The sequence below is a fragment of the Mustela lutreola genome, chromosome 3, assembly GCF_030435805.1.
Source record: "Mustela lutreola isolate mMusLut2 chromosome 3, mMusLut2.pri, whole genome shotgun sequence".
NCBI classification, from domain to species: Eukaryota; Metazoa; Chordata; class Mammalia; order Carnivora; family Mustelidae; genus Mustela; species Mustela lutreola.
The window spans coordinates 50,054,996-50,127,084 of NC_081292.1; the positions used below are offsets into that span (position 1 = coordinate 50,054,996).

The 72,089-nt window shown below is 36.4% G+C and overlaps 1 protein-coding gene across 1 annotated transcript; it reads left to right on the forward strand.

Annotated features, from left to right (window-relative positions):
• Positions 1-22,688: 22,688 nt before the first annotated feature.
• On the forward strand, positions 22,689-23,607 carry LOC131826651 (peroxiredoxin-1-like). The gene has a single exon (XM_059166112.1). The coding sequence runs from the start codon at positions 22,748-22,750 to the stop codon at positions 23,345-23,347; it is 600 nt and encodes a 199-aa protein (XP_059022095.1). The 5' UTR covers positions 22,689-22,747; the 3' UTR covers positions 23,348-23,607.
• The last annotated feature ends 48,482 nt before the right edge of the window (positions 23,608-72,089 follow it).

Consider the following 72,089-nt stretch of genomic DNA (forward strand, 5'->3'; position numbering starts at 1 on the left):
CTTTGCATTGTTACTAGGCCATAAAACCTGCCTGACCATCTCTCTGGCTTCGCGTTGTTTTACTCTTCTCCTCTGTCATTTCTCTCCAACAGTACTGGCTTCTAAATCCACCAGACAAAATTCATCAAGCAATTTCTAGCTCAGGGCCTTTGTACTTGCTATTCCTTCTACCTGGAAAGTTGTGCAGTGGGAAACTCTCCTGAGAGAGACAACACTATGTATAAAGACATAAAGAATATGGTGCTCTTAGGAACCATAAGTCTTTTCAGCAACCTCTTTGACCTTTGCCACGGCAACTTCTTGCTAAACATGTCTCCAAAGGCACGGGAAACAAAAGCAAAAATGAACTAATGGGACCTCTTCTGCCCAGCTTCTGCACAGCAAAGGAAACAGTCAACAAAACTAAAAGGCAACCTACAGAATGGGAGAGGTATTTGCAAATAACATCAGAAAAGGCTAATATTCAAAATCTATAAAGAACTTATGAAACTCAGCACCCAAAAAACAAATAATCCAGTCAAGAAATGTGTAGAAGACATGGACAGATATTTCTCCAAAGAAGACATACAAATAGCCAACAGACATATAACTTGGCTTCAGGAAATACAAATCAAAACCACAATGAGATACCACCTCACACCAGTCAGAATGGTTAAAATTAACAAGACAGGAAACAACAAATGTTGACTAGGATGCACTGTTGACAGGAATGCAAGCTGGTGCAGCCACTCCAGAAAATGGTATGGAGTTTCCTCAAGAAGTTAAAAATAGAGCTACCTTGCAACCCAGCAATTGCACCAATAGGTGCAATTTACCCCAAAGATACAAATGTAGTGATCCAAAGGGGCACCTGCACCCCAATGTTCATAGCAGCAATGTCCATGATAGCCTAACTTGGAAAGAGCCAAGTTATCCATTGACAGATGAATGGACAGGGAAGATATGGTATATAAATAAAACAGAATGTTACTCAGCCATTAGAAAGGATGAATACCTACAATTTACATTGATGTGGATAGAACTAGAGGGCATTATACTGAGTGTGACAAGTCAATCAGAGAAAGACAATTATATGGTTTCACTCATATATGGAATATAAGAAACAGAGCAGATGATTATACGGGAATGGAGGGAAAGCAGAAGGAGAAGGCCTTGGAGAGGGAGAAAACCCATGGGAGACTCTTAACTATGGGAAACAAACTGAGGGTTGCTGGAGGGGAGGTGGGTGGGGAGATGGGGTAGTTAGGTGTTAGGCATGGAGGAGGGCATGTGATGTGATGAGCACTGGATGTTTATGAAACTGATAAATTATTCAATGTCTATCTGAAACTAATGATGGACTATAAGTTGGCTAATTGAATTTAAATAAAAACAAACAAAAAAACCCCCAAAGGAACCCTAAGATTTTTAGTATGCCCAGACTTTCAATTCTGTATTTGTATCCAGGGCAACATTGTTCCAAGTATGGGCTACAACACTGGTGTATTGCTGCAGATTTGTGGATAAGCTAATGAAGTTTCAGCATCCCTCAGTTGCTTGAACTCCTTTTCTGAGGACCTGGAGGTGTCCTTATCAATGTATTTAGAAGACTATATGGTTTTCTAAAATTGGTAAAAATAAGATATTTGAACACAGTTGGTTAGAACTGTAGTTTATTTTCATTTTGACTCAGCTTTATCACACTTCTCCATTGAGTCGTGTGGGAATGGTTGCAGGGAATTTTGGGATCTGATGTCAGGGAAGATGGACTGGGAGATTCTTTTATTTGACTTTAGTAATATTATGTGATTCACAGTCACTTCTCTGTATAGTTGAGTTTTTGCTAGCTCTTTCTGAATGATGTCCGGGAATGCTACAATCCATTGCACCAATTCACTGAGCATCAAGAAATGAAAATTGAGGGTCATGCTGTGATGTGAATGTGTCCTTTGGTGCCTGATACTAGCAAGAAGGTAGTGAAGATGATCACATGAGAAATGATCAGAACCAGAAATTAGTCTTTCAGCTTATATACAAAACAAACTGTCATTTTTCCAAATTTGAAAACAATCCTACCAACCTATGTGCATTTCCTACTAGCTGAAACAATCTCCCTAAACTGCATTTTCCTTTTTTTTTTTTTTTTGGTTTCTCAATTCATGGTCCTGTGCTGCTGATGCTGGCAGGCCGGGTCCCAGGACCCAGAGTAGGTCCTGTAGGACCAGCCGACAGGGTTCTCTGGCTTCATGTGGGATAGAAATCACACACAAGACAGCAAAAGGTGAAAGCAGAGTTTACTGAAGGTATAGAGAGCATTCAGGTCCAGACAGAGTGTTTGGGAGACTCAAGAAGGAAAGTGTTTGGGGTTTGGGGTTTTCTGACTGAGGATTATGGTCTGGTGCATGTGTACTCTTAGTCATCCAGGAACCTACTAGAACAAAAACAAGGGCCTGGGCATTATTCCTGAGAGCCAGGAGGTCTGGGCATAGAGATGTCTAGCTCAAGTGGTCTGGAATATGATCAATATGATCCAGTCATTCTCACCTGGTCCTTCCTTAGATATTATCTATCCTAAAGAAATCACTAACTCCTTGTCCGTTACAAGAAGAATACACTATTTGCATTTTGAGGCATGTGTAAAGTGGGGGTGCAGGTCCTAGCAAGAATAGAAGCAGAAAAAGGAACAAAAGGCAGGTTTTACGGAACCCTTCAGTTTCCCGAGCTCACTGCTGAGCATGAACCTGTGCAGATGACACCGTAGTGAGTGATATTACAAATTCTTGCCATCTAATAAGATATAAAATAGCCCATCACTCTTACTCAGCTGTCTATTCATCCATCTTTGATGAACTTATGAAGTTTCCTCATAAAATTATTTTGAAATTTCTTCCTTAATCTCATTGAGATATTAACCCATACCCACATAAAAATCAGCAACTGATCCATGAATATAGTTACCAACCATCCTGTTTGCCATGGACCAAAGATTTTCCTGAGAAATGGAAAATTCAGGGCAAAAATGGGAAAAGTCCTGGCTAAGCTGAGATGAGGTGGTTGCTTATGTTTTCCTGTTTTCTTTCCTTATGTTTCCTATTTATCAAGAAAACAACGCAATGACAGCTTATGGGACTTTATCTTCTTTCGGCCATAAAATAATTCTTTGTTTTCCCCTTCTGCTGATAATTTATTCCCACATGAAAAAGATTAATTTTCCTTCTTTATAAATATGATCTGATCATGTCCTGATTTATTGGCCCTTCTCTTTGGAATCTTGCTTTTTTCAGTTGACATCTCCTTTTTGTCATTTTAAATGTCTCCCTTTCACCAAGTCTCCGCCCTCCATCTATGATGACTTCCTTTGGACTTTTTTTTTTTTTTTTCTTACACCATTATTCTATCTCTCTCCTTCCTTCTTACAACAGATTTCTTGAGATTAGGCTAGGATATCTGTCTGAATCCTTCATTACTTCTCTTGCTTTTGTCCTCAGCATTTCATAAAACAGTTCTCTTAGGATTCTCTTAACAATCCTCCTAACTGCCAAGTGGTTCAGCAAAGAGTCTTTGTGATTTTTTCATCTTTTCACTCCTTTGGCATCTCTGATGCATTTTCCCTTGTTGATTTCCTTGAAATACTTTTCTGTCTCGGCTTCTTCACATTGCCCCACCCTAAAACTCCCTTTAGTTCTGATTGTTTCCTTTTGTTGCCTCTACTGATTTCTTTTTTTCATTCTATCCCCTGAAAGTTGGTGTTTATCAGTGTGTTCTGTTTAATCTTCTATGTGTACATTCTACTCACTGGCATTTTACCCATTTTCGTACCTTAATGATTATTTTGAAGATGGTTCCAAACCCTGCCTCTTTATGCCCAGACCCTCCTTGAGACTGCAATGTTTATTCCTAGCTCCGCCTTGTATATCGTCTACCAGAAATCCTTCTGAGCTCTAACCTTGGCAAGTCTGAATAGAAGATTAGGATATATATATATTTTTTTACTTCACACAAAAAAGCCCTTCTTTCTAAGTCCTCTGTTTCTCTTAATAATATGTCTTTTGTGTGTGTGTGTGTGTGTGTGTGTGTGTGTGTGTGTGTTTGTTTGTTTTTTAAGAGAGGGATGAGGGGAGGATTCAGAGGGAGAGGCAGAGAGAGAATCTTAAGGAGGTTTTATGTCCAGCAAGGAGCTGTATGCGGAGCTGCATCTTACAACCCTGAGATCATGACCTGAGCTGAAATTAAGAGCCGGATGCTTAACCGATTGAGCCACCCAGGCAACCCAGTATCTTTGTTTTTATGGTCATTTGTGCTCAAAACCTTGAGATTGCGTTTCTCCATCCTAAGAGCTCCTTTCTACTAGTACAAATTTAATCAGTTGTCAAACCATGTGCAGTGTGACTCAGATTCAGTTTCTTGCTTTAAAAAAAAAAAAAAATCCAGTCCTCCTGCCACCATCACCCTAGGTTAGGTCCTCATGACATTATATTTTTTCTCAGCCCCTTGCCTGTATTCCCATTTCTCATGTTTCACCCCCAATTTGCTCTGTGCTCTGCTTCCTTAGACTGACTTTAGGGCTTCTCTAAAATATGACCGACAGCTACTTTTTTAAACCCTTACTCTGAGTCATTCCCTGAACACAACTGTGCTCCTTTCCAAGTGAACTTCTAGTTATTACTTAAATATCTTCTATGATCAATCACTGTATTGCCTTGTGCCCTTGCTTGTTTTTACCTACAGTGACACTACCCATTGTAGGCTTTTAAAATTTATGTTTGTGCTTCCTCTTCCAAACCCTTCAACATTTTTGGTCTTTTGATCATTTACCTCTATTACTTTCTTTTGTTATCTTCTTTGAGGATGAACCATTTATAATGTCCTCATGAAATTAAAATTCTGAGATGGCAGAGGCTGTCAGACATTTTCATATGCTCTTTATAGTGACCTGTGCCCATTTGATGCTCAGTCAATGCTGCATGAAATGTAATGATTTATTTTAACTTTATATGTTTCAGACCTAAAGCATAATTTCAGAAGATCCTGAAATTGCACTTGTTTCTACTTGTTGATTAGAAAGGCGAAAGCTTAGCTGAAGCATAGTCACCAGGTGGCAGTGCTACAGAGCTTTTCTGAACCTGCTGCATTCTCTGATGTAATCTGGATAGAAATGATTTACTAGGACATTTTCTGCCCCAATCTACACAAAATCACAAAAAATCATAGCTATTAGCTTTGGAAGGGTCATGAAGACCCTTCTGTCCTACAGTCCAGTTGTAAAGATGAGGAAACTGAGATGCAGATATATATATAGAGAGAGAGAGAGAGAGGGAGAGAGAGAGAGAGAGAGAGAGAGAGACAGAGAAAGAAAGAGATAAGAAAGGGTTTTCAAGGTTATTTACGGTTTTTTTTTTAACAGAAAGAAAATGAAATCATTTTGACTGTCTCATAAATTCAACAGAAATTGGTTTTTAAAATTAAAAAGAGAGGAGGGTGATTTTTTAGCCCAGGTATCCAGAGTCCAGGGATAAGCCTAGCTTCAGGCAAGGCTGGACCCAGGGATATATCCTCTAGCTTTTTATTTTGCTTTCTGCTGTGTAGCTTTATTTCAGGTTTTGCATTTCCCAGCCACTCTTGTCTTATGCTATTTTTTGGTAGGTGTATCTGCAAAGAACATAATTTTCTTTTCTGACAGTTTCAATAAGAACCCTGGAATTGAGTCTCAATAGGCAGACCTGGGTCATGTTCCAGCTGGAGCATGAGGAGGAGTTGTCCCCCTTCATCTCTCTGAGGAATGAGGTTGGTTTGAGGAAAGGTTGACATATATTTTTTTTTGTGAATAGTTTTTCAGTCCAGGACAGTGCCCAGCGAAGACAGTGCCTAGGGACTGAAATCTAGCCTGGGTTCCACTTGCCAAAGTATGATACATTGGGGCTGCATCTGCTTAGATGGGACACTTTTTCTAATTTGCCCAGAACACTGTATTCAGAAGAATGAATGAAAGCTGAGTAGATCCAAGCAAAAATATATACTCTGGTGACTGTTTAAAAAAATTAAGGGGGTGGGGGTGCCTGGGTGGCTCAGTGGGTTAAGCCTCTGCCTTCAGCTTAGGTCATGATCTCAGGGTCCTGGGATGGAGCCCCGCTTCGGGCTCTCTGCTCAGCGGGGAGCCTGCTTCCTCCTCTCTCTCTCTGCCTGCCTCTCTGCCTGCTTCTGATCTCTGTCTGTCAAATAAATAAAGTCTTAAAAAAATTAAGGGGGTGTTGGGTGACTCAGTTGGTTGAACATTCAACTTTTGGTTTCAGCTCAGGTTGTGTCTTGTGGTTGTGGGATCAAGACCCATGCTGAACTCTGTGCTTAGTGCAGAGGCTGCTTCAGATTCTCTCTCCTGTCCCTCCATCTCACATGCTCTTAAATAAATAAAATCTTTTAAAAAATTACGATTAAATTTGATCTTCCTTCCTTCCTTCCTTCCTTCCTTCCCTTCCTTCCTTCAAGATTTATTTAATTATTTGAGAGAGAGAGGATGGAGGGTAGCAGCAGAAGGAGATGGAGAAAGAAAATCCCAAGCAGACTCCCCACCAAGTGCAGAGACTGACACAAGGCCTGATCCCACTACCCAGAGACCGTGGGAGACCACAACCCAAGCCCAAACCAAGAGTCAGATGCTTAATCGACTGAGTCATCCAGGCACCTCTACTTCTCTCTGTTTCTAAATGGAAGGCAATATTGTATTATACAAAACATGTGATGATTTAGAGCCAGAATACCAAGTTGGAATCTTGGTTCTGCTGCATATCACTGTGTGAATTTGGGAAGAGTTTTAATATTTCTTAGCTTCAGTTTACTTATATATAATAATCATATTTCAGGAAGGTTGGAGGATTAAGTGAAGCATAAAAGCCCATCACAGAGCCTGGGATATAGTAGCAGCTCAATTAATATCAATTAATTGTGGCAGTTTTAAAATATGAGCCCCAAATTCTATAAACTCTTCTCAGAGAGGGATAGTGTCTATGTTCCCCTCTCTCAAGTTGGAGAATACTTGTGACTTCATCAACCAGTAGAATATGGAAAAGTGACACCATGTGACCTCTGAGACCTGGCCATAAAATGTCGCATAGCTTCCTCCTGGAATACAGCTTGAAATGCTTCTCAGAAGTTCCTGCTTTAGACATTCCCTCTTTGAATAAAGCCATCATGTTGTGAGAAGCTCAAGCCAGACAGAGAGACAGACTTCCCTGTAACCTCCCAGTGGGAGAAGTGCCAAAGAATTTTAAAATGCCATATGTTATGGTATGCAGTATGATGAGTGTGATTTTCTTACAAATACTTATTTCCTTGATTATTATAAGGATGTTTATAACTGTAATGGTTAAATTTGGCTAGGCTGTGGTGCCCAGTTGTTTAGTTAAACACCAGTCTAGATGTTTCTGTGAAAGGAGTTTTCAGAAAGGCCAAAGACTGAGTTGAACTTGAACTCAGGACATCGGCTCTTATCTGAATTTCCCGCTGGTCTGGTTTATGGGTTTCAGGATTGTTAGCCCCCACAAATGTATGATCTAATTCCTTAAAATAAATCTTTCTTCCCCACCCTCTACATATATATTATTATATCTATCACTCTTTTTTCTGGAGAACCTTGACTAATACAATAACTAAATATAGGAATATCAAGACAGACTTTTTAAAAAAAATTTATTTATTTCACACACACACACGCACACACACACAGAATGAGCGCAGCAGGGGGAGTGGCGGGCAACGGGAGAGGGAGAAGCAGGACTCAATCCCAGGACTCTGAGATCATGACCTGAGCTGAAGGCAGAGGCTTAACCGACTGAGTCACCCAGGCGCCCAAGACAGACATCTTTTTTTTTTTTTTTTTTTTTTTTTAAGATTTATTTATTTATTTATTTGTCAGAGAGAGAGCGAGCGAGACTGAGCACAGGCAGACAGAGTGGAAGGCAGAGTCAGAGGGAGAAGCAGGCTCCCCGCGGAGCAAGGAGCCCGATGTGGGACCCGATCCCAGAACGCTGGGATCATGACCTGAACCGAAGGCAGCTGCTCAACCAACTGAGCCACCCAGGCGTCCCCAGACATCTTTTTAATATAAGGTAATTTCATTTCCATCATTAGATGATTTATGTACTTAATATCTGAACTCACATTTTAGAATTTAGAGAGTACTTACGCGGTTCTTTAATTTTTCTACATATGTTAAACTTTGCAGCCCTGATAAGAATTTTAGTCTCGTGTCTCATAATGCTAATCTTATATCTCCTAAATTCCTGTTGTATAGAGTTCAGCTCAGTAAACCTCTGGGGATTATTCTTTAACAGTCTGTGAACAAGTTTTTCGTGAGGAGAATAAAATCAACATTGTGAGGACTGTGTGCCTCCTTAAGCACATTCTTAACTGACATTTTTTGTTTCACTGTCTCATTGACTCATTATGTAAATGTCATTATTGGGCAATTAGTATTTGCAAGTAGGTGTGGGATAATAGTTTCCCTTATTGACATAGAGATTTGTGATCCGATGATTGGAGATGTTAGGTGACTCATTTACAAGTGTTCTCTTGGGGGAGTATATCAAAGATGCAGCTTCATGATTTAATGAATTGACTCAAATTATCTATCCTTTTCCTATTTCTTAGCGACCTTTATGAATTCTATGCCTAGCTGTCTCTATTTCTCTCATCTGAGCCTTGCTGATGGAGTCAACATAATCTTTTCTCCAAATTTATATGTAACCCTGTTAAAAATGTCTTCATATTTTAAATTATACTGAACTTTTAAGAGGAGAAGCATGTGGTATAATGCAAAAATTAACTAAGAATCAAAAGACTTAGATTCTGGTGCCAGGTTTTGGCTGTTTAAATTGAGAGGTGTCCCTACACACACATCCTCACAGCCTCAGTTTTTATCCAAAATGACAACTTTGAAGATTTGGATTCCATTACTTGGTAACTACTAAATTTTACTTGGAACTGTTTCTGAAGAAATCCTTTTGTCAAGCTTCTACAGAGAGCTATTGCTAAGGTGTTGCTAAAGGGAAACAGCTGAGATGTGTCTAATTTATAATTTATTAATTACAACCAGCTGCAGGGAAGGGAAAGCAGCTCTTAGCTGGTGGGGTGGGATGAAAGAATGAATTTTTAGACAGTAAAAGATGATAATATATATCCTCTAGGCTGAAGGGTGACTGCGCGGTCGATCCTGAGCTAGAAGAGAGACTGTAACAAAAACATAAACTCTTGTTAGCAAAGAACTTGAAAGATCTCTTTTAGGACTTTTAGACAACTAAACAATCAGTTGGAATCTCAGTAACACTGCAAGAAATTCTCCTGTTCTGATGAAAAAGGCTAAAAGGATTTGGTGGCTAAAAGATTAGGTTTATCAACTAAAGGAAGACAGTTCTAGAAACAGTGCAGATCCAGGTAAATCTGCCTAGGATTTTTAGAATAAAGGGTTTCAGAACTGCTTCAGATAAAGATGGAAAAACTTTTTACCTTGTATCCCCATTATGATAAGGCCTTGCCAATTTTTTTTCTCTAGTATCATTTCTGAACAAGTGCACCTGAGCCCTTTCAGAATATCTGGCCCATTACCTACTTAAGACTTATCTTTTGGTTTCATCTCTTATTGGCTGTATTGCTTGCCCAGTGGGCATCTGCATGGTTCTAAGTGATCTGGAGTCCTGCATGGAGCAGTCCAGTTTTCTGATAGGGACAGTCCATACTAGTTAAAATCCAGTTATATCCAGCTGTGTCTGTTGGAAGCAGAAAATTCCCTTAGCCGGGTAGCTGGGAAGACACTTACAGTAATCCACAATAAAAAATTGCAAAGCTGGGGCACCTGTGTGGCTCAGTCGGTTAAGCCTCTGCCTTTGGCTCAGGTCATGATCTCAGGGTTCTGGGATCGAGCCCTGCATCGGGCTCTCTGCTCAGCAGGGAGCCTGCTTCCTCCTCTCTCTCTCTGCCTACTTGTGATCTCTATCTGTCAAATAAATAAATAAAATTAAAAAAAATTGCAAAGCTTGCTCTAACCAGCAAATTCTCATTGAGAATATGAGATTTCTTTTTAGATGTCATGATGAACAGAGCCTATGAAGTGCTGGGCTCTTATTATGTATTGGTGTATTCTCACAACAACTCTGCAAGTATTTATTGCTATACCCAGTTTGACAAAAAAAAAAAAAAAAAAAAAAAAAAAAACAAAAAAAAAAACAAAAAACAAAAAAAAACTAAAGCTCAGAGAGTTTAGGATGTCAGAGTTACAGATAATGAAAGGTGTCAGTATTCAAACCTAGCATGGCTATCTCTTTCCCTGCTTTGCTAAGCCTGTATGATGCTGAATGTGCCACTTAGCTTTCCGTGTCATTTTACAATAACTAAATTAAAAATTGTACTACTTGGTCTCTAAGGTTATCATTTCTTTACCGAAAGGTATTTACTATGGGCTAGAATTTGTAAGGCTAAAGATTTGATAGAATAAAAAAAGTAGAACTAAAAGATCAAGTACTTGGCTAAAAGAATGACTTTTTTTTGTTTGCTTCTTAAATAGAAAATCACTGCATGCCTCTGAGACATTTATTTATAAGATAGCCTCCAAAGTTTTTAAGTTTCAATGTGTTTAATGAACAAACTGCACCTCTCTTCCCCCATTCCATATCATCAACTGTGAAGGGAGCTCATTTATTTCAATCTCTAGTTTTCTGGAAGAATCACTTATTTTCTGATTCTGACAAACAGCATGAAACTGTTCAAATAACTGTCTCTAAAATGATAATTTTTATATTCATGGTACCTTTTGAGTATTACTGACATATTCTCATGTGATGACTTGGATTGACAACACGGAAAATCTATTTTCCCTCCTGATTTGCTCTTTGTGGTAGACTAGGTTCCAAATGGATATGTTTACTTGAGTTTTGAAAGGTACTATTGAAATGATGTGAGAAAAATCACATTTTAAGAACTCTGTTACCAGATTACTTTAAATTTCTCCCAATGTGTTAATAAAATGCAGAGCTGGAACTAGGCATTTTTGTTCTAGAGGCAATTTTTCTCTAGCGGTTTCTTTTCCCTCTGCTTTTGCTTTATGGACTGTCAGAACATGGAGTCTTCCTTGGAATCCTCAGTAAAGCTCTTTTGAAATAGGAATTATTTCTTGCTTATCCTTACATAAGCCAGTAAAGTGGCCATCTCTCTTGCGTAAGGGACCTTAATTTTGATAATCTTGTTAGCTTATAATTGCCACGGGCAGGTACTTCCCTAGGCATTTATCATTAATCATCACAATCCTATCAGGCAGGTGTTATTGTTATCCTCATTTTAAGAAAAGGAGTCTAAGAATCAGAGATGTTGAGGACTTGCTGGATTTTCTGTAGCTTAGAGAGTAGTAGAGCTGGGATTTGACCCAGGCCTTTCCAGTCCAAGGTCCAGGTGCTTGACTTCTGTACTGTGCTGTCACCCATGGTCCTGGAGTCCCCTGTATTTCTTCACAGATCTGTTGAACTGTCCTCCTGAGACTTGCAAAAATAATTTTAACTTTTTAAATACTTAACTACATTTTTGCTTGAAAGTAATGATGCTATCTTCTTAGTTTCTCTATCTCTCTATGGACAAACTGAAAGAGTTTTTAGTATTTGGAATTGATTTTAGGGTTTTATAAATGTTTTGCTTGAGCTTTATACACTGTGTTTTTGACCTGAGTATTTTGTCTTCCATGAATATTTCTTATATGTTGGTACATGACTCAATGCACAGGAAAATATAGTTACTAAATTGAAAAATAATACAGCATAAAACATAATGAGTCAGTTTAGGTCTTTTTTTTTTCAATCAAAAGCTTACAAAATTTTAGCCATTTCTGTAAAAAATATTCATATTACAAGGAGAATGAAGGAGTTGTTAAATAAAATATGAAGTCAGAAGTCATTAACATTGGCTTATCATCTAAATTTTCCTTTTCATTTATTATGTGGGATAGAATAAATTTTCTTCTGCCCCCTATACTCCTCTAATTCTCCCCTTCTTCCTCTTACTCCTTCTAGTTATTATTTCAATGTCTGAAAATTAGCCATGACATATTTTTTGTTTTATTGAGATTTAAATGACATATAACATTGTATTAGTTAAAGCTATGCAACATGATTTGATACATATATATATTGCAGAATGATTACCATAACATGCTTAATTAAAATTTATCACGTCATATACCTACAATTTTTTATTTTTGTGATGAAAACTTGTAAGATATGTTCTTAGTGTAACCTAACCAAATGAGAGTTTGTCCACCCGATGGACAGTATAAAAACTGATACTGAGTTTTGCAGTGAATAAAGGTAGGCTATTTGTTGGATGTGGCACCACCAGGAGAATGGGGAGCTAATGCTCTAAAATCCTGAACTCCCCAATGGTTTGCAAGTGAGGGTTTTAAAGGGTAAAAATTTAAGGCAGTGGTCTCCTGAGAGGGTGGACACCATTGACTGGAGACCCATGATTCATGCTAGTAGGTGCTCTGGTGCCACACATTATCTGGTTCCCCAGAGGTCCTTTCCATCTCAAGAAACTTGGAATCTGAAAAATATCATTATTCTTCATGTTAAAGATCTCATTAGGTACCTCTGGTGATCGTATCTTTAAGGCAGTACTTGTAAGCCAGTAGGATTGCATTCCTACAGATTCCTTGGCTGGTCCAGCCGTACCTGGGGGCAATATGACCTTTAGTGTCCATTTTTTCATCTGTATTGACAAGATAGATGCCAGCTTCATTAGCAATTTGCAAATATACTATATAGTAGTGGTTTTTTTTTTTTTAACTGTACAGTAGTATTAACTATAGTTACATCCCTAGGACTTATTTATCTTATAACTATAAATTTGTACCTTTTGACAATCTTCACCCATGTGCTCCCTGCCCCCACCCCCTTGGACAACCACCAATCTATTCTGTTGCCATGAGTTTGGGTTTCTTTTTTTTTTTAGAGTCTATCTATAAGTGAGATCATACAGTTTTTGTCTTTCTCTGTCTGACTTATTTCATGTAACATAATGCTCTTAAGATCCAACCATGTTCCTGTAAATAGCAAAATTTTCTTGACAGCAGAAGCAGTAACAGCAGCTAGTATTTGTTGAATGATCACTATAGGTCATATACTATGATAGATACTTTGTATATATTATTTAATTCATCACTCTACCAATGATGGTATCTATATTCACATTTGCAGAAACAGATACTCAGGCAGGAAGGTTGGTTAGCAGAAGTTTTCATGGCTTGGGACAGAATCCTGTCATTGGGTCCTGAATAAGGACCCGGGTCTGTTCAGTGCTAAAGTTGGTGTTCTTAACCATTTTGCTCTTCATTAAGACTGTACTAGTAATCTAAGAATACTGGCACATCCTAAAACTAACCATCTTCCTTCCTTGGAATCAAATATGCAGTTGGTAGTTCATTCCCTTGAAATTTGTTATGACTATATACCAAAGGATGGAAATATTTTAGTATGTTAGAAATACATTTTATTGAAGAGCTCATTAATATGGGAAAATAATAAGTATTCAAGTACTTGGAGTTAAAAACATTTTTTTTTTTTTTAGATTTTAGCAAAGAAAAATAAGTAAAACATACACTTAGGGAGTTATACCAACATTTTTAATGTTTGGAAAACATTAAGTTGTGGATGGACTGATGTTTCCTCACTGCTGTTGTAAAAGAAGCCCATGGCCAGTACTGTTTGCGGTAGAGAGTTCTGTTTACTAATTTTATAATGGATGAAGAACTCAGAGACTTTTACAACTGGAAGAGACTTTAGAAGTCATTCAGACAAATAGCTTGGAGTTTCCCGGAGAGATGCTTATCTCATTTTTTTCTTGAACACCTTCAGTGATGGAATATGTTCTGCCTCCTGGAGCATCACATTTTATTTTAACAGCTCTTGTTATTTCTTTCTTTCAATTGAGTCCAAATCTCTATCTGTAATTTCCACTCCATTGCTCCCTTTTCTATCCTTTACTAAATTACAGCCCAAATCTTCTCATTTTCTGGTCCCTATCCCCCTCTCCCCTCCTTTCTAGTTGTTACTTATGTAACATGATTCTAGGTACTTTTGTCATTATAATGATTTTCACAGTATATCCTTCATTTTAAAAAAAGTGTTCATTTTTAAATGTGTGGCTCCAAACCAAAGACAATGCTCAAAGAACTGTTAGCAAATTGCAGAATGAAACAGGGCTGTCATCTTTGATCCATATACCATGTTTTATGTGAATTATATATATATATATTATATATAATATATACAAAGATGAATGTGATAATTTCATGCAAACATGAAAAGTTCTGTGCATTAAAAATATATGTAAGGGATTTGGGACTGGAAAAAGAGAAAATTAGTGGCATCAGGAAATAAATTGTTGAGAAGTTTGAGAAGGAAGTGGCTGAGATGGAAAAGTTTTCCCTCGTATACCTACCTGAGTCTTAGGAAAATGTCTGTGAATGTGGTATCACTATTGACATCTCCTTGTGGAAAATTGAAGACATACAAACAGTGTGAGTCACACTGATACCTTGGGACATAGAGAATTAATATTAATAAATCTGATAGTAGATACCTCATTTTTGTTGCATTTATAGCTGGTGCTTTAAGGAATATTGTTCTAATTTACATGCTTTTTACAACAGTGATTGTTGGTGCTGGCAAACATGTTCCACTAAGCCATTCTAAAGCCTGACAAGATATGAGGAAATTGGCAAAAGAATCAACAATTGCTTTCAGAAAGCTGACTAAAATGTTTTATGCCAATTTTCTTTTCAAATTGTGACAAAATTCTGGAGCCAAATTTTGTTATTCTTTTGCGCATGGGGTAATTTTGGTTTATATCATGCTGCCAACTTAGGTAACTTACAAAGTCTACTATCCATTCTTCCAGAATATCTAAATTTGAAATAAGCCATTATTATTGGCTTCATGGAGACTAATGTTCTAGGATCCAGCAAAGTGCTTACCTCTGGTTCAATCAAATGGTCAACTAGAGTGAAGTCTGCTAAATAACACAATAGCTTAAGCATAATTAGTTCACCAGGAGACAATATGGGCTTCACCACTGAGGTTGTATCTACAAAATGGTAGTGGCAGCAAGAATGCCCACCAGTGTCAATGTCTTGCTTCACTGCATAATTTATCATCCTGAACCATTTAGGTTAAAGCAGAGCTGACTCTGTGTTTGAGTTTGGTTTTATTTTCTCATGTTGCTTACAGGTTTATTTGGCTTAGGGGAAGATGCCCATCTTGGTAAGAAGCTGAAGGAGGACTCAAATTCTTGAAAGCAGATAATGGCTCTGATATTGAGACATTTTCACGTAAATTCATGTGTATGTTGTGTGTATCTTCAAGGCATTGCCAGAAAGGCTGCAGGAGATGGTAAGAGACAATCTTGCAGATCTCCAGCCAGTAAGCTAAATCAGAAGAGTGACCTCAGAAATGTGTATCTTAAATGACCAAGTTAATGGTATAAAACACGAATGATGATAATATAGTGTAAAAATTGGAAGGAAAAATGTTTGTGGATCATTTGTTCTGTGGTTATTGTTAGGTTTTGAAATCTGTATTTTTAGGTGGAAATAATGCAATGAAAAAAATCTTTACCAGATTAAAAAAAATTATTTTGAAGATTTCCAAACACACAAAAGCCAAGAGACACAATAAACTCCCATATACTCATCCTTCAGCTTAATCACAATCAACATTTTGCCATTGTGTTTCATTTATTCATGTCCTTCTCTTCCATTTTCCAAAACATTTTATTTTTTCCAAAATATTTTATTTCATTTTATTTTTAAAAACTTGTTAAAAAAGATTTTATTTATTTATTTGACAGACAGAGAGAGGGAACACAAGCAGGAGTGGGAGAGGAAGAAGCAGCCTTCTCAAAGTAGGCATCCCGATGCATGATGCACGGCTAGATCCTGATGCGCGGCTGGGATCATGACCTGAGCTGAAGGCAGACGCTTAATGACTGAGCCACCCAGGCGCCCCTCAAAAATATTTTAAACACATATATCATCTGCACCTTTAATTAAGAGCTAGTTTCTAGAAATTTCAGAACACTGAGACAAAGGTTAATGCAAAGAAAAAAGAAATGGGTAAATATTGATAAATATTTGCATGCACCATTCATTTGAAAAAAAAATCAGATGTTCATTTTTTTTTAATGATCTAAAGTATCTAGCAGCAGAAAACTAATATTTTACTTTTTGGGAAAAGAAGATGAGATTACTACCATGCTCCCGTGATGCATTCAGTTTAGAATTCCAGATGGGTTTTAAATCATATCATAAAAACTCCCAAACATAAAAATAATTCTCTATCTCTATAGGAGGTAATCGTATGCTGAACTTTAAAAAAAAAGCAACTCTACCATTGAATTTATTAAAGTCACAGAAAATAAAATCAACATACAGAAATCTGTTGCATATCTATATACAAATAATGCAGCAGCAGAAAGAGAAATCAAGAATTGATCCCATCTGCAATTGCACCAAAACCAGTAAGATACCCAGCAATAAACCTAACCAAAGAGGTAAAAGATCTGTACTCTGAAAACTATACAACAGGTATGAAAGAAATCAAAGAGGACACAAAGAAATGGAAAAACATTTCATGCTCATGGACTGGAAGAACAAATACTATTAAAATGTCTATACTCCCCAAAGCAATTTACATAGTTAGTGGAATCCCTATCAAAAAATACCACTAACATTTTTCACAGAGCTAGAACAAACAACCCTAAAATTTGATGGAACCAACAAAAGACCCCAAATACTCAAAGTAATCTTAAAAAATAAAAACAAAGCCAGAGGTAACACGATTCTGGACTTCAAGCTTTCTTACAAACCTACAATCATCAAGACAGTATGGTACTGGCATAAAAACAGGCACATAGATAATGGAACAGAATAGAGAACCCAGAAATGGACCCACAACTGATCTTCCACAAATCAGGAAAGAATATGCAAAGGAAAAGATAGTCTCTTCCACAAATGGTTCTGAAAAAACTGGACAGCAACATGCAAACGAATGAAATTGGGCCATTTTCTCACACCATACACAAAAAGAAATTCAAAGTGGATGAAAGACCTAAATGTGAAACAGGAAACCATCAAAATGCTAGAGGAGAACACAGGCAGCAACATCTTTGACCTCGGCTCTTAGCAACTTTTATTGGACACATCTCATGAGGCAAGGGAAACAAAACCAAAAATGGACTATTGGGACTTCATCAAGATACAAAGCTTCTACACAGTGAAGGAAACAATCAACAAAACTAAAAGGCAGCCTTCGGAATGGGAGAAGATATTTGCACATGAGATATCTGGTAAAGGGTTAGTATCCAAAATTTATAAGGAAGTTATCAAACTCAACATCCAGAAAAACAAATCATCTAGTTAAGAAATTGGCAGAAGACGTGAATAGACAGACTTCTTTTCATACTTCTCCAGAGAAGACAAACACAGGGCTAAGAGACACATGAAAAAATACTCAACATCATCCATCATCAAGGAGATACAAATCAAAACCACAATGAGACATCACCTCACACCTGTCAGAACGGCTAAAATTAACAACTCAAGAAACAATATGTTGGTGAGGATGCAGAGAAAGAGGAACCCACTTGCACTGTTGGTGGGAATGCAAACTAATGCAGCCACTCTGGAAAACAGTATGGAACTTCCTGACAATGTTCAAGATATGACCCAGCAATACTACTAGGTATTTATCCAAAGTATACAAAATACAGATCTGAAGGGGCATCTGTGCCCCAGTGTTTATAGCAGCATTATCAACAATAACCAAATATGGAAAGAGCCCAAATGTCTATTGACTGATGAATAGATAAAGAAGAGATGGTATATATATATGTGTGTATATGTGGGTATATATGTGTGTACACACACACACACACACACACACACACATACATACACAATGGGATCTTACTGAGCCATATAAAAGAATGAAATCTTGCTATTTGCAATGCCATGGATGAAACTAGAGCATATTATACTCAGCAAAATAAGTCAAAGACAAGTGCCATATGATTTCCCTCATATGTGGAATTTAAGAAACAAAGCCGATGAACATAGGTGAATGGAAGAAAGAATAAAATAAGATAAAACCAGAAAAGGAGGAAAATCACAAGAGACCGTTAACTTTAAAGAACAAACTGATGGTTACCAGATGGGAGGGGCTAAATGGGTGATGGGTATTAAAGAGGGCACTTGTCCTATATGTAAGTGATGAGTCACTAAATTCTACTCCTGAAACTAGTATTACACTATATGTTAACTAACTTGAATTTAAATAAAATCTGGGGAGAAAAAAGAAACTCTATTAGTCTTTTTCTTTGATTGTTACTTTTTATTGGGAAAACTGGTATGCCCAAATAAAAGTTCTTCAGTTTATCTCAAAAAGTTATCCAAGGAGAAACAATTTGTAGATTTAATAAGTCCATGTTCTATTATAGGAATAATAAAAGTAACTATATGTATAAATACATGTATGTGGATATATGCACACAGTTATGTATGTGTATATATCTCTATATCTGAAGATACACATATTTATACTGTTATATATTAAGAAGATACACAGAAACACAGACACACAGACAGACACACACACACACAGTGTCTTCTTGAATGTAGCACTTTTGCTTTGCTCTTATTGACATGTTGTATGGTTAACATATCTAACAAGTTAAGGAATGGGGAAAATCTTGGACAACCTGCTTCTTTATTCCCAGCCCTGATTTCACCCCTGCATTCTTTTTCATTGTGCTACCTTTACTATCCTTGCCATGGCACTTGTGACTTCATCTGCAGGCATTCTGTCTGGGAACATGACAAGTCCCTTCTCATGCATGCACTAACTGGAGTCCCCACTGAACTGGTCCTTTGTCTAAGGATCATGTGTGGTGTTGGGAAAGAGTCAAACTTTGGCTTAGAGACAGAGGGTAACAATGAGAATCCATAGTAAAGCAGATTTTTAATTATTTGCTGTGTGTTTGTAAGGTTTGCTGAATGAAACTCTGATTTAAGTCGTATGTATGAAACATAGCCCCTGTAATTCTGAAATTCAATTAATCAATAATACTGAAGTTTCCAAAGCTCTCAAAGAAATTTTTGAAATTAAGGCACATGTGCAAGGGCCTTTGGTTAAAATACTGTGATTTTACACTTACTCTGAAATTCCCTGTAGCTTCTGGTGATACAGAAATAAATCTATAACACCTTTTCTTGTTCTGCTCCTACGCTTCTTTTCCTATAATTAATGGCTTTACAGAAGGAAAAATCTGTTTCATTTAAGATTACTTTCTTTAAGTGGTAAAAAATATTAAATTTTATTTTGTAAATCATTCAGTTCCCACTCACCTTTATTTTTGCAAAATTATCTACTGTGCTCAAAAAGTCCCTACAAAATTAAGTTAAAAAATTATAGCTATTTACTTAAAGATTATGTGTGTAGTTTCATAAGGAATCCAGAAATGACAAAAGCATTTGACATTTTTGCCTTGTTTCTTCTAAAAAACAAATACAGCTTCTGAATTTTATGCATAAACCTTCAAAATTATCTAATAAAAAAGTGGACACTTTGGTGTAATACATAATAACCACAAAACATGTAATATGGATAATCAACATTCTCTTTACTGAGTCTATGTGCATAAAACTCAGTTAATAATTCAGCAGTACAATGATCTTCCCGACCAGTGCAATTTAAAAGCAAAATTTTTGACTTATTATAGATTAGTGATAACTACAGATTAGGGATAATACTTAATCATTAAAAAAATCAATGTTTTTAAGCTGTGTCTGCATACAGAAAACTTTGATGTCTTCCCATTATGATTTGTGACCCAGATTCCTCTCTTCTCACTAGTGCTTATTTAATGATTATCCACTATATTCATCTCACCTTCCCTGTCTGCTATATTCCTTTCATATTTCAGCTTTGAATGGTCTTCCTCCTTCTTGAATTCTTGTTGAAAGTTAATAATTTTGTTAAAAACAGCAGTTATACACCCACAACTTAAAATTATTAATTAATTGCTTTATATCTATTTCATGTACAATTTATTCATTCACCACCTCAATGTTGCCATTTGTGAAAAAACTAAACATTCATTATAAGAGAAATGTAAAATTTACATATACTGCTCTGTGATTTTACAGTGCAACCTATCATTTAATATTCCCAATTTGGACTGATTTTTAACACTTGGACAATGCAGCTTAAATCTCATAACCCAATTTAAGCATAGTGAGTGCATAATTCACAATGAGTGCAATATTACGAATTCAGTAATTGCTGAATGTTATAGAGTAATGAGTTATAAGCAATCAATTAGTACCATTTAACAATTCTCCCAACAAATGAATATAATCAAGGCCCACAAGAATTTATCTTTTGAGTTGTAAATTAATTAAAAGGCAGGCTGTGATCCCTTCATTGTTTTCAACAAATATATTAATTCAATTCCTGCCAGTAAAAACTATTCTTTCTCAAGTATTCTAATTAAAATTCTAGTTAAGTACATAATCCTTTTAGCCTATAAACAGTATACTTCCTTAATGTGTATTTGTCCATTCAAATTATTATTCAGTGTGGTTATATAATCTCCCAGTGTAAACTGATGTTAGTTTGGTAATAGTATATTGTTTTGTCTGTGGCAAGATTTCTCATGAGCATGGGGCTTGTAGCCCAACTAATTTGACTTAATCTGGTGGAATGTTTATCTTAAATATCTCTTGTTTGTTTGCTCATTGTTTGTTTGTTTTTCTGGGGGGAAGGGAGGAAGGAAGAGAGAAAGAGTCTTAAGCAGGCTCCCTGCCCAGTACTGGGGCTCATCTCACAACTCTGAGATCCTGACCTGAGCTGAAGTCAAGAGCTGGTCACTTAACTGGCCGAGCCACCTAGGCACCCCTTTACCATCTCTCTTTTATTCATATATATATAGTGCACTTTTGTCTTTGACAGACTTTCTTATGAAAAGTGTTGGTTGTTTGATAAATATAATTAAACCATTCTGTACCTCAATTTCTTTATCTATAAAATGAGAGTCACAGTAGTTTCCTCTTCCTAGGGTATTGTATATATAATATGTGTTTATACTTACAGAACCTTCTGAATGGAGTCTGGCATATATTGTAGAAATGTAGTTATTATCACTGTTGTGGTGCCCGGTGAAAGTGTTATCACAAAGCAACACTAGTTGGAATAATTTAGATAATCACTATGTCTGATTTTTTTCCTCTGCACAGTCTATAGTAATGAGTGGTCATTTTGCTGGTATAGAATAACAACAATTTTGTGGTTGGGTTTCCTCTGTCTGTTCCATAAGTGATGAGGGATCAGGAGGATGGCTGAGGACAAAGCAAAAGCTAGCACCTTGCACCCCCTCTCCACCCGCTCCCCTCAGTAATGTGTGTGACATTCCTCAGGCACCCCTGACTGCCATAAGCGAGAAACAAATAGTTAACTTGCAGAAATCACAATCCTACAAGACAGGAGTCTCCCTTGGTTTACAAATGTCCTAGAGATCTACAAACAAAAAAGTTACCTTATCAACAGCACAATTTCCAGAAGCAAATAACTCAGTTCCTCAAGCCCTAAGTAAAGTTAAATTTCTTCTAAACCCAAATCTCACTAACAAGGACACTTGATAGGAGAAATGTGAAACTGTATCTCTAGATCTCCAAGATAGTGTCGAGATCATTCCCAAGCATATAGCCCACTGATATACATCTAAAGGGTCTCACAAGAAGATTTTTACTACTAGTAATAAATATTCTTTCTCCCAACAATAGCTAGCCCCTCAAGGTCCTGGAGACCTTGCTTCCAAAATTCCTTAGAGACTAACATCACCCCCTTTGTTCTCACCTACCCAACTCCTGTGTATATAATCAGCCACTCCTCAGGATAACGGGGCAGCATCTCCGTCTGCCCACTGGTCCTGTCCCCGTGCTTTAATAAACCACCATTTTGCACCAAAGATGTCTCAAGAATTCTTTCTTGGTCATCAGCTCCGGAATTCAGCCCACCGAACCTCACCTAGGTTCTAGAACTTCATCATAAGGACCTTTGAGTGAACTAAAAAATTCGATCTCATATAAAAAGAAAATTTAAATTAAAGCACTGTCAAGCAGCAAAAGTTTCAGCAGGTGGAAGTATATTAGAAACAGATAAGTTATATTAAATCTTGCTTTTTCATATATTTACATTTATTTTATCATTTGTCATTAAATGTTTTATTTTTCTCAAATTTGTGGAATTATATCTCAAATTAATCAACATTGTGATGCTATTGAATGAAAAGAACACTTTCTAGAGCTGTTATACTATAAGCCAATCAGAGAGAAGCTGAGCAGTTAATGCAATAATTTATTTTTAAAGGAATGAGCAAAGAGTCTTATTGGGCCCCAGAAATATTCCATATAGAATGAAAAGTCAAGATAATACCACTATTTTTTAGAAAAAGAGGAAAGGTCTATATTCATTAGGCTGTTTCATCTGTACCATATAATACAACTACTACTAATTGTAATGAATGAGTGATTTAACTGCAAATGAAATAAATTGTAAACAAGGATGCTATGTTTTTCTCTACTTAGGTTATCCCATTCTTCATAATTACTTTAAATATTACAGGTTCTGGGTCTTCTTCCTGCCTTGTCTTCGGAGCTTTTGTTCGTAGAGCGGCCAATAGCAAGATGTCTTCAGGAAATGCCAAAATTGGGCATCCTGCCCCCAACTTCAAAGCCACGGATGTTATGCCAGATGGCCAGTTCAAAGACCTCAGCCTATCTGACTACAAAGGAAAATATGTTGTGTTCTTCTTTTACCCTCTTGACTTCACCTTTGTGTGTCCCACGGAGATCATTGCTTTCAGTGACAGGGCAGAAGAATTTAAGAAACTCAACTGTCAAGTGATTGGTGCTTCTGTGGATTCTCATTTCTGTCACCTGGCATGGATCAACACACCCAAGAAACAAGGAGGACTGGGACCCATGAACATTCCCTTGGTATCAGACCCCAAGCGTACCATTGCTCAGGACTATGGAGTCTTAAAGGCTGATGAAGGCATCTCGTTCAGGGGCCTCTTTATCATTGATGATAAAGGCATCCTTAGGCAGATCACTGTAAATGACCTACCTGTTGGCCGCTCTGTGGATGAGACTCTGCGACTGGTTCAGGCCTTCCAGTTTACCGACAAGCATGGGGAAGTGTGCCCAGCTGGCTGGAAGCCTGGCAGTGATACCATCAAGCCTGATGTCCAGAAGAGCAAAGAGTATTTCTCTAAGCAGAAGTGAGCGCCGGGCCATTTTAGGGCTGGGCTGTAGTGGGTGGCCATGAAAACAAAATCTCTTTTGTACTATTGTTAATGCTTAAAACACAAGACTTTAGACTTTGTGCAGATGTGGGACAGGCCTTTCCTGCAGGGGTTGGGGAGTCCAGCCTGCCTTCTCTGGAGAGAATGGCCTGAACTGTGTTACAGGGCAGGCCAACTGTGATGTACAGTAGAGGGCAACACTTCTGATCTTCTGTTGTTTCTATTAAACTTGAACTGAGACTGTGTTTGATTCTTCATGGGGGGGGGTGCTACTAACTTGATTTGGAGAGGAATTTATGCTCTGTTTTCCCTTTTTTAGGAGAAAATGAGGGTGAGAGCTTCAGAATCAATTATGGGGGGGCAGGGGAAAATGCAGGAAGTGGAAGTGAACCCAAGTGGTGGTAATATTTTCACTATATCTGTGGGAAGAAAGCAAGACCTGCGGGCATGGGGCGCCTGGGTGGCTCAGTGGGTTAAGGCCTCTGCCTTCAGCTCAGGTCGTGACCCCGGGGTCCTGGGATCGAGCCCCGAGTCGGGCTCTCTGCTCAGCGGGGAGCCTGCTTCCTTCTCTCTCTCTGCCTGCCTATCTATTCATGATCTTTGTTTGTCAAATAAATAAAATCTTAAAAAAACAAACAAAAAAAATAAATATTACAGGTTCTGTCCTAGGGAAGATTTACCTCCAAATTGTGATATTGTATTAGAATTTAGAAAAAATTGTATGAATTTAGAAAAAAGTTAATTGAGAAACTCTTTGACTGGTTTCAGAAAATCCATTTGGTGCCTCTACTATGAATGGGAATGATATTTGCATTTATTTATTTATTTATTTATTTATTTTTTTTTTTTTAAAGATTTATTTATTTATTTGACAGAGATTACAAGTAGGCAGAGAGGCAGGCAGAGAGAGAGAGAGGAGGAAGCAGGCTCCCTGCTGAGCAGAGAGCCCGATGCGGGACTCGATCCCAGGACCCTGAGATCATGACCTGAGCCGAAGGCAGCGGCTTAACCCACTGAGCCACCCAGGCGCCCCTGATATTTGCATTTAAATTTATAATCCTGACAATAGAAATCAAGATATGAAATGTCTCTACATTTGAATAGCTTTTGCTCTTTCTTTCTTTTTTCTTTTTAAAAAAAAAATTTTCATTCAATCTCTAATTAATTAACATACAGTGCAATATTGGTTTTAGGAGTAGAATTCAGTGATTCATCACTTATATACAATACCCACTGCTCATCACAACAAGTGCCCTCCTTAATTCCCATCACCCATCTAACCCATCCCTCACCCACCTCCTTCCATCAACACTAGGTTTGTTCTCTATCTTTAAGAGTTTTATTGTTTGTTTCCCTCTCTCTTTTTTCCCTCCTTCCTATATGCTAATCTGTTTTGTTTCTTAAATTCCACTTATGAGTGAAATGATATGGTGGTATTCTTTTTTCTCTAACTTATCATATATCTATATATCTATATATCTAGATATATAGATATATATATCTATACACACACACACACACGCCACCTTTTCTTTCTCCATTCATCAGTTGATGGGACATTCGGACTCTGTCCATTGTTTGTCTATTGTTGATAATGGTGCTATAAACATTGGGGCACATATGCCCCTTCAGATCTGTATTTTTGTATACTTCGGGTAAATACCTAGTAGTATTGCTGGGTCATATCTTGAACATTGTCAGGAAGTTCCATACTGTTTTCCAGAGTGGCTGCATTAGTTTGCATTCCCACCAACAGTGCAAGTGGGTTCCTCTTTCTCTGCATCCTCACCAACATATTGTTTCTTGAGTTGTTAATTTTAGCCGTTCTGACAGGTGTGAGGTGATGTCTCATTGTGGTTTTGATTTGTATCTCCTTGATGATGGATGATGTTGAGTATTTTTTCATGTGTCTCTTAGCCCTGTGTTTGTCTTCTCTGGAGAAGTATGAAAAGAAGTCTGTCTATTCACGTCTTCTGCCAATTTCTTAACTAGATGATTTGTTTTTCTGGATGTTGAGTTTGATAACTTCCTTATAAATTTTGGATACTAACCCTTTACCAGATATCTCATGTGCAAATATCTTCTCCCATTCCGAAGGCTGCCTTTTAGTTTTGTTGATTGTTTCCTTCACTGTGTAGAAGCTTTGTATCTTGATGAAGTCCCAATAGTCCATTTTTGGTTTTGTTTCCCTTGCCTCATGAGATGTGTCCAATAAAAGTTGCTAAGAGCCGAGGTCAAAGATGTTGCTGCCTGTGTTCTCCTCTAGCATTTTGATGGTTTCCTGTTTCACATTTAGGTCTTTCATCCACTTTGAATTTCTTTTTGTGTATGGTGTGAGAAAATGGCCCAATTTCATTCGTTTGCATGTTGCTGTCCAGTTTTTTCAGAACCATTTGTGGAAGAGACTATCTTTTCCTTTGCATATTCTTTCCTGATTTGTGGAAGATCAGTTGACCATATGGTTGTGGGTCCATTTCTGGGTTCTCTATTCTGTTCCATTATCTATGTGCCTGTTTTTATGCCAGTACCATACTGTCTTGATGATTGTAGGTTTGTAAGAAAGCTTGAAGTCCAGAATCGTGTTACCTCTGGCTTTGTTTTTATTTTTTAAGATTACTTTGAGTATTTGGGGTCTTTTGTTGGTTCCATCAAATTTTAGGGTTGTTTGTTCTAGCTCTGTGAAAGATGCTAGTGGTATTTTTTGATAGGGATTCCACTAACTATGTAAATTGCTTTGGGGAGTATAGACATTTTAATAGTATTTGTTCTTCCAGTCCATGAGCATGAAATGTTTTTCCATTTCTTTGTGTCCTCTTTGATTTCTTTCATACCTGTTGTATAGCTTTCAGAGTACAGATCTTTTACCTCTTTGGTTAGGTTTATTGCTGGGTATCTTACTGGTTTTGGTGCAGTTGCAGATGGGATCAATTCCTTGATTTCTCTTTCTGCTGCCTCAGTATGGTGTATAGAAATGTAACAGATTTCTGCACATGGATTTTGTAACCTGCAACTCTGCTGCATTTGTGTATTAGTTCTAGCAGTTTTTTTTGTGGAGTCTTTCAAGTTTCATGTTTTTCAAGTATCATGTCATCTGAAAATAATGAAAGTTTGGCTTCCCCTTGCTAATTTGGATACATTTTATTTCTTTTTGTTGTTGAAGCTAAAACTTCCAATACTGTGTTAAATAGTAATGGCAAGGATAGACATCCTTGTCTATTCCTGACTGTAGGGGGAAAGTCTCTCAGTTTTTTCCCCAATGAGGATGATATTGGCTGTGGGTCTTTGGTCTATGGCCTTATGATGATGAGGTGTGTTCCATCAGTTCCTAATTTGTTGAGGGTTTTTATCAGGAATGGATGCTATATTTTGTCAAATACTTTTCTTGTGTCTATTGACACTATTATATGGTTTTTATCCTTTTATTAATATGGTGCATCACATTAATTGATTTGCAAATATTGAATCACTCCTGCAGCCCAGGAATGAATCCCACTTGATCATGGTGAATGATTCTTTAATACACTGTTGAATATTTTATTGAGAATTTGTAAATATTCATGAGGGATAAAGGCCTTTAATTCTCCTTTTTAGTGGAGTATTTGGTTTTAGAATCAAGCTCATGCTGTCTCATAGAATGAGTTTAGAATTTTTCCTTCCATCTGTATTTTTTGGAACAGTTTGAGAAAAATAGGTATTAACTCTTTTAAAATGTTTTGTAGAATTCCCCTGGGAAGCCATCTGGCCCTGGATCTTTTTGTTTGCTGGGAGAATTTTGATTACTGATTCAATTTCTTTGCTGGTTACAGGTATATTCAAATTTTCTATTTCTTCCTGTTTCAGTTTTTGTTGTTTGTAAGTTTCTAGGACTTTCTCCATTTCTTTGAGATTGTCCAGTTTGTTGGCATATAATTTTTCATAATATTTTCTTATAGTTGTTTGTATTTCTGTGGTATTGATTGTGATCTCTCCTCTTTCATTCATTTTTTAAAATTTATTTGGGTCCTTTCTCTTTTCTTTTTGTTAAGTATGGCTAGAGGTTTACCAACTTTATTAATTCTTTCAAAGAACCAACTCTTAGTTTTGTTGTTCTGTTCTACTGTTTTGTTTTTATTTGTTTCTGTATGTTTATTTCTGTTCTAATATTTATTATTTCCCTTCTGCCCACTTTAGGTTTCATTTGCTATTCCTTTTCTAGCTTTAGGTGTATAGTTAGTTTGTGTATTTGAGCCTTTCTTCCTTTTTTGAGGTAGGCCTGTATTGCTGTATATTTCCCTCTTATGACTTTTGTTGCATCCCAACGGTTTTGGAATGACATGTTATCATTTTCATATGTTTCCATGTATTTTTAAATTTTGTCTTTAATTTCTTGGTTAACCCATTCATTTTTAGTAGTTTGTTCTTTAGCCTCCTTGTATTTGTGTTCTTTCCAATTTTTTTTGTGGTTGATTTCAGGTTTCATAGTGTTGTGGTAGGAAAATACACAGTCTGATCTTAATCTTTTTGTAGTTGTTGAGGGTTGATTTGTGACACAGGATGTGATCTATTCTGGAGAATGTCCCATGTGTGCTCAAAAGGAATGTGTATGCTGTTGTTTTAGGAAAGAATGTTCTGAGTACATCTGTTAAGTCCATTCACTCCAATGTGTCATCCAAAGCCACTGTTTCCTTGTTGATTTTTTGCTTAGATGATCTGTCCATTGACGTAAGTGGGTTGTTAAAGTCCTCTACTATTATTGTATGTTATCAGTGAGTTTCTTTATATTTGTTATTAATTGATTGGTATATTTGGTATATTTGGATGCTCCCAAGCTGGGGGCACAAATATTTACAGTTGTTAGATATTCTTGATAGATAGACCCCCTTAATGATGATATAATGCCCTTGTTTATCTCTTGTTAGTAACAGTATTTGTTTTAAAACCTAGTTTGTCTGAGGAGCCTGTGTGGCTCAGTTTGTTGAACGTCTGACTTTTGGTTTCCACTCAGGTCATGATCTTGGGATCGTGGGATGAAGCCCCGCATGGGGCTCCATGCTCAGCACAGTGTCTACTTCAGATTCTCTTTCCCTTTCTTTCTAACCCCACCCCCACCACTCTCTCTCTCAAATAAATAAACAAATCTTTAAAAAAAGTAAAATCTAGTTTGCCTGGTATAAATATGGCTACTTCAGGTTTCTTTTGACATTCATAGCATGATAGATAGTTCTCCATCCCCTCACTTTCCATTTGCAGATGTCTTTAGGCCTAAAATGACTCTCTTGTAGGCAGCATATAGATGGATCTTGTTTTTCTTTTCTTTCTTTCTTTTTTTTTAATCCATACTGATACCCTGTGTCTTTTGATTGGAGCGTTTGTTCATTTACATTAAGAGTGTTTATTGAAAGATATGAATTTAATGCTATTGTGTTGCCTGTAAAGTTGATGTTTCTGGTGATGTTCTCTCTTCTTTTCTAGTCTTTGTTGCTTTTGGTCTTTTTCTCCCCACTCAAAGATTTCCTATTAATATTTCTTGCAGTGCTCGTTTAGTGGTGACAAACTTCTTTTGTTTTTGTTTGTCAGGGCAACTGTTTCTCCTTCTATTCTGAATGATAGCCTTGCTGGATAAAGTATGCTTGGCTGCGTATTTTTCCCATTCAGCATGTTGAATACATCCTGCCACTGTCTTCTGGTCTGTCATGTTTCTATGGACAGATCTACTGTGAACCTGATCTAACTTCCCTTGTAGGTTAAGGACTTTTTTTCCCCCTTGCTGTTTTCAGATTCTTTTCTTGTTCATGTATTTTGTGAATTTGAGTATGAAATTCCTTGGTGATGACTGGTTTTTGTTAAATTTAATGGAACTTTTCTATGTTTCTTGGAATTTGCTGTCTATGTTCTTCCCAGATTAGGAATATTTTCAGCTGTATGATAGAAGACCATAGAAAGAATGTACTGCTAACATACCCACTCTTTCACATTGCACCACTCTAAGCCCACCAAAGAAACACTTTTCCATCAAAAAATCAAACCCTATATCTGTCAGGTCTAAAGTAGCATTCTGTTTAAGGCTTACAGTTTTTTTTTTTTTTTTCTCTCAAGTTAAGATTTCTTTGATTGTGAGGAATAGACTTTTAAATATAATTCCATAGACTCTCAATGCTTACTGGACTTCGAAACAAATTACTTTTTTATTGTTCCAAAAATAAGAGACTGCCAGAAAATGAGCACTTATCATCATTACATTCATTTAAGAGACTATGTCACAGACTTTGAAAGTAATTCTAAAAAATGAATAGAAACAACTTGAACAAAAGAAGTGTTATAAGATTGTGTATGGTGAGCTGACAACATCATTCATTTTTCATTTGTATATTTTATTCTACCTTATTCCAAAAGGTTTGAGTAAGGTTAACACTTATTTGGAAATAAAAGTTCTACTATTTTAAAAAAGAGTCACACAACTTTATTATAATATTATCACACCTATACTATAAGAATTTTTATCACTCTACATTAATAAGAAATACAATACAAGTTCTTTCAATATATTATTCTTTCCACTTTTGTTTTATATATGGATTTATGAAAGCAATATTTATTGGTAATTTACATGATTGTATTTTAAATTCTTTTGGAGAGAATTAGATGAAGTGATTCATCTTCTTATTTGCTTGCTTTCATCTAAGTAAAAATGGTATAGTCATAGAAACATTACCTGTGAAAATCATTCTACAATCTCCTTGTTAAAATATTGTTTACCATAGTTTACTAATAAATTTTTTTAGAAGAAAATTTTTGGAAAGAATCATACTTGACTGTATCATGACTCAGATATGTTCTTTCAGGAAATTCAAGGATTATATGTTGTGGTAAGAGAATTTCTTTAATTCCATTTTAGCAGTATTGAACTGAGTTTCTTGTTTTTCTGTAATTAGTAAGAAGAAAGCCATGATTAATGAGCTTCTCAGTCTGCTCTTTGTCTCACCTGTGACACTGAAATAAGGCATTTGCTAAATGTAAATTATTATTTTCTCAAGCTCAGTTATTAGCAGATTAAATTTCTGTGAACACTTTAAAGCAATTGAGATGGATAAGGGTCATAATTCTCTGCCAGTTTTCAAATAATAATGTATATTCATTGACTAGCATTAATAAGATCCTATTTTCTATTTACAAACCTCTCAAAATTTTAAGGAATTCACCAAAGCATAGATGTATAGTCAGAAATGCTTTTTAAAATAAAAATTTTAAAAATTATTTATGGGGGCACCTGGGTGACTCAGAGGGTTAGCCTCTGTCTTCTACTCAGGTCATGATCTAAGGGTCCTTGGATCAAGTCCTGCATCAGGCTCTCTGCTCAGCAGAGAGCATCCCCCTCACCCCCCACCTGCCTCTTTGACTACTTATGATCTCTCTCTCTCTATGTCAAGTAAATAAATAAAATCTTTAAAAAATTATTTATGACACCAAAAAAATTTATTTCTTTAGAAGTGTATGTTTCTACATGATTAGTAGGACAAATCACATTGTTAAAGATCAACTAGTCATTGAATGAGTCCAAGAAGAATTGCTTCACTGTAGACTTACTAGGCTGGAAGCATTTCGTGGAAGGCAGGACCACGGATCTATTGGGTTAGACCACTGAAAGCTTAAGTGAATGCCTGATTCTGCATTAATGTCATAATTTGACTAATATCTGTAAGCTTTAGGAGGAAAGGGTTATGTCTTTTTCATTCCAGTATTGCATTCCAATATTCTATTACAGTGTCTGTCACATAATTAATATGTAACAAATATTGTTGAATGAATGGGACTGAGGGAGATGAGACAGGATTCAGATCCCACCAGTGATACTAGATACTAGATTCTAGTATCAAAAAGACAAGAAATTGAAAGGGCGTAAGATGGTGGCATAGTAGGAGGACCCTAGGCTAGCCTTGTCTCTCAAACACAGCTAGATGATTACCAAATCATTCTGAATATCCAGAAAATGACCTGAGTACTGACAGAATAAACTGCACAACTAGAGGGAAAGAAGAGGCTACATCAAGAAAGGTAGGAAGAGAGGGAGATGTGGTTTGGTGAAGAAGTTGACTGTGCTCTGGAGGGGAGGGAGCATTGGTCTCAGAGGAAGGTGAGAGAAAGTGGAGTACAGAAGGATATATATGATGAGAATACTTCCAAAGCCATTGTCTGGGAAAATGTGAGGAGCTCATTTTTGTAACCTGTGGGTCTCCCAGACTAGAGTTTCAGAGGTCCCCTGGCCTGGGTCGGATAGAGACCTGAAGATGCTGCCCTACTCCTGGAAAGCAGACGCACATGCAAACCAGGGACAGATGGTGCGATCTGAGGATTACCTAAGGTATATGGGAAGAGATTATTCCTACTTTTTGGAACTCATCTCTGAGAGGTAGCATCACCTCTATAGGGACAAAAGAGCCAGTGGGCACAAGTTCCCTCCCCTGCTCCTTAGCATAAGCACAGAAGCACCTGCTGAATGTCGCTAATCCAGACACTGGTTGTTTAGCCTGCTTTGCTCCAAATCCCGTGTCACTGTGCTTTGGCATGACTACCATTCTGGGTCAAACCTGCAAAAGTCGAGTGCAGTGAGACCCTTTCCCAGAGGACTAGCCCAGGCCCAACCACATCAGGTCCTTGAAGATTGGAATTTTAAAAGACAGAGGACTGTATGGGGTAGAGCCCAAGGTATACTGCGGTACTCCAGGCAGGCAAGGGACACAGAGACAGTGTGAAATAAGCAATATGAAAAATGCCTATTATGCTTGAAGGGAAATTCTTTGCTTCTCTGAAAGTGCTTCCTTGAGACCCCGAGAGCACCAAGCATAGACTCCCATCTCTAAGGACAAAAGCGAAGGCCGGTGTCACTCCCCCACCTGTCCCCCACTTTTCACATCTCAGCATAAACCGACTTCAGTAAACAGCACAGCAGCAACACTGGCTGCCCAACCTGCTTAGGCAGTTCTGCCCCCCAAGCTCTGCTAGTACTGCTTTTTCTCAAGCAAATGTGCCTAAGGACCAGAGCAGTGGTCCCCTCCCCCAGAAGACCAACAGAAATCCCTCCATGCACCACATCTACTGACCATAGAGTTCCATAAATCTTTAGCTCAGGCATAAAATGAATGAAATTATATCCGTTGCAACATGTTTAGACTTAGAGGGTATTGTGCTAAGTGAAGTAAATCATAGAAAAAGACAAATGATTTCACTTATATGCGGAATCTAAAAAACAAAATAAGAAATAACAAAAACTCCCCAGAAATGGGCTTAGAAATACAGAAAACAAACTGGTAGCTGCCAGATGGGAGGAGTGTAGGGGAATGGGCAGAAATTCATTTTCAATTCCTATTTTGTTTCCTGCTTACCTGTGTGACTTTGGAGGATGTTTCTCAAAGTCTTTTGTTGTGTCTCAGTTCCACGATTTCTTTTTCAGTTTTATTGTTTTAAAAATGGAAATGATAATAATGGCAATAACCTTATAGGCAGTTGAGCTCAGGATCATAAAAATGCTGTGTGACTATAAGGCACACTGAGTTGTTATTCACATTACTATGAACCGTATAAAGCAACTCAGTTTATTGCCATCATTATCACCATGTCAACAGTAGAAAGGAAGGGAGTTCCAAGTGGTCCACTCTGTTATTCTACTTTGTCTAAAGCTATTTTTAAACAAACACTTGGTGAATGCACACCACGTTTATCTTACATTCTGTAGGGAACACAAAGGTATATAGAATAGTGAGAGGCAGCTTGGTGTAATGAAAAGAATTGAGACTTTGAATCCTGGATCTTCCACTTGCTTGCACAGTGACCTTAGAAAAGTTACTTACATCATCTGAGCTTCTGTTCTTTTATCTGTGAATAGGATTAATAAATACTCATCTTACATGATTGAAGTGAGAGTGAAAAGCTGTGAATTGCATCAAACGTCAGGCACATTGCATATACTCATCAAAAACTAATAGATATCAATAGCTATTTCTGTCCCTTTTCCTTTCCCCTAGCCTGGGTTCTAGTCCCAAGCTACGTGATCAAGCATATATCTCTAGTCAATTTATAAAATGAGGATTTTGAGTAAGTGACTGCTAAGATTCTTTGCATTCTTGTACCTGGTGCGTTTGCTTCAGCAAACTCCCCAGATCTGTCCTTGAGATACTGCTGATGATTTAGTCTTCTGTGGATATGAACAGATGCAGTTGTAATGGGAGGCCCAGTAACTGACGGCCAACAATGAAGGAAGCCACAGGGTCACGCAAAGGGAAGCACAAGACATTAGAGGCACATTTCTTTAATTTACAAAGAGATTTGATGCCACTTCTATGCAGAACACCCACATTTCATGGGCATGACAACAATGATGCAGTCTTTTAAATCAGTGAAATTCCCTTTCTTTTCTCCTGCAGTGAGAGAAGGTCAGAGTTTTACATGCTCAGTTCATTTCAGGCTTTCCTGCATAGGTTATTCTCTTTCCAACTTTGGAACTTGTTATCTTGTACCACTGTTCAGATCAACAAATGCTCATTCCTTTGAATGAGTCTGGATGCCTACTGCTGAGTACTCATTAGGAACCAACAAGAATGGTTACCTTTTCCAATGTACAGATTGCATCCAAAGTAAAGCAGATTTGAACAAGACATGATATTTACTCTGAAGCATAGTGAATGCTTCTGAACAGGAGTGAAGAACAGGTAGCTTCATGGTGATCAAAGTCCCAAGTTCTTCTGTGACAAATAACATCATTAGAAAATGGTGATTTCTGTGCCTTATTAAATGCATGTTGCTAATGATTTCCCATCTTTTGCTCTCCATCCAATATTCCTGGCCTTTCAAATTCAAATTTTCTTGCCTTAGACAGTCCCATTGAACATTTAATTGGTAGGTAGAATATACAATGGCATAAAAGGACCCACAAAACATGTAAGGATATTACTCATGTAATTTTTGCCTCAAACAAATTTACAACATTATCCTTACACTCAAACAAGAGGGGCCCTTGCCCTGCTCTGGTTTTCCATGGCTGTGATACTCTTAATGGGTCAAAGAGTCTATGGGGTTAGTGGGACATGGATTTACAACTGTTGTTTCCTATCTAGACCATTTTCTGAGTATCTGGGAGCCCAGAAATCCATTCCCAATGTTGAACTTGTAGATTTACATGAATCTTTTTCTCTGAAATTGGCTCCTGGAAAGATTGATGAGACTTTGGTCTAAAGGAGAAACAGCATGAATATATTCCTGTGGTCCAAGGGGTGGTTAAGGACTGGTTAGTTGCTGAATGAGGGTTGTAGATACAGCTTGGATGTGTAAGTTGGGATAGAAATACCTGTGGCATGAGAATTCCAGGACGAGGGACAAAGCCAGGAGTAAGGAAACAGGGAGGGGGTGCCAGAAGCAGGAGTTCAGGTGGGTGTTGATGTGGGGCTGGCTTTCTCTACACTCTTACATTTCTGGGTCCCATTTTGAGAAGTCCAAGATCTGTAAAAATAGGAGGATATAACATATTTATTTAAACATTTTTATTTAATTAAATAAATAAATATTTATTTGTTGGCTTAATTTATAACTTTAAATTTTAGATGTGTGCCATGGGAGTCTACATGGCTCCTGTCTCAAGCTTCCCAAATATTGGGAGGTCAGTTGACCCTATTTAGAAATTCATCCTTAATGTGCAAACAGAGATATGATTCTTCAACTTTCTTGGCCTTCTCATACACTATTTCTGTTTCTTGAAAAAAATATGGAATCTCAAAGTTGGTTTTACAAGTTTTCATTTACTACCTGTTATGATTGTTGCCCTTGACTCAAAAGGGTTTCTCTTGTGACCCTGGAAAGCAAAAGCGTAATGACACAGGTTATCCATTGACCTAGTCAGAAGAATTGCAATATTGATTATTCTCAATTCCTAGACTTTGGGAAGTATTGACAAGGTGTCCCCCACTCAACTTTAATATTAATACCTGAATACTGGTCAGACTGACTGGCGCTTGGTCTTTGGACCTGGATCAGGATTTTAAACATTTAGGGTTCAGCATGATGGCTTTGCTCGTTTTGAGGCCCTGAGGAAAGGAGAGAATAAGCAAAACTGGTTAAAGCACAAAGAAGGGTTACTGGCTAACTTTAGAAAGATGCTAGAAAGAATGATCAATTTTTATAAAACATATTTGAAAAATCTGCAAGTTAATAATAGCATTGCTATCCAGATTAGGAACATCTCTTTCAAAAACTCATTATCTTGGAGTCTTGCACATCAACGCTCATGATTTCCCAAGTACAGTAATAGCAACACCTATTTATATACCACTTGTCATTTGAGACTCTCAGAATGGTAAATAGCTGCTGTTTGGAATCTGCCTGTAGTTTGAACACGAAAATGGCAGTATAGTTTAGAACTTCATGGTTCACCTAAAGAATTTGTCTTGTTTACTATTTAAATGTTCTAAGCTTCATTTTTGTGATAATGGCAAGTAAAAGGAGAGCTATTCTCTTTACAGTGGAGTTGCATTCACATCTGAATCCTCTTTTAAAGAAAGTCAAGAAATGACAAGGATTAGGATTGCTTTCTTCTGGGAATTATTGAGTTTTAACAACTATAGAGAAGTTATGTCTTATGAATCTGGATCTTTTCTTTTTTTTTTCACTTTGCCTAGTATTGCTTATTTTTATAATTTGTTGGTCTCTGAGTTTAGGAAAAGAGACACTATCTTAATATTTCACTGTCAGAAACAATAATAACTAGTAGATAGCTTAATAATTTGTCTAGTTTTTCAAGATGAAATCTATACCCTGGTAGAATGATGATACTAGCATCTTCAGGGTAAGGGAGAAGGAAATTATCCACCAAAAAGTAGAAATGGGAGGTTAGTGTGAGTAGAGGACTGCAAGCAACTCCAAAATAAGCCAGCAAGAACCTTTTATAAAGGATTAACAAAAAATCCTGCTTCATTGAATTTGCCTATGTTCACCTAGTCTTATCTAGCTGATTATTTTGTGTGTGTGTGTGCACACCCATTTTTTCTTTCTATAAATTTCATTAAATGAGTGATTCTTTTCTTAAAACTACACTGTTTAAAAAGTAATGTATAAAAAGAAATAAATGCAACTGACTACTATTATACTATATTATTCCAAAAAGTTTTTATCTCTCAAGATAGTTTACCAACTCAATTTTCAAAATAGTGGGGGGAAAAAAAAAAGAAGGAGGTAAATGTTACTTAACGGTCTACACAGTAGGAAAAATTGAGCAAAGACATTAATAATTATTGTCAATTCGTCACTGCAAAATAGGAGTAAGGAATGACTATTGCTATATAATTTTTCTTAAACAAAATGTGGAATAAAATAGAGTAAGAAAGTTGGCAGTAAACTACACAGAGAATGATCATAATCCTTTAAATGTAACAGATCAGATATTTGATATATGAATGACCCATGCTTTACCTGAGAATAGAATTGGTAGAATTGGTACAATGTAGAAGGAAAATGAAAACTCCTTCAGGGAAAGTAATTCCATGTGATAATTCCACATGGAAGCTAATTTCTGTATTTCTGAGACTGTGGTTCCCCTACAACATAGCTTCAAAGATATTTTCTTAGATGGGCAGAGTTGAGTTGACAGTTTGTTCTAGAAAGACATCCCAGATGTAGATCATGTTGCTTATCCTACCCTGTGGCCTTCTACAAGCACCAAGTGTAGATGATTTACAAGGTAAATATGTGAGTTGATGGTTTTGTTAGTTAACTTAAAGAGGGAATCTTTTCATAATGTACACACTGATCAAATCATTTTGTTGTACACTTTAAATACCTCACTACTTTATTCATCAATTGTATCTCAATAAACTGGAAAATATTATTTGTTAATTTATTTAAATTCAATTAGCCAACATATAGTAGTACACAATTAGTTTTTGATATAATGTTCAATGATTCATTAGTTGCATATAACACCCAGTGTTCATCACATCACATGCCCTCCTTAATGCCCATCACCCAGTTACCCCATTCCCCCCTGCCCCCATCTGAAACCCTCAGTTTGTTTTCTGGAATCCAGAGTCTCTCATGGTTTGTCTGCCTCTCTGATTTCTTCCATTCAGTTTTCCCTCCCTTCTCCTATTGTCCTCTGCGCTATTTCTTATATTCCACATATGAGTGAAGCTATATGATAGTCTTTCTCTGACTTATTTCACTTAACACAATTCCCTCCAGTTCCATCCATGTAAATATAAATGGAGATATTTATCCTTTTTGATAGCTGAGTAATATTCCATTGTATATATGAGCCATGCCTTCTTTATCCATTCATCTGTTGAAGGATATCTTGGCTCCTTCCACAGTTTGGCTGTTGTGGACATTGCTTCTATGGACATTAGGGTGTTCCTTAATGTGTTCCTTCTTTTCACTACATCTGTATTTTGGGGGTAAATACCTAATAGTGCAAATGCTGGGTCATAGTGTAGCTCTATTTTTAACTTTTTGAGATAGCTGGAAAAGTTTGAAAAGAAATAGCAAAATAGCAAGAACCTCTGTTCCTCTAATATACGAGAATAAAATATTTTTCAAATATTGAAAAGAGAAAAAAGAAAAAGAATGAGAGAAGGGAGAAAAAGGGAGAAAAAGGAACACGGAACACAAATGGAAATACAAGATGGGCTAAGGAAGGGGGGAAATTAGAGAGGGGAAAGAGGAGTCCGTATGCCCTTGACAACTGGAAGGGTTGCACCTTCTGAGCTTTTGTGTAGTGGTGGCAGGAGGGTGATGTGAAATTGAATGGAGCATTGTTAACATTGGATGTCAGATGTGTCTTGGTGTCCTTATGAGATGTGTGTTCTGGTGTGTTTTATGTATTCCTACACAACTCGCTTCAGCTTTGTGTAGTTTTATGCATTCAGCTAGTGGTTATTGTTGGAATAAATTCAGATTTTAAAACAAGCATTAAAATAGAACTGGTTATATTTTTATAGCTTTTTCACATAATTGCAGATTTTTTGATATTACACCAAAATTTAACAAGTGATAGGTTCTTAAAGCTTAATTGCAATGTAGAATATAAACTTTATTAATGAGCTTTTCATGCTCTTTCATTAAAATCCATGGCCTATGTTGTCCTCTGAATGGATATCTTTACCCATACATGATTTTGTAACATCATCCATTGGCCATTTGGAAAATGAATGGTTCACTGAATTATGCAGATCTTCCAAATAGTGACACACTTCATACATGCATTTTTTGGGGAAGATTTTATTTATTTATTTGAGAGAGAGAGAGAGAAAGAGCATGAGTTGGGGAAGAGGCAGAGGCAGAGGGAGAAGCAGACTCCCTGATGAGCAGGCAGCCAGAGGCTCGATCCCAGGATGCCAGAATCATGACTGAGCTGAAGGCAGACACTTAACCAACTGAGCCACCCAGGTGCCCCATTATACAACATTTAAAAGTCACATTTGTTAATATCTTCACTAAGCTTATCAAAAAAGTCATTATTGGAGAGCCAAACAATAATAGATCGTTTCCCCAAATTCTCAGTATTTAATAAAACTACTTTGCTGTTTCATCAAAGATATTCTGAAGTGAAACTGGCATTTTTTTTTTTTTTAAGGTGAGGATATGTATTGATGAAGAAAACAAGAACCATTGGTGAAGCTTAGTGCCACTGCCTCAATTCAGGCTAAGTAAGGTACCAGCATTTTCACCCACCATTTATTTCTTTTTGTACCATCAAAGTGCAAATTTCAGTACAGTGAAACAGATCATAGATGAGTAGTTTTATGAAAATGTTTTTTCATTTTCACAGATTAGTAGTTTTATGAAAATGTTTTTGACCTAACAGATACCCTGAAAGTGTCTCAGGGTTTGCAGATCATAATTTGAACTGAGCTTCTGTTGTGTACCAAAGGCCCTACTAGAACCATGTTTTACATTTCATTATATAGACATTTGGAAGAAACTCTGAAACTACATTTCTTAAATAGCCTTAGATATCTACAGGAAATTCTTAGGGTGGTTTCTAGCTCAGCCCTTTCCAATAAATTATTTTGGAAAGTGGAAAGGAGGATAGTAGAATATTTTTTTCTTCCAAGTAAAAACAATTGTTTCAGGATTTTAAAAAGTTATAGAGGAAAAATGTTATATTAACATTATTGGGGAGCCTGAACATTGAATTTTAATGGACTGTAGAAAGTATTTCATTACACTGGTGACATATTTAAAGTTGATGTTTCAGAATATCAGTTGTCTTACGGTCTGAGAAAGATGGTCTTAAAGGGTGTTTTGAAATACCACTTTCCCCCTCTCCACCATTGGTTATAATGACAATGGACTTTCTAGAAAATAATGGACTGAAGCTCCAAAAAATAGGAGGAAGTGACCCAGGAATTTTTAAATTTAGAAAAGGACACAAGAAAGAAAACATTTTAGTAGCCCTCACTCTCTGTTAAGTGACACATAATTGGTGAGTGCTGTGAAGTGTGTAAACCTGGTGATTCACAGACCTGTACCCCTGGGGATAAAAATATATGTTTATAAAAAATAAAAAATTATATTAAAATTTCAAAAAAAAAAAAAAGTTAGACTGGTAATCTGGTAACATCACCCTGAATAATCTTAACACCAGGAAAGAATGATTGTTTCAGTTTCCATACTTTGTCAAATAGATTTGCATGGATGTTTGTTAAAACGCTAGAACCTGAAAAAATACATGCCTTATGTTTATTACGATGGAATATGTGATTTGCCCCCACATACACATGATCCTTGTTTAGTGTAATTTTCTATAGAGCCTCAATTCACTGATTAATTACTGTCTCTTTACACTGGCTACTGAAGAATTGGGAAAGAGACACCAGGAGTAAGGATTTGAAGTATCTACCACATGGAACTGCTGGTATAACGTTAGCAAGAGAAATTTCCAGTTAGAAATTAGAAAATTGGTATAGATGATTAGGTTTAGTGGCAAGTGCAGAGAGAAAACAAAGTCCCATAAAGAACAGTGGATTGAATAAGATAAAATTTTATTTCTTTTCCTCATAAAACAAGCCTGGAATTTGGCAATTCAGGACTACAAAATGTCTACTATATCATCAGGCATCCTGTTTTTAATGTTTCTGTTTTTACCTTGAAGTCCACATCACACTTGGTGGTAAGCAGCAGAATAAATGAGAGACTATATTCTCCCTTGGACACCCATGTAACATTTTTGGTAACATCTCATTGGCCCATATTTAGTCATATGTTTTAATTATGTAGCTGCAAGGGAAGATTGAAAAGTTTTTAGCTGAACATATGGATATAAATTAATGTTGAATAAAATTAAAGTGACTACTTTTTTTTTTTTTTTTTGCAGAAATAGTCTCAGCTTTTGCAAACAACCTAGTCATTTTCATCCCAAATATTTAAATTGGTCATATTTTAAGTGTCAGGACAAAATATCTTAACATTGCTATTTAAGAGCATAACTCCAAACCACAGAATTTTCATTTAGAGCTGAATAATTCAACAGTTTTAAAATCTGAGAGTTACATACTAGTAAACAGTGAGTTTTAATAGTTGAGACAAATATATATATGTACTATCCTCTTCTTTAGCCATACAAGTAAAAAAAAAAAAATCTGTGGCCTTATGATGGCAGATTATATTTAAAATTCAATTAAATACTTCTTGAATATGAAAGAGAATATCTGAGAGATGCACTAAGTTCTGATAAAGCAATGTATTATCCCTGTGAAAATAGACCATTCCTGGAAAATGAAGAAATCAAAGTTGTTTTTCATTTGTAGTAATATTTGTTTTCTTGTTTTGGTTGTGCTGTCTTAGTACTAGAGAATGGATTTCTAGAAATGGTAATAAATATTTTTGATCAGACAAAAGATATGAGATTGATTCTTTCCTTCAATATGAGATTGATTCTTTCCTAACATCAAGATAAATATGAACCCTAGCTGCAAAAGTAAATTACATAAGGAGTTTTAAGTAATGAATATTTTTAACAGAGTAGACTCAATTAAACTTTCTCGATAATCTTTTAGGACAAGAGAGTGTCATCTACAAAGCCAAATTTATTTAAAAGATTGAAGTAAGAAAAAGAGCAATTATTGAAAACCCAGAGACAGGTGAGCCTCATTTTCTAGTAGGGACCATAGTCTGAACTGCTGTTTTCGCGTCAGTAGAAATGCTGAGAACAATAACATGAGCATAATAAAGAATTGGGACTTCATTAGCGGCAATCTACCTTTTTAGAAAGAATTCATTTACTTATTTATATTTAAATTTTAGTTAGTTAACATACAGTGCCACATTGGTTTCAGGAATAGGATTCAATGATTCATCACTTACATATAACACCCAGTGCTCATTACAACAAGTGCCCTCCTTAATACCCATCACCCATTTAACCCACCCTCTACCCACCTCCTTCCGTCAACCCTCAGGTTTTTCTCTATCATCAAGAGTCTCTTATAGTTTGTTTCCCTCTCTCCTTTTTTTCCTCCCTTCCCATTTGTTCATCTGTTTTGTTTCTTAAATTCCACATACATGGGTCAAATAATGTGGTATTTCTTTCTTTGATTGACTTATTTTGCTTAGCATAATATTTCTAGCTTCATCTACATCAATGCAAATGGCAAAATTTCATTCTTTTTGATGGCTGAGTAATATTCCATTTCTTTATCCATTCTCCAGCCAGTGTTTGACTATTGTTAATAATGCTGCTGTAAACATTGGTGTGCATGTGCCCCTTCAAATCTGTATTTTTGTATTCTTTGGGTAAGTACTTAGTAGTGCAATTGCTGGGTTGAATGGTAGTTCTATTTTTAACATATCCATACTATTTTCCAGAGTGGCTGCATTGGTTTGCATTCCCACCAACAGTGCAAAAGGGTTCCCCTTTCTCTACAACCTCACCAACATATTGTTTCTTGAGTTGTTAATTTTAGCTATCCTGATAGGTGTGAGGTGATATCTCATTATAATTTGATTTTTTTCTCATGATGATGAGTGATGTTGAGCAGTTTTTCAGGAGTCTGTCAGCCATCTGGATGTCTTCTTTAGAAAAATGTCTATTCATGTCTTCTGCCCATTTCTTTACTGTGTCATTTGTTTTTTGGTTATCGAGTTTGATAACTTCTTTATAGATTTTGGATACCAACTCTTTATCAGATATGTCATTTGCAAATATCTTCTCCCACTCTGTCAGATGTTTTTTAGTTTTGTTGATTGTTTCATTTGCTCTGCAGAAGATTTTTATCTTGATGAACTCCCATAGTTCATTTTTCCTTTTGTTTCTCTTGCTTCAGGAGATGTGTTTAGTAAGAAGCTGCTGTGACTGAGGTCAAAGAGGTTGCTGTCTATGTTCTCCTCTGGTGTTTTGATGGTTTCCTGTCTCAACTTTAGGTTTTTGATCCATTTTGAATTTATTTTTATGTATGGTGTAGGAAAGTGGTTCATTTTCATTCTTCTGCATGTTGTTGTCCAGTTTTCCCAACATCATTTGCGAAAAAGAACGTCTTTTTTCCATTGGATATTCTTTCCTGCTTTATTGAAGATTAGTTGACCATATAGTTGTGGGTCCATTTCTGAATTCTCTGTTCTGTTCCATTATGTATGTGTCTGTTTTTATGCCAGTACCATACTGTCTCAATAATTACAGCTTTGTAATATACCTTCAAATCTGGAATCCTGGTGCCTTCGATTTTACTTTTCTTTTTCAGAATTTCTTTGGCTATTTGGGACATTTTGTGGCTCCATACATTTTTTGGGTTTTTTTTTTCTAGCTCTGTTAAAGATGCTGGTGGTCTTTTGTTAGGGATTGAATTGAATGTGTAGATTGCTTTGGGGAATATAGACATTTTAACAATGTTTCTTCTTCCAATTCATGAGCATGAGATGCTTTTCCATTTCTTTGTGTCATCTTTAATTTCTTTTTTTAAGTGTTCTATAATTTTCAGAACACAGATAGATTCTTACCTCTTTGGTTAGGTTTATTACTGGGTATCTTATTGTTTTCAGCGCAGTTGCAAATGGGATGGAATTCTTGATTTCTTTTTCTGCTACTTCATTATTGATATATAGAAATGCAATATTTTTGCACATTGATTTTATAACCTGCAACTTTGCTGTATTTGTGTATTAGTTCTAGCAATTTTTTGGTGGAGTCTTTCAGGTTTTTTACATAGAGTATCATGTCATCTGCAATAAGGAAAGTTTGGCTTCATCTTGCTAATTTGGATACGTTTTCTTTTTGTTGTGAGATTGCTGAGGATAAACTTCCAGTACCATGTTAAATAGTAATGGTGAAGGTAGACATCCTTGTCTTATTTCTGACTGTAGGAGAAAGACTCTCAGTTTTTCCCCCAGTGAGGATGATATTAGTTTTGGGTCTTTGGTCTATGACCTTTATGATGCTGAGGTATGTTCTATCAATTTCTAACTTGTTAAGGTTTTTTTTTTTTTTATCAAGAATGGAGCCTGTATTTTATCAGATCCTTTTTCTACATCTATTAATAGGATCATGTGCTTCCTATTCTTTCTTTTATTAATGTGGTGTATCATACTGATTGATTTGTAAATATTTAACCAACCCTGTAGCCCAGTAATGAGTCTCACTTGGTCATGATGAGTAAGTCTCTTAATGTAGTATTGAATTTGATTTTCTAGAATTTTGTTGAGAATTTTTGCATCCATGTTCATCAGGAATATTGGCCTGTAATTTTCCTTTTTAGTGGGGTGTTTGTCTGGTTTTGGAATGAAGGATATGTTGGTTTCATAGAATGAGTTTGGAAGTTTTTCTTCCATGTGTTATTATTATTTTTTTTAACAATTTAAATTAACTCTTCTTTAAATGTTTGGTAGAATTCCCCTGGGAAACCATCTGGCCCTGGACTTTTTGTTTGTTGGGAGAATTTTAATTACTCATTCAATTTCTTTGCTGGTTATGGGTCTATTCAAATTTTCTATTTCTTCCTGTTTTGGTTTTGATTGTTTGTAAGTTTCTAGGATTTTTTTCCATTTCTTCCAGATTGCCCAGTTTGTTGGCATATAGTTTTTCACGATATTTTCTTATAATTTTATTTCTATGGTGTTGGTTGTGATCTCTCCCCTTTCATTCATTTTTAAAATTTATTTAACTCTTTTCTTTTTTCTAAGTCTGGCCAGGGGCTTAACAATTTTATTAATTCTTTCAAAGAACAAGCTCTTAGTTTTATTTATCTGTTCTACTGGGTTTTGTTTGTTTCTATATTGTTTATTTCTGCCCTAAACAGTATTATTTCCCTTCTTCTGCTGGCTTTATGCTTTATTTTCTGCTCCTTTTCAAGCTCCTTAAGGTGTAAGGTTAGGTTGTATATTTAAGACTTCTTGTGCTTCTTGAGGTAGGCCTGTATTGGTATATACTTCCTTCTTAGGATGGCCTTTGCCAAGCCCAAAGATCTTGGACTGATGTGTTTTCATTTTCTTTTGTTTCCATGTATATTTAAAATTTCTTCTTTAATTTCTTGGTTAACCAATTCATTCTTTAGTAGGATGTCCTTTAACCTCCATATATTTGAAGTTTTTCCAAATTTTTGTTGTGGTTGACTTCAAGTTCATAGTGCTTTGGTCTGAAAATAAACATGGTATAATCTTGCTCTTTTGTACTTGTTGAGGGCTGATATGACCCAGTATGTGATCTGTTCTGAGGAATGTGCCATGTGCACCTGAAAGGAATGTATTCTGCTGCTTTAGGATTAAATGTTATAAATGTATTTGTTAAGTCTATCTGGTCCAGTATGTCATTCAAAGTCACTATTTCCTTATTGATTTTCTGCTTTGATGATCTCTCCATTGCTGTAAGTAGTGTGTTAAAGTCCCCTACTAGTACTATACTGTTATCAGTGAGTATTTTTATGTTTGTTATTAATTGATTTACATACTTGGGGGTTCCCAAGTTGGGAGCATAAATATTGACAGTTGTCAGATTTTCTTGATGGGTATATCCCTTAATTATGATATGCTGCCCTTCTTCATCTCTTGTTACAGTTTTTACTTTAAAATCTAGTTTGTCTGATATAAATATGGCTACCCTAGCTTTCTTTTGATGTCTTTTAGCATAATAGATGGTTCTCCATCCCCTCACTTTCCAAATGCAGGTGTCTTTAGGTCTAAAATTAGTCTCTTGAGGCATCATATAGATGGATCTTTTTCTTTAATCCATTCTGATACTGTATGTCCTTTGATTGGGACATTTAGTTCATTTACATTCAGAGTTTTTATTGAAAGATATGAATTTAGTAATACTTTTGGTGTTAGTGTTTCTGGTGATCTTGCTTCCTTTCTGGTGTTTGTTGCTTTTGGTCTTTTTTTTTTCTCCACTCAAAGAGTCCCCCTTAAAATTTCTTGCAGGGCTGCTTTAGTGGTCACAAACTCCTTTATTTGTTTGTCTGGGAAACTCTTTATCTTTCCTTCTATTCTGAATGACAACCCTGCTGAATAAAGTATGTTTGGCTGCATTTTTCCCGTTCAACATGTTGAATATATCCTGCCACTGTCTTCTGGCCTGCTATGTTTCTGTGGACAGATCTGCTGTGAACCTAATCTGTCTTCTCTTTGGGTTAAGGACTTTTTTCTCTTGCTGCTTTTAGGATTCTTTCCTTATCTGTGTATTTTGTTACATTGACTATGATATGCCTTAGTGATGGTTGGCTTTTATTGAACTTGATGGGAGTGCTCTGTGGTTCCTGGATTTTGATGTCTGTGTCCTTCCCCATATTAGGGATTTTTTCAGGTATAATTTGCTCAAACAAACCTTCTGCCTCTTCTTCTCTCTCTTCATCTTATGGATGCCTATGATATGAATGTTATTCCATTTTAATAAAGACTGAGTTCCCTAAATATGTCTTTGTGATGTATTATCTTTGTTTCCCTCTTCTTGGAAGGTTCCTATCTTTCATAATTTACCTGTTAGGTCACTGATTCATTCCTAGACTTTGTCATTTCTCATTTTTATGGCATCCATTTGGGTTTGCATCTTGGTTATAGCATTTTTAATTTTAGCCTCACTAGATTTTAGTCCTTTTATCTCTGCAGTAAGGGGTTCTCTAATGCCTTCTGTGATTTTCCAAGCCCAGCTAGTATCCTTACAGTCATTGTTTTAAATCCTAGTTCAGACATTTTACTTACATCTGTATTAATTAAATCCTTGGCCATGAGGTCTACTTCTTTTGTTTCTTGGAGGTGAGTTTTTCCATCTCATCATTTTGTTCAGAAAAGAAGAGAAGAAATCAAATCAAAACAAATGAAACAAAAACAAAAAGCAAAACCACAAAAAAACTAGATCCTGGGTGTGTTTTGGTCTGCTTGTTAAAAGAATCTAAATCCAAAAATTTTAAAAATTAATGTAAAATAAAATGAAATAAAAAATAAAAAATAAAAATATATACACACATATGTACATAAAAATTAAAAAAAGAAATAAAAACCCCAAAAAGATTTGAAAATAAAAGAATATAAATGGAAAAATAATTAAAAATAAAAGGTAAGCTAGATCCTATTTCCCCTAGAGCTGAAGGTTTGCGGCACTCTGTGATCAGGATACTTGGTGCTAGGGAATTATTTGTGCTGGTCTTCTGGGGCAAGGGCCTGTTTCACTGATTCTCAGGTGTATTTGCCGTAGAGGAAATGCACCTTTAGGCTTAGGGAGGAGGAGCTTGATGTAAGTAGCTTTGGCCTCCATTCTGTAGCTCTGTTTGCCTCCTTGAAGGCTTTCAGTGTTGATAGGAAGGTCAAATGTGGTGGTACCCTGCTTTCTATCCCAGAGATGAAAGTTTGTTCCCCTCACTCTTCAGGGAGCCATCAGAGAAGAGCAGTCAATCACCTCATCTGTGCCCCTAGTTTTTGTCAGATCCCTGCATTCATACTGCCTGTGTCTGAAATTTTTGTGCATAACTGAGTTTCAAAACTTCAAATTTAAGAACTCCTCTGGTGCAGACCCATGCTGCTCCTCTGGAGGAGGGTTTCACTGCACTCTTGCAGCCCAGTCCAAAAACTATGTAAGTGTTCAGAGTTTATGGCAAAACAGAACAGAAAGCTGCCACCTAGACTTGCTGCTCTCAGCTGACATCCCCACTCCTATGACTGTGAATAATGCAGCATGTTGGCACTGCCCATTGTTCCTGAGATCCAGGGATTCACAGACCATGCTGTTATTCCTGGGCCTCTCCCTTGCTTTGCCACCTGACCACTTTTAAGCCAGGCACCTACCCCAAGGTAGCCGACTTCTAAAAGTTAAGATTTTGCATTCTGCTGCTTATAATACTTTGCAGTATCCTCCGTAAACAGAGCTCCCACCCCACTGCAGTATCTGGAGTTAGCTTTCCCCCAAATCAACTCTCTACCACCTCCTACCTTCCAAAATTTGGTTACTTTTCTAATTTGCAGGTTTTGTTCTCTCAGACCTCTGATTAACTTTCTTGGGTGTTCAGAATGATTTGATAACTTATCTGTGTTTGAGGGATGAGACAGGCTTGGAATCCCCTTACTCCTCTGTCATCTTAAACTGGAAAGTATTTATTAATGATATCAAGAAGTATACAAAAATAGAATTTCACTCATTACAAGTACTTAAACATTGCATATAAGGTTCAATTCTGTCTCTCTCTGTCTCTTTGTGTTGGCTTCATTTTCATAAAGACTGTGTCATGTTGGAAAATGGCCAGTAGAAGCTTTGACCTCACAAGACCCTCAAAGCTTCAGATCCTGGCAAAAGTAAACATTTTTCTTAAGGCTTTGGGGAAATACCAGAGAGAACTCTTATTAGACTTAGCTGATGGAAGTCAATCCAATCTCAACAAATGATGTAAATGGGTGGTATTTCCCCAAAGACATGCATGTCTCTTCCTTTCTGTCTCTTTCTCTCTCATGCACACACACATATAGTGCCCCAGGTCTACTATAAGTGTTTTTTATTTTAGTTTGTGAGACAATAAAATGAAGCCAATTTTGGAATTACTATATAGCTATCAAGACAGAGTGGAATATCATCAATCTTCTCTCTTGACTATTCCAATAACCTTCTATACTCAGAAATGAATTGAAAATTAAGATAATAGTATTTCAACTTATTTGAGAAAATGACTCACTTTTAGGTCATTTTCTTTAATCTACCTTGTAATAAAAGCTTTACTTCAGGCCTTCAGAAGTGCTGGATGAAGGTAAAATTTACTTTGAATACTTCTGAAACTGTAAAAATACTGCCTTTGAGTGTTCTCAATTGATTATATATGTAGATTACCTTTTAAAAATGCCTTTCTTATGAGGTATTAATTTGTGCTCGGAATATTTTATGTCCTTGGTAACTTGATTGATTTTGCAAAAAGTGAGTAAAACATAGATTCCTCACTTAAGTAAAATTCAGTAGAAAGGCTTTACCTGACATCAATCAGATTTTATTGAGGGTTTAATATAATTGTCTTTGATATAACATTTCATTTCATTAATAATGAAAATAGGATTATATGCCAGGTCTTGAAATGAATTATAATCAGAGCTATGGATATGATTCCAGACCACATTTGAGTATAAATTTACTTCAGTTTCAACTAACTTGACAAATAATCATGCCTTAGATGTTCACAATTCCATATCTATTGCCTAGCAACCTCAAGAAGTAGGTAAAATTATATTAGCATAAAACTTGACATGAAAAAGTTATCTGCAGTGATGTGGAGCAATTGGAAGGGGACCTTCATGGTGGAGTGGGATATGAACATTAGTAGAGTAGGGGTAGGAAGGTTTAGGTGCATGGAAGGGTAGTGCTAGAAGCACAGAACACAGTTTCATATTCTAGCAAGAAATATTCAGATATATGGATTATGTATGAAAGTGTATGGCTGTTGATGATTGTCCAATATATTCAGTTCCTATTTGTGGGAAAGAATTTTACTTGGCAGGAATATGAACTGCAACACCTTTCCTACAGAAGGTGCTAGATAAACATACAATGTATTGTCTGAGTCTAGCATAGAGTTCCAGCATATTTGTTTCAAAAGCCACAGAAATGAAACACCTGGTCCATAATGAAAATACCAAGTATGTCAAAGCTTGGTCTAAGTAAGGTAGCACATTCATGACATATTTGGGAGCCAGTGTTAGACTTTGAAAGCCAAGACAGTGATGTCAAGTCGAGAAGATGAGGGAGGACATAAATTTTAATAAGGGAAATAATAATAGATTTCTTGTGTTTTAGATGGGGGTGCTGGCCATATATCACAGCTGTGAGTTTACCAGTCTATAGGCATAAGGCTGTTTGAGGCATGAGAACACAGTTGATATAAGGGAGGTGAAATATTAGTTTGAGAGTTTTGCAGAAATGCAGTGGTCAGCAATGGGCTCAAAAATTCAGACAAGCAGTTAGCTTGCCTCAAAAATTCAGATAAACAGTTAGTTTTAGGGATGTCTGTCATGAGTAATAAGGTCTCAACCACTCAAAGGATTTGTATAGTTTATTTTTTTTGACAGAAAGAAATGGGAGGATAATAAGGACATTATATATATGTATAGATACATATATGAACAATAATATCTAATATCGAAAAGGGGAAGGGGTATGACTAGATAAGTAATAGAAAAAACACTAATGAAAAAAGCACAAGAAAAGCAGACCAACCTTTCTGAGTAGCAAAAAAAAAAAAAAAGCAAAGAAAAGCAGCAGATAATTTTTTGAACTATCAAATTCACAAAAATTAGAAAGTGATAGGATCTATATTAGTTTCCCTGGCTGCTGTAACAAATGACCACCAGCTACATGGCTTAAAACATAAATTTATTCTATAATTCTGGAGGCCAGATGTCTGCAGTTTCATTGGACTAAAGTCAAGGCATTGGCAGAGCTAATGAGAGGAGCTAGGTCCTTCTGGAGGACTTAGAAAAGAATTCATCTCTAGTGCCTGAAGGCCATCTACATTCCTTCCTCACATCACTCTAATGCCTTGCTTTCATTGTAACGTCTCCTCCTTCTACCTCAAATCTCTCTTATAAAGACATTTGTGATTATATTTGGGGCTCTGATTATATTGGGGGCCCATCCAGATGATTTAGAAAAATTTCCTCAAGATCCTGAACTTAATCACATCTGCAAAATCCATTTTCCACTTAAGGTCATATTAAATAGGTTTCAGGGATTAAGATTTTGTTCTTTGGAGGCCATTTTTCAAATCATCACAGCATCTAATGTTTGCCAAGAATGTATGGAAATGTTTTTATAGAACAATATGGCAGTTCCTAGCAGATGTCAAATATTTCGACTTTTGACTCAGTAATTTAGCTTTTAAGGATTTATTTCATAACAAAGGGTGCAGATATACATGCGGAAGAGTGATTACACTTACGAGTGAAAAAAATGAAAAGCAGTATAAATGTCCTTTATGATATTGCTCAAATTAATTATAACATTTTCATGTAATGGATGAACATTTGGAAGCATGCATTCATTGTAGAAAATTTAGAGAGTCAGAAAATGTGAAAACAGAAATAAAAAATGACTTTGTTAACAGTTTAGAGAAAACCCTTCCAGTGTTTCAAATGTATATATGCACAGAGAATTATTGTGACACAAGATTGGGAGCCCATTATACACTTGGCATTGTAACTTGCATTTAAAAATATTTTTACCATGAAATACATACAGAAAGGTATGGAAAATAAAATGTACAGCCGAACATTATATCTCAAAGCAAGCACCAGTGTGATCACGGCAAGGGTCACATGAAATCCAACATCGTCAGCTTTGGCAATTCAGAAACCCTGTGAAGCTTTCCTCCCAGTCCCATTTCTTCCCACCACCTAAAGGTAGTCACTATTCTAAATTGTATGGTGATGAGTTCTTTGATTTTCTTTGTATTTTTTTGGCTAGGTATAATCATGAATACCATAATTTAATTTTGCCTGTTTTTGTAATTTATACATATAGAATGATTAGATATATGATTTTTTGGTCTGGCTTCTTTTCTGAAACATGATATTTTTTGAGGTTTAGTCAGAGGCTAGAGTTAACTTACTTTTATTGTTGTGTAGTGTTAAGTTGTATGAATAGATCATAATTTAATCTATTTTACTGTTGATGCAAATGTGGATTGCTTCCATTTTTTTGGACTATTTAAAAAATAATTCTACTATACTTCTTCTTCTAATGTTAATTGGTGTTTTTGTCCTCTCAGTCAAGAAATTCAGTTCACTTTAACATTCAATACACTTTAACACTTTAACATATATCCCTCTTCTGTCTTCTGTCCTATTCTTGCCTTCTATTTTAATTCTCTTATATTGTAAATCTCTCACGACATTTGAAAAGTTTTAGACAGTCATTATTCATTTGGATATACCCACATATTATTATTTTTTTTCATTTACTCCTTCTTGTATCTCTTTCTTGTGTAGATGTTACATAGGTTCATTGGCCAACATCCTTGGAAAACAAGCCAGTCTCATCAGCAGTGTAAAAGAACTCTTCTACAGAACGTTTTTTCCTGTAACACTTAGCAGATATTAAACAAATTTTCCTGTAGTTTCCTGATCTGAAAAAGCTGCATTGCTTAAAATTTTAACACTTTTAAATTTTTTAATTGCCTGTATCAATTTTTGAAATGTAGAAGCTAGTAGCACTAGGCAATAAGGGTTTAACAATTTCCTGATCCTAGGTAACATGACTATAAACTTCTAACTTTTAGTCTCATGATTGGTCAGTCTACTTTCCTTATTTGTTGTCATGTCACGAATCCACAAATGTAACCACTTCTCCATGGCTTCATCACTATAGATGTTATTTTAACACCTTCCTCAGTGGCCTTATTTAGAGATTGATAAATTTCCTTTTTCTTTTTCTGAACATACTGTATTGGTGATTCATTAACACTGAACTCACAACCAGTGACATTAGAACACATTCCTGAATGAAGCTTATCTAGCGCAGATATTTTCTACTTAAGACAGTCTTCTCCTGCTTAGGAACACTAGACAGTACTTCAGCACTCCACCTGGAGGCCATTTTAAGCCACAAAATTACCATCAAAAAGCACAAAATAGGAAAAATGTAGAACTAAGTAGACTGCAAAAAGGATACTTACATACAATATGAGAGCTGACATCGGAAGCAGAACATCATCTTTTTTTACCTCTGTTGGAAATATGTAAGTTGAGTGACTCAAATGTTTGGCCACTCTGTGCATGTCCTCAAATGACCACGAAAATGCCATGAGTATTGATTTGGGGTTACAAATAAATTTTAGTGAATAGATGAATAATCAGGATTGACTGTATCTGCATTTCCTAAAACCAGTTTCAGGGATTGAGATTTTTTTTTAAAGATTTTATTTATTTATTTGACAGACAGAGATCACAAGTAGGCAGACAGGCAGGGAGAGAGAGAGGAGGAAGCAGGGTCCCCGCCAAGCAGAAAGCCCGATTCGGGGCTCCATCCCAGGACCCTGGGATCATGGCCTGAGCTGAAGGCAGAGGCTTTAACCCACTGAGCCACCCAGGTGTCCCAGGGATTGAGATTTTTGTGTCACCCAGATGACTTGAAGCTTGGATGCAGTGTTTGTGAGGGCAATTACTTCCATTGCACCCTTTCTCCAGCACTGTAGCCTTTTGGAGTCTCAACTGAAGACGAACTATGAGAGACTGTGGATTCTGACAAACAAACTGAGGGTTTTGGAGGGGAGGGGAGTGGGGGGGATGGGTGAGCCTGGTGGGGGGTATTAAGGAGAACATATATTGCATGGAGCACTTGGTGTTGCACATAAGCAATGAATCTTGGAACACTGCATCAAAAACTAATGATGTATCATAATGATGTTACAGTGACTAACATAACACAATTAAAAAAAAAATGGTAAGAAAACATGGAGTGCCTCTCAGTCCAGCTTTTGTCTGCGTAACCCTGAAGCTGTCAAGAACATTGCTCAGTCACTCAGTTCCTTTTGTTAGAACTGTCATCAGCCTAAGTGTAAAATACTCCAGGCTTTCTTCTCTGAATTTCTGTCCTGACCTGGACCTTGTCTCAATGATTCTTCACTAATAGCATGCTTTTAAATTTTATCACATCCCGATGATTTTTACATCATCATCATCATCAGATGACAATCTGTGAGACTGAATTCCATGATCCAAGAAACTGAGACTTTGAAAAATGTATGATTACATTTTTATGAATTTGTTTTTGTTAGGGCACAGGGATAGATCACACAATTGGGGCTGATGGGACTGTAATTTCTTTTAAAGAGTTCAGTTTTCAGTTATTCTGGGAAGAAATCAAGGGAAGTTTCAGATGGGTTTATAGAAATGAAGTAAGGGGTCATTTTGATCTGAGAAATGAAGTGTTTCTGGTGATACTGTTGGAGAAAACAGCAAGCTGCTATTCGTCATGAAGAGCAGATCAAAATTGAGGAAGATATTCCTTGGTAAGCGCTCCAGGTTAAGTCTGGGCCTTGACAGAGTTGTAAGTCATTCCTTGTATTGACTCTGTCTTTTATTATATCTTTAGCAACATATCATTAAATGCAATAACCTAGAATCGATTGTCCCATGCAGAATTATGGATGCATCCGTCAACTCCTGGTATAATGAAAGAGAGCTAGTTCTCTTCCTTGGACATCAGAGTGTAGAATGCACTGGTAACGGACAGCTATGCCCAACTCATCAGTGACCTCAAAATAGCCATCTCCATTGGAGGTAGCATAATGAATATATTAATTTCCTGGGGTTGACATAACAAAGAACTAAAAACTGGATAGCTTAAAACAACAGTAATTTATTCCTAGCTCTGGAGGTTAGAAGACCTAAATTCAAGTGTCGACAGGGCCTTGTTTCCCTGACAACTCTAGGGGAGAATCCTTCCTTGCCCATCTAGTTCCTGGTGTTTTCTAGTAATCCTTGGTATTCTTTGACTTGTAAATGTATTAATCTCATCCCATGGCTTTCTTCTTCCTCTGTGTCTTCACCTCATCTTTCCAGTGTGTATGTTCAATTTTCCCCTTTTATGACCTTGTCACAGGTAGAGGTACTGGGGTTAGGACTTCAATGTATCCTTGTTTGAAGGGACCCAATTCAATCCACAACAATGAAGAATCCAAGGAAGAATAATATTAGGGATCTGATCCTGAAGACAAGTGAAGCAGTGTATTAGGAAACTCTCATGTTCATGATTGAAGCGTCATTGTTGTGGGGTTTATGCTATATTACAAATATCTTATAGGCAGGGTCGGGTATTTAGCAGTTAAGTTTCAGTCAGGGAAGCAGAGTCACTGAGTTTTGGAATGAGGGACTTAATGAGACTTACATCTATACAAGTACAGGATCTGGGGAAAGAAAGGTCAAGAAGGAAAGTTGGAAGTTCAGGAAAAGAGTCATTACACGTCCATCTGAGAAACCAATCACATCAAGTCACCAAAGTCACCCACTGAAAGGGAAAAAAAAGCTCATGAGGAAATACCTGGGAAGCTGTTGCTTCTGTTTGGCTGCTCCCATGTGTGTCTGTAGAGAAGCAGTTGTTTTGGGTCTCGAATCACTGTGTCAGTCAGGAAGATGAGCAATTAGGAAAAAGGATTGGATATGGAATGAAGGATAAAGTGGGACGTGCTGGGCCTACCTGCAACTGTGTGTCATCACGTCTGATGATGAAAATTTCACTCTAACATTCTAAAATTCACTTGGGCAACTCTTTTGACCAATTTTAACCTAGAAATATAGGGGGTGGGGGAATCCAAGAAACATAATTTTCATTCTTTAATTGCATGCCACAAGAGAAGGGGAGAGTTCTTCAGGGATTCACAAATTGAACATGAAATAGAAATAAAAATTTATTACCACATTAATGAAATTATAAGAAGGAGAACTAGGGAAGTTGCACTAAAGGGATTAGATTGTTTTATTTCACAGACAAGAAAAGTTAATAAAGTGATCTATATTCACATAAGGCTTAAGAGAAAGAAAATAAGTACTGCCTGTGACCTGGGTATAAAGACTAACTTCTCCTTTTGGAAATTGAATGTAAAACTTAGGAGAATCAAATTATGGCTTTCATGTATTGAGCCACTGACTAGTTCAGTATAGTTCAACATACTTTTGTGTACAAATTTTTGTTTGAGTGAAAATGTTTCTTCAGGTCTTTCTGTCTTCTTTTCCTTACATTCTTTGCCTAAAAGACGAGATCATTTGTTTTAGCATTTTTCCAGAGAATCAGAATCAATAGGATGTGTGTGTATATATACATATATACATAAACACACAAAAACAAATATTTGTTTGTGTGTTGGAGGCCACGGCACAGTTGGAGTTGAGGACCAAACCAGGCCCTGATTTGTGTCTCCTTCAAAGTCTGGACACCTTGACAAGGTTAAGGATGGGAAAGTTGAGTAACTGAGAAAGGGTCTGTGCTATGGGTCGTGCGCTCGCCTACGTGACTTCCCACACACTCTCCCTGCAGTAGGGAACAATGTGGCCAGAGTCCTGAGTTCTTAGTTAATCCTTGTTGTCTGTACCTCCCATAACCCACTCCCTGGTTGATTGTCTTGCTAATGGCTTTAGCCAAAACTACCTGGCATCACGAGGTTTGCTTGTAGTAAATGTAAACTTGTTATAGAAACTTGCGGTCATCTGACTAGGTACTGATGTATTACTCCTCCTATTCTGGTTTGCCTTATAAGTGATTGTAAGATGTGGAATAAAATCGGCACTGTTGGACATCCTCCTCAGTGTCCCTCCTGCCCCCATCTCTTTGTCTCTTAATTTCTTTTCACCATCCTCTTAGCCCTCACGGTTTCCCTGGTCGATTCGTCACGCTGGCCGCAACATTTGTGCATGGATATAAAAAACCCAATAGAATATATATAAATTAATCATAAATAAATAAATGATAAATAATAAATATAATAATACAAATATAAATATGAATAAATAAATATGTTATATTTATTATGAGGAACTGGCTCATGCTATTGTGTAGGCTGACAAATTCTAGGATCTGTAGGGTGAATCAAAAAACTGGAGACCCAGGAGAACCAGTGGTAGGGTCCCAGTTTGAATCTAAAAACCTGAGAACTAAAAGAAGCAATGGTGTAGTTTTAGTCCAAAGGTCATCAGGATTGAGACTCAGGAAGAACAGATGTTTTGATTATGTCAGAAGGCAGGAAAAAAGCCAATCTCCCAGCCTGCAGACAATAGTCAGGTAGAAACAATTCCCCTGCTTGGGAGAAGGCTCAGCCATTTTGGTCTATTCAGGCCTTCAACTGATTGGATGAGGCTCACCCACATTAGGGAGGGCAATCAACTTTGCTCAGTCTACCAATTCAAATGTTAATCTCATCCAGAGAGAGCCTCACAGACACACCCAGAATAATGTTTAACCAAATATCTGAGCACTCTGTGGCCCAGTTAAGTTGATATATAAAATTAACTATCACATCACTATTCTCAAAAACTTTACAGGGTAGAGCTTAATCATGCATTGTAAAGAGCCTCTGAGTACTTTTATTATTATTTCAAGTTAAGGATATTTAATTGTTTTTTGTTTTGTTTGTTTGTTTCTATTTGAATTTGTAGCCTTATTTCTCCTTCATCTCCATTACAAATGTCAAAGAAAAAAACCCCACATTAATCCAGGAATCATCAAGAGGACGGCTGTTTTTATCCCAAAGGCATTTTGTCTTTTTTTTTTTTTTTAAGATTTTATTTATTTATGTGAAAAGAAAGAGAGAGAGAGTGTGTGTGTGTGTGAGAGAGAGTGAGAAAGAGAGAGAGAGAGGGAAAACAAGCAGGGGGAGTGGGAGAGGGAGAAGGAGACTTCTCACTGAGCAGGGACTCTGACACAGGGCTCAATCCCAGGATCCTGGGAACATGACCTGAGCTGAAGGTAGATGCTTAACAACTGAGGCACCCAGATGCCCCATCCCAAAGGCATTTTTGACGATGTTTGGAGATACTCCTGGGAATCAGCTGAAAATCTGAGGGTGTTGCCCTTGGTATCTAGTGGGTGGAGGCTAAAGGTGCTATTAAATATCCTATAGGCAAAGGGCAGACCCATGCAACAAAGAATGATCTGGCCCAAAATCAAAGTTACCACTGTAGAGAAACCTTAAACCATAATCCAAGAGAGATTTGAATATCAGTTTCCGATTTGAACTACTTAAAGAGTTCTCTTTATTCATTGAATAACCTCCAAAGCTGAGAGAATAAATGATTTCGGGAGCTCAAATTAAAAAAAAAAAAAAAAAAAATTAGACTGAGCAGAGCGTTTCCAGCAAGGAAGGAAAAAGATAATCAGAAGCAAGAGGGACTAAAGATCATTTTTCTTCCAATCCTTGGCTGACTTCTTTTCTAAGCTGGTTTACCAGGTCCTCATTCATTTGCTCAATATGAAGGTTGAGAGATTATATCAGCCTTGAACAGGAGATGCTTTTCTCCTAAGACAGTGTTTTAGAGGAAAGGGATCCATTTCTATCAATTTGGAAGTTTCTAGAGCACATATTATAATTTTTTAGCACTGATTATCCATCATTTTTCAAGTGATACTTAAATGTCAAGCACGTTCTAAGGTTATATACTAAGTCTGTTTTGTATTCTCCAAATGATTTTGAGGGTGAGGTACTAGAACAATGCCCACTTCAGAGGACTGAAAGCGGTTTCTGGTGTTTCTCATGGCAAATATTGGAAGAGGGTGCTTTGTGGGGATGTTGTCACATTCATCCGAACTCTGTTTTTCTAGCTCCTATGCCAAAACACATGTACGGACACACTGAAAGTTGTGCTTACATTGTGAATATCTAATTTAGTAACAAAAGTAGAAAGTAAGAACATTACTTTGTTTAGGAAAAAGTTATCCTTTTTAGAATAATAAGATTTTTCAAAGCTTTTTATTTTGGGAATGCAAATCAGCTACTTTTTCCTTATAATGCAAGAAACTAGCTCGTTAGAAAAGCTGGCCAATTTACTTTCTATGACACAGGCATACCTTTTTTCTTGTCAGTTTGGAAGTTCTAATGACCTAATTTGGTAAGTTGGAGTGATACCAAGGTTCCCATCTAAGTATTTTATTTATGCTAATAAAGATTTCTATTTTACATTTCATCTAAAATTTGAAGGTTTTGTACTTGTGTTTTGATAGAACAGTGCCATTTATTCCTGATTTCTTATTTATGGAAATGGCTGTATTGTAGATTTCTATTCTTGGAACTGGAAATACAGATAGGCAAGTCATAAAATAGCAAAGCATTTATTTCAGAAAATACCCTGAATACAGTAATTGGTCACTAAAAAGATAACGTTGTAATTATGGCTTTTCTGAGAAATGAGAATCTGAAGATTTTATAATGAGATCATTTCTATTATCTGGCAGGCTTCATTTTAACAAATTCTATTTTAATATACATATGGGTTATTTCATTCTAGGATATTTTATTTCTACTATCTAGGGGACTATAGCCTTTCTTTCATCTATGAAAGTGAATGTATAATATCCTGGTAAGTTTAATATACTCTTTATATTATGGTGTTAGTCATGCAGAAAAGCACATGAATAATTGAAATATCTTTTCTCTAAAAGGAGACATTGTATTATAATTAGATCATTAACTGTAGTGAATTGGTTATATTTACAGGCTTTAAAAATAATCTGTATTTTCTTGGTCATGAACCCCTAGATTATATCTAGACAAAAGAAAAGAAACTTTATAAAATTTTCTGACCATTTTGGTGAGAAATTTGTTTTTTCTTTGTTTTCTTGTATTAGTATTTAATTCCAATGAATATATATTTTAGAAAAGATTTTTACTTATTTGAGAGGAGGGGAGGGCCACAAGGAGAGGGAGAGATAGTCTTAAGCAGACTCCCCACCAAGCAAGGAGCTGGACCCCGAGATCACCACCTGAGCCGAAATCAAGAGTCAGAAGCTCAACTGACTTCACTACCCCAGAGCCCCACAATGAATAAATATTAATAGTTGTCTGTAGGTCATCTTTGTGTGAAGCTATGCACTTTTGATGAATTTTTCCCAATGAATTATTTAAATTTTGGTGTTGAGGTGATGTAGAAGTCATTCGTGTAACATTTTTTCCCCTTAACACTATTTTCTTTTTCTATTTGTATAGTATTTTAATTTGAAGCAAAAAATCATTCCCTGGAACCTTAAGAAATTTACAACACTTTTAAACAGGTTCAGCTCCTTTGGAATCCTTTGCTCTCTGTATATCCATACTGCTATGATTGCTGGAAGTCAGAGCATCCTTGGTATCCTTTTGTCAAGATACCATTATTTTTTTAAGTGAGGGAAAGCCTACTTTAAATGCCTTGGTGTGACTGTCAACAGCCTATGCATTTGGCATTATCATCTGATATGTTGTATGACTTTGATTTACATGCTAATAAGAAATTATGACTTGTTAACTTGTTCCTGTTTCAAAGTAATGCATGGAAGCATTCTTTTACAGAAAAACTTTTCAAACATTTAAAAGTTAAGCTTTACTGGCACCTGGGTGGCTAAGCTGGTTAAACATCTGCCTTCAGCTCAGGTCATGTTCTCAGGGTCCTGGGATCGAGTCCTACATCTGACTCCCTGCTCAGTGAGGAGTTTTCTTCTCCCTCTGCCTCTGCCCCTCCCCCAGGTGCTCGCATGCACTCTCTCTCTCTCAAATAATAAATAAAATCTTAAAAAAAAATAAAGTTACGCTTTACCTTTAAGATGTCTCCTGAGGATTGCATGTGTGGTATCAGTTAGCTTTTACTATTGAAATAATAGAGGACCTTCTTGTCACTCTGAACTGTGATATTTGAAGGTTTGCTAAGAACATTCGATGGGAGAATCACTGGGTTCTAATGTAATATCTGAAATTTTCCTAGATACTACTGGATACTTTCCTAGATACTTCCTAGATACTACTAGATACTTCCTAGATACTACTAGATACTACTACTAATAATTAACATGTTTGATAATTTACACACCAACTACAAGTGGGTACTATTCACTCCCAACATTAGGAGAACTTGGTGCGGTTAAACCTAAAGTACTCCTTTCCTCCCCCTCATTATGATTTGTAAGAAGTGGCAATTCCTTGTTGCTTAATGTGTATTCCCTAATTTTTATTTTTTTAATGATTTTATTTATTTATTTGAGAGAGAGAGAGCATGAGCGGCGAGGGGGTGGGGGGGCGCAGAGACAAAGGGAGGGGGAGAAGCAAACTCCTGCCTGATCTGGGAGCCCCATGTGGGGCTTAAACCCAGGACCCTGAGATCATGACCTGAGCCAAAGGCAGACACAACCAACTGAGCCATCCAGGCACCCCTAACGTGTATTTCTTGATTTTTAAAATATATTTATTGACTATTTTTATTTTTGTTGTTCTATGAATGGCATGTTCTTATGTTTTATTCTTTCTTAAATGATTGTTGACCTTTCAGTTTTGTTTTGTAGAACTTTTCTTTTTCCAATTATATGGATTAAAGACTCATAAACTTATATACTATGACTTGTCTTTTAGTAGTTATCAGAGATTTCCTTAAAAAAATTTTTTTTTTGGTAGGATCCATGCCCAGCATGGAGCCCAATGTGAGGCTTGAACTCACAACTATGAGATCAAGACCTGAGTGAGATCAAGAGTCCCAACTGTTCTTTTTTTTTTTTTTTTTTTTTTTTTTACATTGATCACTATGGCAGAGACTTGTCTGTTTTATTAACATTTTTAAGAAACATCTTCTGTGTATGATTACTATACACTTTCATTTCTTTGTTTTCTATATTATTACTACATACTGCCTTCAATACTTCCTTCCTTCAATTTGAATTTAGTCTTTTGTTCTATTTCTAAGTTCTTAAATCACTTATGTAAATGGTAATTCTTAATCTTTGTTATATTTCAATATATACAGTCAGGCCTATGAATCATCTTCTAAGTTTTAATTTAGCTGGATTTTAAAAGTAGTTCTAATTATTTAGCAATACTCATTATACTGTTTTAAAGAAAGATTTTATTTATTTATTTATTTATTTATTTGAGAGAGAGCACATAAGCAGGAGAGCAGCAGAGAGAGGGAGAAGCAGGCTCCCTACTCAGTAGGATCAGTCCCAGATGTAGGACTCAATCCCAGAACCCTCGGATATGACCTGAGCTGAAGGTGGACACTTAACCGACTGAGCCATCCAGGAGCTCCTCATTATACTTTTTTAACCTATAAATTATTTGCATGTGTTTATTATTTTTCTGATGTATGAGCTTTGGGGACCCATTTTTGACATTACTTTCTAGTTGTACTATGTATTATGTTAAGAAAATGTAGTTTTTTAATATTTTTGGTTAAGATTTTTTTGTGACCTAAGCCCTGATCAGCTTTTTTTTTTTAAAGATTTTATTTATTTATTTGACAGAGAGAGATCACAAGTAGGCAGAGAGGCAGGCAGAGAGAGAGGGGTAGAAGGAAGCAGGCTCCCTGCTGAGCAGAGAACCCAGTGCGGGGCTCGATCCCAGGCCCCTGGGACCATCACCTGAGCTGAAGGCAGAGGCTTTAATCCACTGAACCACCCTGGCCAGCTTTTTAAATGTTTCATAATGGCTTTCCAAGTGTTCATATGTCCTGATTTTTTGGTGTAGACTTACATATGTATTTCTTAAGTCAGCCTTCTAAATTATTAATATTTGTTAATTGTCTATCTGATCTATTAATTGCTTGTTGGTGGTCTAAGTTTGTTTAAGTCTCTCATTTTTATTGTAGATTGTCTAAATTTTCCTTATAGTTCTGTCACTTAGAAATATTCTGCATTTATGTTAGGTGATTCTGAATTGTTATTATTATTATTATTATTTTTTTGGTGCATTGCTTCTTTCACTATAGGTAATGACGTTATTTATCTCTAATATTTTTTTGCTTTGAAAACAGTTTTTCATGATATTCATGTAACTAGGTTTACTTTGCTTAGTACTTCTTTTGCATATCTTTGTCATCTCATTACCAGTAATAACTTCTGTGTAATTATGTTTTACTATTGTTATCTGTAAGAAGAATTTAGCTGAAAAGTTGCCCTCTTCAGTTTTTTGGTTATTTTTCTTCTTAATGTATGACCCTAAGAACATACAATTCTGGATTGTAAACTCACCTGAAATGATTTTTCCAAATGGATGTTAATATTATTGATTTAATATGTAGTTAGGTTTATTTTGTTTGCTTTAGTTAATTGTCATATTTAGTAATTATTTTATTTAATTAGAACAGTGTCTCTCCTCACTCTCCTGTCATTCATTCAGTCTGAACCGATGGTATTAGCTTTCTAAGTGTTCATCTTTATTAATAGGTCTGATTCAGACTTATTGCTTGATTTATCAGCTTATTATATTCTTTGATGCACACCTTTGAGATAATTGAAGAACTATTTCTTCTTTCCCTCTCTGTACTTTATTTCCTCATTTTTTGTTATTTATTTCCACATTGTCAAATCATATGGTGTTTATTTACCCCTATGCTATTTATGTTCTTTTTTTTTTAATAATTTTTGGGTGACTGGGTGGCTCAGTTGGTTGGGCATCTGCCTTCAACTCATAAAATCGAGTCCCACTTGGGGATCCCTACTCATTCCACTTCATTTGCCAATAATGGCAAATGATGGTAGAACACGCATTAAGACAACCTCTCAAATTCTGGGATGCCTCAGTGGCTCAGTCAATTAAGAATCTGACTCTTGATTTCAGCTTGGGTTATGATCTCAGGTCCTGGGATTGAGCCCCGCATCAGCTTCCATGCTCAGTGGGGAGTCTGCTTGAGATTCTTTCTCCTTCTATGCCTTCTGCTTATGTGTTATCACTGTTCCTTTTATTCAAAGCTGCAAGTATTTCTGAAAATATAATTCTGTTAAAAATTCTGTGGATTTCCCATGAATCTTAGTGGGGACTCATTCCATTAGATAAGAGCCAGGTCCACAAATCTCTTCAGGATAAGCCCCCTGCCCTCTCTCTTAACCTCCTGCTGAGAGAATTGAGGGATAAAGCTCTTAAGCTTCTTAGAAATGCCATTATTGGGAGATAATGTGCCAGTGAGATATATCCTTATACACTTTAGAGTGCCTTTTGTCTGACTGAATGGTACTCTTAAGCACCAATTTAGTGCTCTCTGCAGTCTTAAGGGATACTTTTAATAAAGATTAAAGCCGCACTCTGCTTCGTCTTTAGACCAAGTTTTCCTGGCAGTGCTCTGGATTTCACATTACTTGGAAGACATTCCTTAATTTTAGTATCATTTGTGATCTGGTAAAGCTGGGATTCTTCAAACTAGCAAGTCCAGGCTCCTTTTGATAGAACAGCTCTTTTTAATTTTTTCCCCCTTATTTCTATTCTCTCCCATATTATTATAAGTACCAAGGATAAATGAGCTTTAATATTATGATTAAACGTTTGCTATGTCACCTAGCTCATTAGGTACATTTTCTACAGGTCATAGTAATGCTAAACTTTCTGTCACTATACAAGGAAGATTCCCTTTCCTTCAGTTTCCAATATTGTGTTCCTCACTTCCCTTTAAAGTCTCATTAAAAACCTCTTCACTATATAGACTTCTACCTATAGTCTGTCCAAGGCATTTTAGGCTTCCACTAACAATCTTTTCAAAGTCTTTGCAGATTTTTCCACTGCTACTTCCAAAGACAAACTCACATTTTCATTCTTTCCTGTGAGAACATATCCACTCACAGCTATGAAAATCTGCACTTGCTATCTCTTGCTATGTAACAAATTACCTCAAAGTGTAGTGACTTCAAAACAATGAAAAACTATCATTTTTTGCAGTCTTTGAAGTCCAGGAATGGATTAACTCAGTAATTCTGGACTCAAGTTTCTCACAAGATTACACTCAACATACTGGCCAAGGCTGAAGTTATCTGAAGACCTGACAAGAGTTGGAGCTTCTGCTTCAAAGATGGCTCACTTACATGACTTTTGGCAGAAGCCTCAGTTTCCTATCCTTTCCTTAGAGCTGCCTGAGGACCCTTATGTCATGGCATTGGTATTCCCCAGAGTGAGTGAGTCCTGAGAGAGAGAAAGCCATGCTATTTATTTATACATTAAAAAAAATTATTTATTTTGGGGGGAGTGGGGCAGAGGTAGAGGAAGAGGGAGTCTTAAGCAGATTCTCTAACAGAGTGATGCTCAACCCTGAGATCATGACCTGAGCCAAAAGCAAGGGTCAGTTGCTTAACTAACTGTCACCCAGGCATCTTGGAAGCCAGGCTTTTTAAAAATGACCTAGTTTTCTAGTTTCTGGGTTTTGTTTTTTTACATTTGTGAGGAGTCACTAAGTTTAGCCCTCATTCAACAAGAAGGAAGTTAGGCTCGACCACTTGAAAGGAGATATATGCAAGAATTTTAGATGTATTTTTAAACCACCCATTCCAACTTTGTTTTAGTTTTTTACTTTTATTTTTTTCAAAAGATTTTACTTATTTATTTGACAGAAAGAGACACAGAAGCAGAGAGAGAGAGGCAGGCAAAGGGAAAGGAGAAGCAGGTGCCCTGCTGAGCTGAGACTCTGACGAGGCTTGATCCCAGGACCTTGGTATCATGACCTGAGCCACAGGTGGACACTTAACTGACTGAGTTACCCAGATACCCCTCCACATCTTGGTTTTAATCTTAGATCTATAGTTCAATAAGTTCACTGCTCACCATCAGTTCTTCTGAAGTTGCCCAATCATTTACTGGTTGAGTGATTTTTCCTACTAAATTCTTCCAGAAGAACACAGGGGTAGAGTATTTCCTGAGTTTGACACTTTTTGTATTGTCTTGTTCCTCAAAGTAGGCTGGGCTAGATGAAAACTTGTGCTTACACTCATTGCTTTGAGTACCATATACATATTGCTTGACTGTGCTTTGGAGTTGAATGTGTTTCTGTGTGGAAGATTATGACAATCTAATTTTTTTCCTTTATAAGTAACTTGGGTGTTTTTTTTTGTTTGTTTGTTTGTTTGTTTTGCCCAGAGATCCAGAACATTATTTTCTTTATATTTTAAGTTTAATAATTTTATCAGTGTATGCCTCAGAGTTAATATTATATGATGCCTACTTGCAATATATACACATGACTTTTTTATTTCTAGAAATTTTCTTAATCTTGAATTATGATTTTAAATACTTGTTTGTTTTAGTTTTCTTCTTCAAGAAAAAATACACACATATTATATATATTATGTTTAATATATGTGTGTGTGTATATATATATATATATATATATATATATATATATATAAAATTGTTATGAGTTGAATTCTGTCCTTTCCTCCCTCCCCAAAAAAGGTATGTTGAAGTCCTAACCCCCAATACCTTAAATATGACCCTATGTGGAAATATGGTCAGGGCATATATAATTATTAAGTTAATAAATGCTAGAGTAGGTTGTGTCCCTCATCCAATATATTGGTATTCCTCATAAGAAGATGGTCATGTGAAGATCGAGACAGAAAGCCATGTGGCAATGAAGATAGAGACTGGAGGTATATAGACAATCTAAGGAACACCGAAGATTGCATGTGAACCACCAGAAGCCAGGACAAGGCAAGTAAAACCTCCACTAAAGGTTTTAGAGGAAGCACAGCCCTGCAGATACTTTTGTTTTGGGCTTCTAGCTTTCAGATAATAAATTTCTGTTGTTTTAAGCACTCAGTTTGTAGTACTTTGGTGCTGTCACCCTAATAAACTAATATATCAATCTTCTTTGCCTAACTTTCACTTGAATCTTGTCTCTGATTCATTTTATTATTTGTTTCAATTTTTTTTTCAAGGATTCTTTGTGTTGTTATGTGAAGAGAAGTTTCTTTAGTATATGATACATTTTTGTGCTCAGGCTCTCCCTAATTTTTAGAATCCATCTTGTTTCAGTAGGACCATACTATTATCTGCTCCCTTCCTTTACTTTCATTTACTAGCAGGTGCTACCTCTAAACACACTGCCTCTGCCTTCTAAAATGTGTCCCTCTCTCCTCCACCAGATGCACTTTCCAGAACTCTTTATTTATTTTAATTCCCCCTTGCCAGTGTTTGACCCACCTGGCATCAGACCTGCTTTCAGAAGTTTCTTTTTAGTGTAGAGGTCTTTTCTTTGGGAGATTTATCCCAACTGGTCTCATGTTCCAACTCTGCCAAGACTTTCCTCATGGTTTTGTGCATTTCCTGCTAGACTCCCCAAAGTGCTTTGGTCTGGTGTTTGTATATTGTCCCCCTTTTTCATATAAATTGGAGTTTTGTGAAACTTTTCTTCTTAGTAACACTGTGAGTAATGGTTATAAATGCTTTTACTTAGAAGTCTATTTATATGGAAATCTGTAATTTGATATCTATATTATGTAGAAAACTGAAGTGAAGCTCAAACAGTAGGTTTCTTAACTTAAAGGATCTGTATTCTCCTTTGTTTGGAGTAGACATAATGACTGTCTTGATTTTTTGAAAGTAAGGATCATTGATGTTATGAGAGTTCTTTGATTTTATGAAGTCAATATGGTCTCCACTTTTGTTTTATTAATTCATAGGTTTTGAAAGTCATAGTGGAATTTATATTGCTTACGTAGGATGCAGGTAGGTATGGGTCAAAATCAGGGCTCATGTTTGACAGAGGCCAAGATCCTCAACTTCTCCAAGCCCTATTTTGCTTACTTTCAGAATGGTTTTAATATTAGCCATTTTGCATTATTGCTCTAGTTCTATATTTGATAATTTATGCGAGCATACTATTTTTAGCATGGAACCTTTTATGTTAAAGGTATTCAGAAATTGATAGAAGTTGTTTTTCAAAATAACATTAATATTATATATAGTCAGTGAACCAATTATATGTAGGCTACTTTGGCTTATTAGCTATTTTAGCATTATGAAATTGATTTAAGCCATAAACCCCTTTTGAAGTCTTGGAATATATCCCCCTGTCAAAGGAAACTGAGAAGGCGATTAAAAAGCATTGGTTAGAAAAAGATACTTGCGAATTCATTTTCTCACTTAGCTTAGAATGACACATGCTGATACATTTTGTTTTGGCAGTCTTGAGTTTTCTAAAGCCTTGGACTAAAATGAAAACAATTGAATTGGAAACTTAGTATCATCCACTTCAAGTATAGTGCAACAGCTTCTGCTATGGACTCAAGTGCATTTAAAGGGTACATTGTTTCCATTCTACTCAGAAAATAATAATATTTCCCTCACATCCAGTCTGAGAACCTCATTTAATTCTTTTATAGGAATTCAAAGCTCATAAAGAGAATTAATGGTGTAGAAGACTGAATATTTTTATTCTGTGGTAAACAAAGACAAGCCGAGTTGCTACCCAGTTTGTATGAGAATATTCTGGTGTTATCATATTTATTTCAGCCATAATTTAGGGAAGTGGTTCCCAAACCTGGCTGGCTATTAGAACTACCTAACGAACTATTCAAGCAAATATATCCCTCAGTATTTCCCATACCTAGTGAAACATCATCTATCTCTTATAAGTATCCTCAGGTGATTGGTGAAATCTTAATTCAGGATGTTTCAGGTTAGTCTGTATTTCCTTGGATTTGAATTAAAATGCCAAAAGGTAGTTTGTATTGTTTGGGGTGTTAGAAGAACTACATAGACCGCTGCTTTTCAAAGGGTGGTCCACAGACCAGTAGCATCAGCCTTACCCAGGAGCTTGTTAGAAATGCAAAATTTATGCCTTTCCTCAGACATGGTCTATAAAACATGCATTTTAACACAATCCCTAAGTGGTTTGTGTGCACATCGAAGTTCTAAAAACACTGACAGGAACTTTCATGGAATAGGTTTGGACCTTTTTATCCAAAAACTGAACATAAAAATTCCATGTACCAACAAGAGTGGAGATGCAAAATCAAAAGGCAAAATTATATTGTTGGTTGGTCTATATACAACATAAAGGTTTTTATTGTAATTGCAATTGTAAAAAAAAAAAAAAACTAGTTTATTGTTTAGTCTGAAGCTAGAATTGAGTTTGCCCACTACCACTCATTGTTTCTATGTTATTTATAAAGATTTGTAGTTAGGAAGCTGGAGGTCTTAGTTTGAACTGTACTTTATTCTTATCTTACTGACAGGTGAAATTTGTAATAGAGGCAGCATCAATTGCAGCAAAGTATAAACTAGAAGCAAAGCATTTATCCTACCCTTTCTGAGAAAAAACATTTTGCAATGTGGTACACTTTATTTGGTGAACAACTTAATTTACTAGTTTCAGCCAGGCTTTTCCAATTAGCCCCACTGATCATCCTTGCCACACTGGCTCTTCTTTCTTAAATGTCTTTCTTGTCACAACTGTGTTTCAGAATGATTTTTTTTTTTCATTCTTCAAATTGCACTTCCTTGAGGACAACTTGTATTTCCTACTTTTTGTAGCTCCCTATGATGTCCTCATCTGCCCCACTCCCCATTCCTAATATAGTTCTTAACAGGGTGATGGGTATTTAAGGTGATTGCATATCCTGATTTAATTGGGGGCGATTCTAGAATAAATCTGCCATCCCACAATAATTATATACAGCAGCCACTTTCACTTTCAACAATGTCCTGGTCAGAACTATACATTATATGGTCTCCTCTCCGTAATGAAGATGAAACTGAACTGTGGTTAATTTTGTAAGGAGATCTTTTCCTTTAGAGAAACCTCAATAGCTTTTGCTAGGTGAGACTACTACTTGCCCAGCATCCCCTTCAGGTTATGCTAACCCCATTTTTTCCTCCTTTCTTTGCCATAGCTGTCTTTGATCAGTGTGAGAAAACCAATATTCAAAGGATCAGGAATGAGTTGCGAAACTTCTTTGGCAAGACAGTATACTAGAAATAACTCACTGCCTATTGTAGCCATTTAATTTTCTTTGAATTTCTTATTATGGTTTAATATTTTTAAAGTTATGTGTTATACACACTATGGGTTTTTTTCCAGGTTTCTTGAGGCATAATTAAAAAATAAGATTGTCAGGTATTTAAAATATACAACACGATGATTTGATATACATAAAGAGTGTGAAATGATCCCTCCCACTGACTTAATTAAGACATCCATCACTTCACATATTTAATTTTTGTTGCTTTTGAGAACATTTAAGTTCTACTCTCTTAGCAAATTTTAATTATGTAATACAGTGTTACAATTTTAGTTACTATATTATACATTACATCCTCAGACCCTATTCTTTTTTTTTTAAGAGGTGGGGAAGGGGCAGAGATTCTTAAGAGAGAATCTTAAGCAAGCTCCATGCCCAACATGGAGCCCCATACAGAGTCAATCTCATCCCCCTGAGATCATGACCTCAGCCGAAATCAAGAGGTAGATAGATGCTTAACTAAATGAGCCACCCAGGTGCCCTAGACGTCATTCATCTTATGGCTAAAAGTTTGTATCCTTTTACCAGCCTATCCTTATTTTTCCCACCCCACAATCCCTAGCAACTACTTTTTTATTCCCTGTTTCTGTGGGTTTGACTTCTTATTATCTTTTAGATTCCACATATAAGCAATACCATGCAGTCTTTGTCTTTTTCTTCTAGCTTATTTCACTTAACATAATGCCCTCAAGGTTCAACCATGTTGTCACAAATGACAGTATTTTTAAATGTTGAATAATATTCCATTATATATTTACGCCACACCCTTTATCCATTCATCACTGATGGACACGTAGGTGGTTTCCATTATCTTGGTTATTGTGAAAAATACAGTAATGGACATGGGAGTACAGATATGTCTTCAGGAAATGATTTTGTTTCCTTTGGGTGAATCCCCAGAAGTGGAATTGCTAACTCACATGGTAGCTCTATTGGGGAAACGCCATACTACTTTCCATCGTGGCTGTACCAGTTTACCTTCCCATTAACAGTAGAGGAGAGTTTCCTTTTCTCCACATCCTCACCAGTATTTGTTATTTCTTGTCCTTTGGATAATAGTCATCCTAACAAATATGAAGTGATATCTCATTTGTGGTTTTGATGCACACTTCCTTGATGACTAGTTATGATCACCTTTTTATATACCTGTTGGCCATTTGTATCTCTTCTTTGGAAAACATGTCTACTTAGATCCTTTGTACATTTTTAAATTGGTTTACTTGTTTTTCACTATTTTGTATGAGTTCCTTGGTACGTTTGGGGATATTAACTCCTATCAGATATGAAATTTGCAAATATTTTCTTCCACTCCATAAATTGTCCTTTCATTTTGTTGATGGTTTCTTTTGCTGTGAAAAAACATTTTAGTTTTATATAGTCCCATTCATTTTAGTTTTTGTTGTTTGGGCTTTTTGGAGTTTTACCCAAGAAATCATTGCCCAGACCAGTGTCAAGGGTGTTTTCCTCTATGTTTTCTGCTAAGATTTTTATGGTTTCAGATCTTATGTGGTCCTATGTTCAAGTCTTTAATCCATTTTGGGTTAATTTTTGTGTATGGTGTAAGATGGGAGTCCGGTTCCATTATTTTACATGGGGCTGTCCAGTTTTTCCAGCACTATTTGTTAAAAATATTTTTTCCCCCTCAGTATAAATTCTTAGCTCTTCTGTTGAAAATTACTTCATGTATGGGTTTATTTCTAGGCTCTCTTTTCTATTCCATTAATCTATGTTTCTATTTTCATGCTGATACCGAAAAGTTTTGGTGAATACAGCACTGTAACGTTTGTGCTATTTTTTTAGGGCAATATTTTTCTCCACGCTTTTTGGTGGTTCCTCCTTCATCCTTTCTTCATGCCTCCTTCATCCATAATCTATCCCTTTCAAAGTAACTGATGTTAATAACATAGTAGGTATCCTTCTCTATTTTCCTTCATAATCATAAAACAAATATATATACATATTATATTATATTTTATATTATATATGCATATATAATATAAATACAACATATTTAATGCATATTTATACACACAACACACACAGCATTTGTTGGATTTTTTTTTTGTCATTACTTTTTCCTCTCACCAAAACCTTGTAGAAATCCATTTCAGTAATTATTTTAATAGCTGCCTTTCCAGGATGTAGATGTATCACAATTTGCTTAGCCATTTCTCTGAGAGTATAATTAAGTTATTTCCAGTTTTTCTTATTATTATTTGCCAATACAAACAGTACTATAGTAAATGTTCTTTGACATATTCCCTTATATACTGATGCTTTATTTTCACTTGGAGTAGGATTGATGGGATTGATGGGTCAAAGTTTTGTGTGTATGTGTGTTTAATTTGGATGATTTTTGCCACTTTACTTTCCAAAATAATTGTAGCAATTCCTTGCGTTGTTGCCCTTAACTCATTTGCTGCTCTCTGATTCCAAGAGCAAAGTTGGACCTTGGGTGCTAGAAAGGTCCTATGAGACCAGGCAGCTACATTCAGGCAGCTACATTCAGGCAGCTTACATGGCACTTTAGATCCTGTTTCCCAAGGGCCAGAGAAAGAAAAGAGGAGGCGTCATTCTGGAAGGAGTGATTGAACCTGATCAGTGGGATGAGGTAGGCTGCGTTTCTATAAGGCAGAATACATGTAGAATCCAGGTGATTCACATGGATTCCTCCTGTTACTCTTTTTTCCCATTGTAACTGAACAAACACATGGAGCAATCCAAGAACTGAAAGGATAGGATTCTATTCAGACCCTTCAGGTATATAAGTTTGGGTCATACCATTAGGAAAGCCACAAAGACCTGCCAATGTAACAACTGTGGATAAGGGGAATTTAGAATGAATGATGAAAGAGGAGGAGCAAGTACCAGTTGT

Coding starts and splice junctions, on each gene's coding strand:
- LOC131826651 (XM_059166112.1), top strand. CDS start 22,748: ATGTCTTCAGGAAATGCCAAAATTGGGCATCCTGCCCCCAACTTCAAA.